This window comes from Platalea leucorodia (assembly GCF_965183815.1).
Source record: "Platalea leucorodia genome assembly, chromosome: 1".
NCBI lineage: Eukaryota > Metazoa > Chordata > Aves > Pelecaniformes > Threskiornithidae > Platalea > Platalea leucorodia.
This window is the reverse complement of record NC_138823.1, coordinates 150,766,290-150,838,378: the sequence shown is the minus strand read 5'-3', so window position 1 is coordinate 150,838,378 and position 72,089 is coordinate 150,766,290. Positions and strand designations below refer to the sequence as shown.

At 41.2% G+C, this 72,089-nt stretch overlaps 1 protein-coding gene across 1 annotated transcript; it reads right to left on the bottom strand.

The window, feature by feature from the left end:
* Positions 1 to 19,320: 19,320 nt before the first annotated feature.
* Positions 19,321 to 35,878, bottom strand: RAB18 (RAB18, member RAS oncogene family). The gene is made up of 7 exons (XM_082317074.1): positions 35,733 to 35,878; positions 32,952 to 33,007; positions 27,086 to 27,147; positions 25,029 to 25,101; positions 23,117 to 23,235; positions 22,970 to 23,036; positions 19,321 to 21,470 (listed from the first exon to the last, which is right to left on the bottom strand). The coding sequence occupies exons 1-7, from the start codon at positions 35,798 to 35,800 to the stop codon at positions 21,292 to 21,294; spliced, it is 624 nt and encodes a 207-aa protein (XP_082173200.1). The 5' UTR covers positions 35,801 to 35,878; the 3' UTR covers positions 19,321 to 21,291.
* Positions 35,879 to 72,089: the final 36,211 nt, after the last annotated feature.

Sequence of the window (72,089 nt, the reverse complement as noted above, 5' to 3'; positions counted from 1 at the left end):
GGTAGTTAGTTACAGTAGATGGCAAGGATACTGATGTTTATTATTTATAATACCCTCTTGGTCAAACTCCAGGAATCTGGCATATGTACTGAGGCATTCTGAATTTCCCAAAAACTATCATCATGAGTAACTCGGAGATTATTATCTGCAGGACACCCAAGTATGTGTTTCATAGCACACACTGTCCTTGTCCTAAATTCTAATATTCCTGTTCTAAATGTCACTCATCAGGAGAGAGGACATCTGGGCAAGGAAGGTTTAGGGTCAGAAATGACATGATTTATGGCAGAAAGATCATAATTCTGCTCAGTAGACATTGGCACCTCTTCAGGAAATATTGATTAGATGGTGAAAAGCTTAGCTTTCTTCTTTGTGGAACAATTCACTCTAGCTGGGCTCTTCACACTGAAATATATTGTATATGAAGCAAATGACAGGCAGAGAACGTTGACTCAGACTCACAGGAGACTGTTAACTCACCCACGTCCTCACCATCTCCTGCTTTCAGCATTGCCTTAAGCCATGCAAAACGCCCCTTTGAGGTACAGGCAGTGCAGCTACAAATAAAAAAACTAGGCTGCTTTTAGCTCTGGCCTTGCGAGTCTCTGCATCCGATGCCTTCACAGCTCCCCTTTCTGCACTGCCTCGTATTTAAGAATAACTTACTCCCAAGACTGTGCTTCTCTCTGTTGGTAGATCTTCTGTCACAGGGCATCATCCCTCCCTCCCTCCTGTCCATCACCTGGTTTGGGTCTCACCCACCCTTCCAGAGGAGCTCTGCCACCACCTTCCTCTGTGCAGCGTTATCAGAAGGCTACCTGCTGCTCAAGGCATACCGAGGAGTCAGACCAAAACAAAGGTGCATCAGCCCGTATGATTTGTCTTACCATGCAAGGGCAAGTTCCACTGCTGGCACTCAAGCATCTCATGATTAATGTTTTTCCCTTTACTGTCTCAGGTCTGGTTTAAGTTGTAGATGTTAATAGTTGACACTGCCCTTTTACTTCTACTCTAAGCCACCTTGAAAACTCTGGGTGGCATTAAATAACAAAGTAAGTACGTGCAATGAAATAAATGCATTGTATATACTAGTAGGATAACATTATTTAAACGGCTGGAATCCCAAATAAAGTATGAATAAAGAGCAGCATAACACCTTTGGAGAGAACAAATCTGAACCGGCCAAAGTATGGGTTCTTGGCTTTTCAGCATGTAAGAAATCAGTAATTTTATTTGTCATAACTTACAACAGGCTTTGAATGTTTTTCTCCTTCCTTGACTAAAAGAATAAATCAGAGTTCATGGTATTGTATGCATATGGAGATACTACCAGTTCAAAAGAGAGGGAATACAGCTTACGGCCTGGCGCTCTGAAATTTTAAATTTTGAAATATGGAAGAAAAAAAAAAAAAAAAAAAAAAAAAAAAAAGGACTGGTATGATTAATTTTGCTACCAGTTCCAGAAAAAAGTGGACGTAATAAATTACAGCAAAGAGAAATCTATGGAGCTTATATCTGGATATCCATCAAATGCCGTAAGCAGCAGCACTGCAAACTGTGCCCATAAGACCACACTCTTCTGGTGGACTGAGGGTCTTTTTTTAAGCCTTCAAAGTTTCAAAACATGCTGTTCTGAAGTCCACAGCCTTTTGAATCAATGGTTTGTGAAAGTAATTCACCAATACGCACAATGGTTCAAACACTATGGTATATAACACAGTACAGGCTTGCATCAGTCATATTCTTGGTGTTGAGGACACTGCGGGTTTAATACAGATTGTTTACCAAGGAGTACATTACCTGGAAAGAAAACAGATTGCATAGATTAAAGTTTTTCTTCCAGGTCAATGCATGTCTTACGTTTGAAGGTTACTACTACCACCAAATTGTTCACGTGTGCAGGGCTGCATTATAAAAATGAGACCACTGGAGTTCAAGAGGTATTAAAAAAGCAACAGGCAAAATCCTAGACAAAAAGATATTTTATCTTTGTAGACAGAACTTGGTAAACTAAGTTTCACATTTTCCTCAACGAATTTCTACTCCTGATTGAATATGCAGATGATAAAAAAAACACAACAGGTTGTTCAAAAGGTAGCTGTCAAAGATTCTTACTTTTCGGCAAGCATAAACATAGCCTGTGATTTGGCAAATGAACACAACATTTTTATGTTTTTATGGTTAATTTTTCTAACTCCGACCATGATGAAAACTTTGAATAACAAATACATAATTCATACCTGCTTGATGTAAGGGTGATTTGCTAGAACTAGAACTGTTAACTAGAAACAGTATTTATTTCTCCCTCCAGCTCCATTCTATCCTATTTACAATCTGATAATCTGGTTTAGAAGAGATAGCTTATAGATTTAAGACAGTCATATGTGGTCAAACAAAGAACACGCCCTTTAAAATATATATTTGAAGTATTGTCCCAAAATAATAAGTTATGTTTATTTACCTAAAATCTCTCACATATGCAAAGTATCAAGAGTCATTTGAAACTTAAAGATCCATAATAAAGTTCTGAACAAGAAAAATAAAGGCTATGAACGTACGCTTACGGCCACTCTATAATTATCAACAAGGCTTTCTTTATGAAACTCTTGTTTCTCTTAGTTGCTGCTTTAGTTAAATCCACACAGGACTACAGAAAGGGAAACATCTCAGTTCCTGTATAAAATACAATCTTTTCCCTCGATGGCAAGAGGGAAATCATGATGCATAAGAATTCTTTAATATATTTGCCTTTAGAGTTTATTGACTTTACTTCTACTGGTATTTTACCATGCAGGAATAACATTTAGTTACCAAAACTGAATCCTTGCTGACTTAAAAACCCATCCGTTCAACTGCATTTTTGAACGAGTTGTATTAATTTAAGCAGCATGAAGCTAGCTGGGCAGAGAGAGCTAGGTCAACCAGCTATATTTTAAAGATTTTCTTTCTTAAAAAAAATCAAACCTAAAAACGTGTACCATAAATCAGGATTCAGCGACTGAAAGGTGGAGCAAACATCCCTCTGGGATAATAAATCAAGTTAGTACTTGAATTTGTATCATCTTAGAACATCTTTCAAATTTATTTATTAGGTAGCTGAATGATTTTATCTTATCCATGTGTAGCCATCTAGTCCTGCCTGTATCAAGCTGTTCCAGACTGCATCTCTCTGAGCAGTAGCCTGTGCCGTGTTGGAAAGAGGCTACCATTGATGAATATGGTTTTGATTTTGGAAAAGTGAGCTGTCTGTCTTTATCATGGATTAAGGTATCATTCGAAGGTACACAGTACGCTCAGCTCGGAGCGGGCCAAGGTAGCCTCCGTCGCCGCCAGCCCTCCAGCCAGGCTCTCCATCTGGTTCTCATAACGCTCCCCAGCTACATTTCATCTCATAAGCTGAAGAGACGACGCTAGATTAAAAGCAGGCCCAGCAGCGATAGGTTTCAGAAGTCGGGGCAGGTATTCTAATTATGTAACACATGTAGTCATTTCTGGTACATAAATTGGCTTCTTACCGGTACGTATTTTATTGGTACCAGTTTCTCCAAGAATGGGCACTTTAAGGTAAACAGCATCAGCCTGTACCAATGCACTGGGGTAACGAAAACTTCCGTTTGTGTTTTGTCTCTTTAGTCCACTTTTAACTACCTTTCAACTAAATACTAGGCGACTAGCAAATAGCAAGCTGCTTAAACCATTGCAGCCATAAAGGCATCGTTCCCCTGGGCAGGAGGTGCTGCAAGAGGACTTGCATTTTCTGAACTCTGTCTTGTCACTGCATTTTCAACACCGCAGTGTCCACTTTGCAACAAAATTCACCCCGGCACAGATCCTCAAGCTCACACGAAGCGCCCCAGAGTTCAGTGGGATTCAGGGGCTGTAAGCTTCCTAATGGCAGATCCTATTGCAGCACTGGGGACAATTGTACCAAAAAAAAAAAAAATCTGATTTACTGTTGCCATAGGTACTATTTCAAGAGCAGCATACAAAGCCATATAGCAAGCATTACAGTTGCTCAGCGATATCCTTTGAGTATCGGTTGAAGTTACTTCCATTGTTTTTGAAATAAAAATGATTTATTTAGGCCCACGTTCAGGAAAGCATTCAAGTGTAAGTTTAAATAAAATAAGCTAAAAGTAGAATAAAATAAATTGTCTAAAGTACACTGAAATATCTGGCATGGAAATTTTCTGAACCCTTTTTAGTAGGTTTCTGACACAGTTAAAACAGAGCAGAATTAATGAACATCCTAATGCAAGGAATCACATGGTTTCTCCAGTAAATAAAAGGTAAATTACTTCTCTGAGATGAAAACTGACAATTTTAAAATCCAGCCCCTCCAAAATCAAAACAAAGTCAGTTTGCTAAAAGTGGTACAAGTCAGGGGTGACCGTGTAAGCTATTTCTCTGCCCTAATGAAATGAGCATCAACTCTTTATGTGGCCCAGCAGATAACTGGGTTTATCAAGGGAAACACCGAATTTCTGTTGATTTTGCTGTAATGCAAGCCAGCACCTAGTGCTAGTGTCATCTCAGGATCTTGCCACAGGAACAGTTATGTTTGTACCAAGTGCCAGCTCTGGCATATACCACTGGAAGCCAACCTATACAAAAGCTATTGATGAGCTCCACAGCTTCTTTTTTCCCCCAGCCCATGAACACCCAGCGAACTAGCAAACTATTTGTTTTGATACACGGCAGACTTGAAAACTCCCCAAGTTACATCCACCTAGTATGGAGATTTTAGCAGATTTCTTGGATTGCTCGCTCTTACTTAAACCAGTATGTCAATAAACATAATACCTTCATGCTTGGTGTGAGTCTCATATTTCTCCTGAACTGTCCTGGAATCCTGAACTTCCACCTGTCCAACATGAAAGGACCATTTCACAGAATTTACTGGTTAGTGGAATTTACCCTACAGGATGCCTTTTTTTTCTTATCCCACAGGCGGGTAAGGCTCCAAGACTGTTGAAAAAGTTCAGCGGGGGACAGCATTATACAACCTCTGTGTGCATTTTAGCCCTATATTTAAGAACGCATTTAGTTACAATTTATTTCCATGGCCTGTTTTCTTTTTCAGCAGCCTGTGTGAATTCTTTCAGGATGACATTAAATCATTCAGCTGCACCCATTGTGTTGGATTCAATATAGAGCGGACCAAAGAACGTATAGGCTGAATGCCACTCTGTCTCTTAGGAATTACATGCTTGCTAGAAGTAAATTATGGTGTATTATAATACAAAAATATTGTCATGAGTTATTTGTGGCTAAACACCAAAACGAAGTAATATGTGGCAACATCTGATACACAATTGACTTAAAGCCATTTGCTCCAAGGAATTAGTTACTAACCAAAATTATTGCCCATAACTTGTTCCGTAACAAAACATTGCACAAAAGAAAAACAAAAGCACTTTATGTGGCCATGGAAAGCCCCATCCTTAGGCTAACACTTGGCTAGATGTTGGACCATCCCTCTCAGCCTCATCCACTCCACCTAAACTGAATAAACCAGGCACTTTACTTTGAACTTGGTGCTCCCCATCCAGGCTCCAGCTCTGTGTTGATCTGTTCCTGCGCTCAGTGCCGCAAGCCGACTTTGCACACCCAGTGCTCCCCATACGCTCTGAACTGCTCTCATTTACTTTTTCTTTTCATTTCACCCAATTTGTTTCCCCAAGCCCTCTGGAGCCATCCTGCCCAGAGTCTCTGGATGCTATCACAACACAAATAATTTGAGGTGAAAAAGACTCCATTCTGAAAATGAAAGAAAGGGGACTCTTGGAAAGAATTTGAACCTTTCTAGAATAAATAAAACATTTAAAATGTTATTCAAACAACTTGCTTTCATCTCTCTTTTTATTTCTTTAAAGTTAATTGGAAAGAAAGAAAGAAGTCACCAGAACACACATTCCAGGAGTCTCCTTGGTATAAATCAGGCAGCACACACACTGCACACCAGTAACAATGAAATGACCCCTTAAAATACTGCATTTCTTGCCAAGCATAACTTCTTGGAAGACTTTAAACTTCACCACTGGCCAAAATTTGAGAGCTGAAAGTCCTTGTCCTAGTTGAAGTTGGGGCACAATTCAGAGAAAGAAAAAGGGGCTAAAGCAACCCATCTCAGCTGCTGTTTTCAGTAGAAAACCAGGTCCAACAGTTAAGAGAGATACTCTGAGCCTCTAAACCCCGAAATTCTCTTCTGGAATTACAACTATCAGGCTTCTGTCATCAATAATTTGGATGCATCTCTTTCCCAGCACGCCTGTGGAAACCACTCACACTTGCCGTGTTTGGCCTGTTCACTTCCAGACAAGATCCAGCCCTGGGGTCCTCATCAAGAGGGAATTTGAATTGGAGGACAGAGGAGCAATGTCAGAACCGGCTCATGACAGACCCCGTTTAGGCTGTACTGCAACAGTCCATCAACACACAGAAATCAGAATCACGGGAGTTGAACAGTTTAATTTAAAAATGAATGGTAGTCAAACACCACAAAGTTTTATTCCTACCACTCTTCAAGTTTACAGCTTTGTTACTGTGACTCCTGTGCACTTGATGGATTGGATACTAATGGGCCACAGGAAACAAAAACAGATGACTAACATTAGCCAGTAAGGGTAAGCACCAGGGAAAGCCAAAAATAGGCTGCTTTTAGCTCCTCCCATGTTATCCAGCTATTCAGAATAAGCACAAACACTGAGAAAATGATTCATAATTTGCACTTAAATATAGTCTGCTATTAGAGGGTATTGGAGCAGTTTATGACTACTAAATATTTGGTACTAATCGGAGAAGTGTCTGACACTCATCTGCAAAGAAAAATGCATCAAAGAATAGAGACAGTCAAACTGCATAAATATATTGCACACGCCACTGTGGGTGTCACTGAAAATATGGAAAACATTTAGAAGGGAAAGTGAAAATAGCTGAAATATAAAATCCCTTATGTCAGAAGACTCCAGAAAATAGTTCCTCTCAAATGTTTTTCCTTCCACTGCTTCGTTACACAGAACAAAAAAACAAACCCAAAAAAACCCTCTCTCCACAATCCCCCTCTTCAAAAGAAAATGAGTGTTTGATTCCACTGAAACAGTTCAGTGTCATGAAAAAGATATCTATTTTTTTTTGAGGAGAGAAAATCCCAACTGTTTTTCTACCTCTTCTGCTCACAGCACTCAAGTTGCTTTAGACAGTTATTAACAAAATAACAACAGAAAGTGAAACACTAAAAAAAAAATCCAAAATAGGCCAAACAACCCTGCCATTCTGCCTGCATCCTGCACACTCAACCCCTGCGAATGCAAAAGTGTCATTTGATACTAACAACTCCCTTGTGGAGTTTGCCTCTTAGAATCTGTGCCTCTATTTCAAAAAAATAAAATAAAATCACCGCTGTACCAAACAACAGAAAATAGTTTAGCACATAAAGTAAGGTTCACGACTGATGTATACTGGGGCAATTATAAGGGATGTGTACCAAGCAAATATAGATAAAGCCTATGAAGACTGAATGCCTGTTTTGTAGGGCTTCCAGCAGATACCCCTTCACATCAGTCTCCCAGTCCAGTTCACAAAATAAGCTGCTGCCATCTTATGGAAGAGACCTTGAAAAGCATTTGGTCCAAACCCAGTTCTGCTCTTCCTCCCTTGCTGCTTTTCTTCATCTCACTTGGTTTACTCTGTGATTAATAACTTTTTAAAAAATCATTTCCTTGCCTTGTAAAGATCTGCCTATTGTGGTGAGTTATTCCTGGTGCGAGTTACTTTCTCACCTATGATTTTACCGTACTTTTCAGAGCATCCAGGAAGTCAGGTGGAGTAGTGTACTGGGAAAAGGAACAAACCAGCCAGGCTGTTAATCCTGACACTGCCTCAGACAGAGGTTTCTTGTACGACACAACAAAAGCCAGCTGGAGCCATTCAGCCACTCCAGGATAAAGTCATCCTTTTTGCCCAGTCTTAAGGCAGTCATTCTGTGTGCTCCGTCTCTGGCCTTCTCTACATTGCCAGCTTGAACCAGTTTAACTAAAAGTGTGATTTTTAACATGCTTACTAAGATAAATGAAAATACATCAGCTTAAGCCTGAAGCCACAGCATGTACACAAGGGTTCAATTTCTCCATCTGTAACGCACAAAGACCTGCATTTGCAGAATGTCGGGAGGCTTTGCTGAGAGATTTTGCCTTTGATCTGAAAGGGAAATCCCTCCACAAACTTCCATGTTCCTGCATGATAGAAATGCAGGATTTCAGAGAAGGACTGCCTGTGAGAGGAGAGTGGTCAGCGAGGCTAAGACACTGTATTTGTGTGAATGTAGGACTCCTGCAATTTCACAACTCTTGTTGTAACCTAGGACACAATATTCAACTTGAACATTTAAATCAAAAATATTTTTGGAAGGAGTATGATCAGCACGAGAATCAGGATAAATGCATGAGAGAAGCCAAGTGTCCTCCTCACCTCCCGCAGCAGCTAACACTGACCTGCTACCAGCAAGGCCGAGCTCTCCAGCCCTTCTGGGGCCAGAACCAAGGGGCAAAATACAATCACTAGTCAACCACTTACTTCCTTTTCTCTAACCTGGCCTCAGCTCTTCATTTTCCTCCTTGCCATAAAAGAGTTTCCAATCAACTGATAATTAGGGAGAACATTAAAGAATTCTTATGGAGAATAAACAGCTCTTAGTACCTAGATTTTTAAGTGATATTAGCTAGATTTAGGTAACTTGCGTCCAAGAATCTTGCAAGAGCTAACTGAGGAGATGTCTAGTCATTTGATAGCTATGTCTAATAAATACTGAATTCTACTGAAATTCCATGAAGTAGAGAAGTTACGGCGCTGTATCAGTATCCCAAAAGGCAAGTAGGAAGATCTACAGACATTAATCCCAGACAATGCAGTAGAAAGAGGATACAGTATGCCATTAATAAAGAATGAAAGTGTATTTTAATCAGTGTGCTGCTAGGAGGCACCAACCAGAGAGCAGAACTACACCAGGGACTGAAAAGATTGCTAAGGGCTTAGGTAAAAGACAATTGGCAATGGGTTAGGTGAGAGACAATTGGCAACATGAGATGAGTCAAGAGCATGTCTTTAAATGAGATTGGCCAGAGGGCAGAATTAAACATTTTTAAACACCATTTATTGGAAATGGGCCTCATCAGGAAAATCTGCGTCCCTTCTTTGGGGCAAACACAAAGCTAGTGGTAAGGAAAATGACACAGTTTTTTCAGAGTTTGACACATCACGATCAGATATTCTAAAGAAAATGCCCACACTAGATGGTATCCATAAGCTCTATGCTCAATAGATTAACCTGATGTTACTCACAAGGTAAATGTCAGCCAGGAACCTCAGACAGTAATGCAGGCATGACACTGCAGGCACTCCATTTTCATCAAGAGTTCGTAAAAATGTTAAGTCGCTGCTAGTAACCGTCAAAAAAAAAAAAACAAAAACCAAACTTTGACAGACTGTTGAGAAGAACGGCAGAGAAACCCTATGGAGACATCAGAATCATTTGGTAAGATTAGTCCACTGAAAAAGCACATACATCCAGCACATCCTCTCTTCATCATTCTTTTCAAGAGCAAAACCATAACTGAAATCTGCTCTAATCCAGAGGAAGCATAACTGCGTCCTCTCTCTTAGCCAAAGCCACAGTGCTAGAGCAACAGTGCACAGCCAGCCTTGGGTACACAAATTAATGGCTCCTGGGTCAGGCCATAATCCTTATTTCCCCATACTCCCGGTACACGCAAGTGAAGCTTATATACAGCATCACTGAACTATTACGAGAAAGCTACAACTACTGTACTAGGGAGAAAGAACTGCTCGGGGTCAAGGACACTAGGTGGGAACTCAGGCATGTTAGTTCAACCTGTAGGTTTCTGTCTCCTTGTGGGATTTTACACAAATATAATTTCTGCCCAAATACTCAAGGGGAGTTTGCCACCTAAATGCTTCTACAGAAATCAAGACCCATCTTGCAGTGACTCAGCAAGCCTACCTCAAAGCACTGCAGAGGGCTAATGATTGCAGAGAGCTCACCTGCTATGATAATAGATAGCTGCAGGTGCCCAAGACAAATATACTATTTTCTTTCTCTCATACCAGCTTGCAAAATCTTAGTTAGCGGCATTTCTTAGTTATGCCTGCAAATATCTTATTATAACATTCACATTGGTCTTTAAATAAAAATTCCAGCACTTTCGTGGCCCCTTATTAACTGAGAGATATAAAATTTCAGTAAGGAAAGAGATTGTGGTTTCAAGGGTCCACTTAGTCTCTAATCAGAGCATAAAAGAAAGACTTTTTTAACATATATTTAAGATATGAAAAACACATTGCCTTTTGTCTTGGGTTTTTTTTTTTTTTTTTCTTTTCTTTTACTTTTTTACTTCCCTAACAGGCTCCTCCAAACGGCTTCATTCAAAATGGTCTTTCTATAGTGCCTGCTGTTTTCTTTGGCAAATTCGGAGAGCTGGGTTTTAGGATAAAGTAAATTGCACCAAAAGACCAAAACAGGATTAGGAGATTTGACAGGACTTCATAAAAATCAGTTGTGCATGGGCAAAGGGGGAATTTTTCAATAGGTCATTTTAAAGATAAAAGCTCTGGAGGAAAGAGTTCTGCTTGATGGCAAACTCCTCTAACCCTTGCAAAGCCTACAGGAGACGCTGCAAGAGAGGCAGAGGCTACAGAGCATGAGAACACACACAAACTCTCACATCTTAAAGTTATTTATTTTACACATGATTAGGTATCATTTTTCATACAGTGCACGCATACACTTGAGCAATGGCATAGTTCCTAAAGATGCCCATAGTCCTTTACGTCAATCTGTCTTGAAAGCAGTTTTGGGGCTGGAGGAGGCAGAAGGGAGAAGATTTATTCTTTAACGTTCACAGGCTTACTTTTTCATCTCCCCCCCTTCCTAATTTGCTCCCTCAATTCCCATATCACTTATGCCATAAAAATATCTAGGGATCAAGGGGGATAAAGAGTGTATGCTACTTGCAAGGATGGACACAGAAGACTGCCCGCACTATAGGTGTAGGTCAAGCTGCAGAGCTCTTTTCCAACCCCTCTCCTGTCACTGATTGCTCTGACAGTGCAGGATGGATTTCTGAGCACTGCGGGAGGAGGCAGCACAGTCCTTCAACACAGTGCACATTTCTAGAGCGTGATTTGAGCAGCAAAACATTCAGAAGATAAGTGAACCCTTGCTAATAGATAGCAACTGCTTTGTTTAATAGTTCCTCTATTAGAGATATCAAAGTAATCCTTCTTGCAATGCAGACAGTGAGTGGTGGCAAGTAATTACAAAATATCATCGTATTCTTTAGGATAAGCTGCCATTAAACTATGTTGCTGTCTCAGCGCCATGTAATTTCTTCCCTTCTCAACTTCAGCCATGCCTGTAAGACTGAACATCCCTAAAATATTTCCAATCTAATCTCCTTTTATTACTAAATTAACATTAGACCTAGAACTTTCCACTAAGCATAGAGAAACCACGCTAATGTTAATCACTTACATGTGGTTGCTAACATATTAATAACAGCCACTCTAAAAGATTTCAACCGCACAGCGCTGCCAAGGCTAAACGCGGCAGGAAAGCGTGCGGAGCCATCAAGCACAGGCCTGGGTCAAGACAGAAGCATAAGCACAGACCAAGCGAGAAAACATGAATTTAAATAACTGAACTGCAACAATTCTCAATTATATGATTTACTTATAGATAGAAAAAACACTCAAACACCATCTGCCAGAAAAATTAGGGGCTCTTCAGCATTTGTTTTCCCTTAAGATGTTTTCATGCGTTTCCAAGTCCGCTGACTTGATTCCTGCAGCGCTGCGGCAGGGCGCAGCTGAGGCTCCTCATCCCCAAGGATGTGCCTTGGCTCAGGAGTGGCTACTAATGACACCACAGCTTTTCAGGACTCAGCTAAGAGACAAAACTCCAAGTAGACATTCTGAAATACGTGGACTACCACAGGGTCATTAAACTAAAAACTCAGGGTTTACTGAACAAAAAAAAAGCCTTAGAGGTGTTTTCTTGTATACAGAAAAGACACAGAGCAGTTAAGCTGCTTTCCTCAGAGCCACACCAAGAACTAAGTCTATTACTAGGTTTAAGCTTTTTGATATGGTTCATTTCCACAGACACTGATGCATTAAAAAAAAAAAAAAAGAGGTACAGACTCAGAGAGAGATTACATTACTAGTTCTGTACTGTATTACCCAAAAAGAAAAAAAATGAAAAGACATCACTTTACAATGAGCAGCTTTCTTGTCCAGCAGGAAATGCAACTGCTCCTTTATTTTACATGTCATAAATGAAACAATCTTCAGCTCGGTTCCATTAGGCACGTAGGCATCACCTGGCAACCACAGGTTCCAGCAGAAGCCCCAGTGAAGGGGGCTGTCATTACAGCAAAGGAAATAAAGGTTAAACAGGACGAGCTTTCCATTATTAAGGTTCCAAAAAACAGTGGAAGAGGTTGTCTGCGGAGCCAATAAAATCTTCGTTGTTGGGTTCCTTGTAAGAATATTTTAAGTACATGAATGGTTTGAGTGTACTTGATCCTTTCTTAGGGTAGAGAAAAAGACTACCGTGGTGTCTTAAAGTCCTTTCCTGCTCTGTTTTCCCAGGCTAAGTCCGCAAACAAAGGACGTATTCAGACTTCAAGCTAGTACAATAAAACGTTCCAATCTGTATACTGTCAAATAATTTTGACTTCTCTGGAGGGCATGGCAAATGCATTTCCACGCTTTTATTGCTTCTGACTACTACTGTGAAATACATAGCAAATAATTTCCACTAAGCTCAGAAGACTGCTACTCATATTTTGAGGAGTGTAAGAGAAAGGAAGGATATCATTGCAGACCTCAGGTATCAACGCTGTCTATCTGCAACTTCGAGGGGAAACTTCATTGCACTTCTTTTTGATTGCTCCAGCCTCACAGAGTTTGCCTCTCCTCTCTAGGCAAAAGGAAATTACAAGACCAAAAGATGGCTTTTTCCTACTGTTTAGAGGGAGAAGAGAAGCAGGCAGGATATTCTGAGGGTTAAGCTCACCTATTGGCTCAGTCCATAGAAATATGTTTGCCAGCCTAATATTTCATCACTTTTGCCCGTGAAACAACAGAAGTTTCCTTCATTCTGTTTGTCAACTAGCACGCAATCCTAGGAGAAAGAAATAGCATGGTAGGAAGGTGCTTCTGCCCCTGGAGCAAGGTCAGACAGTCAAACCTCACAGCCGGAGTGGGATCCATTCCCAAATACGCTCCCTGTGGCACCAAACCAGAGAAGACCGAGGAAGCACCCTGCTTTCTGGAGGGGTATGTTCAACTATTGAGCACTGCGTTGCTTCAGCCAGACTGCCACTGGTACCTGAACTAGCTCCCATATCTGTGCCACATTAATATCTTCTGGTTCACACCAAGAAACAGTTCAGTACGTCTTTCCTCTCCTACAAGCTTTGACTCAAACACTGTAAGTTACAGAAAAGCCTGTATGAGTAATGCCAGCGATCTTGAAAACCAACAGTTTGTTAATTCAAACATTATCATAGAATCATAGGATGCTTTGGGATGGAAGGGACCTCTAAAGGTCATCTAGTCCATCCTCTCTGCAATGGGCAGGGACATCTACAACTCGATCAGGTTGCTCAGAGTCCCACCCAGCCTGGCCTTGAATGTTTCCAAGGATGGGGCATCTACCACCTCTCTGGGCAACCTGTTCCAGTGTTTCACCACCCTCATTGTGAAAGAAAATTTTTTTTAATTGTCAAAGCTTGAATGCTGTCAGTGCTCCAACAGATTCTGTTGAAAACCATCTGAGGGACCATTATCAGCACTTCACTAAAAAACATAAGGTCCTGTACTGAGCAAGTTTGACACTGCAACTTTCTGGACTCCTCCCTATGTTCCCTATGGCTACATTTAAACTCAGCCACCCGCGAGGACATTTTAGCTCCCAGGCCCATGCAGCCCAGCTACCCTCCAATTTCAGCTCAGGATGAAACCTGGATCTGTAGCTTTGCCTTGTGCCAGGGATCCCGGCGGAAGGACACTAGGGTGTGCAGGCCAGGCAGGAGCCAAGTACCGTCCCCGTTAGCTCCTGCAGGGAGCAGCCGGTGAAGCAATACCCCAGCGCACGCTGTGGGACAGACTGGCTCCACAGCTTTGAGGTGCATGGTGTAGACTCCCTTACAGTACAGCTTAAAACACCAGAGGAAGGGAAAGGAAGCTGCTCTCTGTCAAACTCCCTACTAGGAGAGGCTATCTGCTGCTGCCACTACTGGAAGTACGTTTTTCTCCACCTACCAGTTCCTATACCTCCAAAAGAAAATTGCTCAAACTCCTTCTAAAACACTTACCCACACATCTTCCTATGCGCACGCAGCTCCACTGCAGGAATGCTTCGCCAACGACGTTGTCAGCAGCACTCCAAAGCGCAGCCTTGCAGGGATTAAGCTTCCTAACTTCTAAAAGCAATTCAACCATTTTCAAGCCAACATTTTGCTGTGTTTTCTTTACCAAATGAACAACAAAAAAAAGGCTAAGATATTAAAACAGACAGTTTCCTTCTGTCAGGAAACTAGACATAAACCAGGTACAGATTCACTAGCTGAACAGAACTCAGCTCCTGTCCTGTTTCTCAGTGTTTCATATGCTTTGGTTTCCATCAACACACAAGGGCATACAGAGTGAAAGGCTCCATCTTTTCCTGGCTGTTGAATGTCACTGAAAAATACATATGCCCACTACAAACTGAAGTTATCAGTGCTTTCTTTGAAGTAGTACACCTACAAAACTTAAAAAAATTAAAAATGCAAGTTTCACCATGAAATCTTTGCTGTTGGTTAAGACCCGCCCAAGAGCTATCTCATGTCCAACCCCCAGTTCCCAGGTGCAGTGAGAATTCTGCAGTCAGCATCTCTGATGTCTCTCAGTCCACGTTCTGAACTGTACCTGTGTTCTGCTTTAATTGCATTAACGTTCACAGCCACACAGGTTTTCAGACTTCTTACAGCCACGGGCACAAAAAGCACATGGGTACTGCAGGGCCTTTCTGTAGCTTTGGCTAGAGAAACAGTGCCGTTAACCCACCTCTGAAGTACTAGCAGATGGCCTAATGTGACGTGACCCCAACCCCTCCTCTCCTAAGGGAGGTAAGTGGTGAGGAATAGCTACTTCTTCAAATCAAAAGAATCTCATCTTTCACACCCCACAGGAGGTAATAGCATTTCTTCCCCCCACCCCCATCTCTTACAATATTCTGACACAGTAACACATCAGCTTTGTTGCAGCGATGTGCCAGCAGTACCGGTCTGTCACTGTCCAACACATACAGCCACCACCATCGGCAGTTATCAAACACAATCAGAAATCCAGCTCTTTGAAGAAAATTACTGTACACCTGTCTCTGTGGCGCAATCGGTTAGCGCGTTCGGCTGTTAACCGAAAGGTTGGTGGTTCGAGCCCACCCAGGGACGGGCAACCTTTTAAGGGCCGGCAGGAACCTCATGAAGCCCAACAAGACCTGGCCCTGGGGGGGCACCAGCCCAGGCACCCATAGGTGCTGGGGGCCACCCTGCCGGGAAGCAGCTTGGCAGAAAAGGCTGCGGGGGTCCTGGTAGACACCAAGTTGACCATAAGCCATCAAAGTGCCCATGCAACAAAGGCAGCCAACAGGCTCCTGGGCTGCACGAGAAGGAGCATTGCCAGCAGGTCAAGGGAGGTGAGTGATGGTTGCCCTCTCCTCAGCACTGGTGAGGCCACACCCCGAGTACTGCGTCCAGTTCTGGGCTCTGCAGTACAAGAGACATGGACATAGTGGAAAGAGTCCAAGGAAGGGCCACAAAGATGATTAAGGGTCAGAAGCATCTCTCCCATGAGGAAATGCTGGAACTGTTCAGCCTGGAAAAAAGAAGGCTGAGGGGGGAGGATCTTATTAATGTATATAAATGCCTGAAGGGAGGGTGCAAAGGGGACAGAGCCAGGCTCTTTTCAGTGGTGTCCAGTGACAGGACCAGAGACAATGAGCACGCCCTGAAACACAGGAGGTTCCCTCTGAACATGAGGCAACACATTTTTACTGTAAGGGTGACTAAACACTGGAACAGGTTTCCCAAGGAGGTTGTGGAGTCTCCCTCCTTGAAGACATGCAAAAGCCGCCTGGACATAGTCCCAGGCAACCGGCTGCAGGTGTCCTGGCTTGAGCAGGGCGGTTGGACCAAGTGACTTCCAGAGGCCCCTTCCAACCTCAACCAGTCTGTGGTTCAGGATACTGTTCAAAAGAAAAATTTAAGCCAAATCGCATCTAGGCAGATGTGATCTCTGACCCCTGGCACTCTGAGTACCCAATTAATCTAGAACTTCAACTTCGATTTCATACCAAGCTCAGGCATCGTCAGTATATAAAGCCCAACTCTTGCTTCCACACGCATCCTTCCTTCTGTTCTTCCGGATGACACCTGCCCACAGGCTTTGTACCTTTGTCATACCTACTCTGAATTAAAATAATTCATTATGTTTGAAGCTGAAGTTCAGAGATGATACATAATCTCTAACCAATATAAAATATTAATATATACACATACCTTATATTTCTATATTGCCTTATGTATTTTAATAAAGTATATTAATTATAACAAAATGTTTTTATTATATTAAATAGTATGTTTACTATATGGCATATTATATAATAGTTATGTATTTTGTGTATATAATGTATTATACATTAAATGTATTATATATATTATTAAAACTGCCTTCACAGTTTGGGCAGCTGCTACTGCTCTTCCCAGTTTATGGCTTTGGTCCTAATCCTCAGCAGTAATGAGAAGCTCCAGGTCTAGCTATGTTGAGGAATAAGTTTCATGCTGTCATGAACATCTTGATAGCCACACTTCCCAGATCAGAAAGTCCAGCCTGACAAGCATTAAGAACTGGGAACCAAGCACTCCTGTCAAAAGGATCCAACCACAAGACTTGTTCCCAGAACCACGTACATCCAGAGCTGATCATACATAGAAAACACTAGAAAAGTTTCCTTCCAATCATGATTTGACACTTCTATTTTAAGGCTTTTTTTTTTTTTTTTTTTAAGCTTCTAAAACAAAGAACTAGACCCCAAGAGTTCCAGAACTTCACTAGGCATTTTGCTATCATTGTATGTAAAACGTGCATAGATGCTACAGAAACTAGTAGCATGAGGGAAAAAAAAAAAAAAAATCTTCAGTAGTTTAGCACCATAACTCCAACAGAAAGGACCAGATGTTACCCTGGCACAAGGACAAGGACAAAACTTACTCTTGCACTAAAATCAGCCACAGAATGTAAGCATGCAGTAGTTTGGAAACACACCTTCACAGTTCTTTGCCTGTATAACCCTTCATCAATTTTTAATTAAGGTGCCACAGGTACTCAAGAGCAAGATATGTGGAAACCTTACAAAACTTGAAACAGTTTTAATGGAGAGCTTCTCTTTTTTCCCCCAAAAGCTAATGCTGTTGGAAAGTGACCAGGAAAAACACCTTATATTTTGCCCTTGAAGGCTCAACTAGCTCTGAAAACCATGCAATGATCTGTCTGGCAACATGAAAAAGCTCATACTAATGTTGCTTCTTGACACCTTCAGGAAGGGCAGCAAGACACTGAAAACTACTCCAGGAGCTTTCAACAAGATAGCCCTTATGGGCTGGATGCAGCACCTTGAACATTTATATAAATCCTCCATAGCTAAATAGCAGTAACTTGTGCTGATCACAACACAGGCTGCCCAAGTTTTGCAAGTGCTTGAAAAAAAATGCATCCAGTTCAGCCTCAAAACATATAATTATTACACTAAACTATGGGGCAAGATCAGAAGGATTACTGTAGCTCACTATATATCCTCCAGGCTACTGGCGAAGAAGGGAACCAACAAACCGAAGCGCACAGAGCGGTTGCCACTGCCGTATGCGATAGCAGCGAGCACACCACTGTTTCCTGACGTTCTGCCAAGGCTGATGAGACAGTCATCGGTATTGTTTGGGGACTCACTGAACTCAGGTTTTCATTTTGTTAAGACTTACTTTGAACCAGCTGTTGATCTCATTACTACAGCAGAACAGGAAAAGTGATGCTGTAGTTTGGATAAAAGCCCCACTAGCAATAAAAAAAAAAAAAAACAACAAAAATGCAACTTGAAATCTCCACCAGAAGCCTGTCCCACCTCCCTTTTTAAAACAGTGGAAGAAGAAATCCAAGACAAAACTGTAACAACACTTAGTAGTATTCTCAAGTGCAAGCTCAAGAAGATGCAACTGCTCTGTCATATTCTTCCAGGCCAGTGTAAAGACTACAGAAAACCTCTGCCAGCCACAAGTACTTAACTGCTAGTCAATACTTTTAATATTGACTACAGAGTAAATGAACTGGAAACAACTTCAGTTTTAACTGTCTTTCATGATCATGTAAGATTTTGCAGTTATCTCATTCTGGGTTAGTATTTTCTTATAAAACTACCTGCCATGGAAATGGACACATTCTCATTAACTGATGAAGAGCAAACAATAGCTATCTCCATTATCCCTCAGCTACCTACAGCGGTAGACTGAAGGATCTCTTGTGCATGCTTCTCCGACTGCAAGACTCAATATTCCACAAAGACATAGGCTTAAATCAGTATTAAGTAGAAGTTATGATACAGCTTGCAATAGTTTCAGATATGCCTGCATTACAGCTACAACAGTGAAAGTGCACTTGGAGATAACGGTGATACAATTCTAACCAGCAAAGAGAAAAAAAAAAAAAAAACCACAACAACTTTGAAAGTATGGGAACAGTCTATTTTGAAAGATGGTAGCTTTGCCCTGCCCCCCCCCCCCCCCCCCAAAAAAAAAAAAAAAAAAAAAGAGAGAGAAGAGAAAGGATTGGGAGGGGAATGTAGTAACAGTAACTGATGCTAAATTTGCTCTAACAAATACTGGAAGCACAGGAACCCACCCCTCCAGTACATAGTTTCTTGACAGAGCAATGAAGAAAGGTAGTGAGACTCTAGGAAAAGCCATTCCTCAGGGACATAACCAAACATGCTTAAAAGATGAAGAAGACAGAACAGCTAGTTGCAAGTCAATTAGAAAACATCTGCTTAAGAAAAAAACAAAACAAAATAAAAAAAACCCCAAAAAACACCAAACAGCTGTCTAACTGCTCTCAGTCTTACTAAATATGCTGTTTCAGAGTACTCCTCTCCCCAGAAAAATTTTGCAGGCAAAGAGGGAGCAAATGACTTGATTCTTTTGCAGAACAATACTCACTATTCAGAGTCCCCTGCAGTTCCTCCCTGTGACAAGAGCTGTCAGATCTGGCAAAGGCAGAAAGAAAGATAAATCTGGGCCCCGTGATAAAAGGGCCTTTCCTGAGAAACTGAAAAATAAGTCTCTTCTCAACACAGAGATGCACCCAGACTAGGGGGAAAATAGGCATGGAAACGAATTACAGGCATCTGCCAGCATTATGACACTTGCCCAATATTACTGAAGTAATACTAAAATAATTGTTATTCAGAGTTTTAATGCTCCTACAAGTTTCCTCTAGTGCTAGCCTAGAAAACCCAGAAATCCTTTGATCTGAATGCTAACAAACAAGATTTGCTCAGCCCACATATTCTGCATGAAACAGTAACACAAATCTAACATTTTAATACAATATGTATGTATATTTAATATTAATTACATTTACATATTTAAATTATCCTACTACATTAACAATACTATAGATACAATATTTGGTAGAAACTAGCATAGCTAAGTCTTCAAATTTTGGTATTGTTTTCTAGCAAGTGTAAAACAGAATAGAAAACAAAGTTTCCATGTGAAGAATAAAGTGTATTTTAACAGAAGTAGCCAAGACCTGCTGCAAAATACAGATCATGTATGCTGACATTTACACAAAACCTTGCAGTAATAAAAGGTAGTCATCACTATATTTACAAGAAACTGCCCAATAGTTCAGTTACTGATTGCACTATAGTGATTATTCAAAAAAAACCAAACCCACAACAACACAGAATCCTTGTCTTGTCCTTCAGAAATCAGAAATAATTTGTCTGTAAGAAGTGACCTTGTTTAAACTGTACGTGCTAGAAAATATACAACTCTACAATAGGAAGAGGTTAGAAAAGTTCAATACTGTGGAAAAAAAAATTTATTAGTCTATACAAGTCTTCTGAAACAAACCATTGGCTTTGATACAGTAAATTCAAGTGAATACTCATTGCAATAGTATTTTTCCATACAGAGATCAAGAAGCCTTATAGCTTCTCATTTAGTGTCTGTGACAGGAAGTTGTATTTCTGAACAAGTAGCCGCACAAAGCAGACATGTGATAAGAGATCTTCACAGCCACAGTGAGCTACAGTTTGAGATAAAGTTATATTACAAACATTTAGGAAAATTAGGCATCTGTACTGAAGTGTGGCAAATTGCTTCACAATGAAAGAACAAAGATGTCATTCAGACCCCTTGCCAAAAATGAAGACTTTCTACAGCAAGTCTAGAGCAGACCGCATCATAAAAACCTAGAGTGCAAGAGTACCACAAATTTAGTATATAAATATCACAGGATTAAAACTCCAGTTAAGCCATCAACTGAAGTGATAATTAAAAATAAAAATGGGTGTCTCCCAGCTTTGCAAAGGAAGCTTTCAAAGCATCTCTTCAAGAAAGTGCTGATACCAACGAGGGCCTGTACCAATTTTTATCTTAGACAGCTCTGCTGAAAGACAAAAATTTAGCAGATTTGTCTAAGAATTGTATAATCTTGCCTTTTTCTATACCATAAAAAAGCATTTACTAGAAGAAATGAAATGTAACATTTATAGCTCACACTGTTTTCAAGATCTGTGCACACTATATAGTTCTATCATTTCAAGAGTATTTAAAAATAAGACAGAGAGCAGACAATGCAGTAATGTGTTTGTTAGATGGATGTGTTTAGAGCAGTTACATGATGAATGTATACAGTCATAAAAGTTGTAGTGCATTTGTTCTTGCACATTATTTATGCTACTTATAAAAACCCGAAGATTGCAAATTGGGCATGCTTACCATAACATTTTCAAACTGGGAAAGCTGCAGAACATTTTTCCTACAAGTGTTCACTGCCATGATACAAAACAAGTATGTGCAAACTGCAAGGTCCCTAAAAATAGCATTTAATGAATTTATGTACAGAAAGATGTCACTATCTGTTTAAATATGCAAAGAATAAGCTTCCCAAAGTTTATAACATAGAACAATATCCACCACATCCTCCTCCTCCTCCATATCCTTCTTCCTTGTTTGATAGCTTTACACCTCTGTTTTGGCTCTCACTCTCCCACAGTCCAGGAGTCTGAATGATTTTTTCAACAAGTTCTTCAAAAGCACACTGTACGCCATCACATGTTTTTGCACTTGCCTCTGGAGAAGAGATGCAAAAAGTTGAGTGTTAGCATAGCTTCCAGTAACTTGTTTAGTATTTCCTTCAGTTAAGTCTCAACCTACAACCTACACTCACAACTTCTACAATATATTCTATAATAACATAACAGTGCCAAAATTAGCAGATTTCTGTCACCCCATAAGGCAGCACCTCAAAAGACTCTTTAATAGAAGAGCTTCCAAGTTGAATGTCAATAGAATATATGGAGACAGCTATAGCTTAGCTTTCTTTTTCTTTGGAAAGCACTTCAGTAAGAAGAAAGGAGGGTTCTCCTAACTTCAGATGTTTGGTAAACCTGGCTGCTGTTCTGTATTTCAGTTCTGTATATTAGTCAGAACCACCATACCATAAGAAGCAAGGATCCATACTGTAGGATTCTAGGTCAGCCTCCATGATACAACTCATCTGATAAAAAGCAGTAAGGGACCTCATTTCTTCTGCAGTTAACAGAATTCTAGGCAATTTCACTCAGAAGCCTTACTTGGCTAAGCCCAAGAAATTTGCTCACAGCATGTGAGAGCAACAGATAGCATCTGAAACCATTCAGTCCCACTAGGGCTTGCCCTGTTCTTCTACACAGCCATGCAGATTCTTAGCATATTTAGCATGCAGATATATATATTTAGCTATAGTTCAATTTTCATGTTTCTTTTCATCTTCCATGCACTTAGCAGCTTGTGCCTTAACTCTGAACTTTTATTTCCACATCTGACACCGTAGCTAAAGAGAAACACAGCAAGGTACTAGACAAAGGTATGTCATTAGCCAGAGACGGGAACGTAAGTCTAAGTACAGGAAATGTCAATGAACTGCTTTGCTCCTGGAGTCATCCTATGAAGTAATCCCTGCTGATCCTTAAATGAAACATGTAATAAACTTATGCATAAAGAATCACTTCACCACCCACTTTAATTTATCATTACAAGGCTTTGCCTACAAGACCCATCTCATTTTGCAGCAAGATGAGACCAACATATTTGCTCCACTCATGATTATGTCATTACTCAATCCCACCCACCATTTATAAGTTAATTATATTCCTACCTATTTTTACATCCCAGTTCTAATACAGATTTCTGTCAAGTACGAGGTCGTTTGCTATACTGAAAGCTGGCCACCATTACCAGTTTTCCCTCTTTCATTTTGCTTCTGTTATTAATTTAGCAAGTAGGCTGGGAAAGGAAATCAGACAAAACCACAAACCTAAAACAAGTTTTGTCAGACTACAGTAGTGCCTGTATTCCACCCTTAATCTTTATGCATTTCAGCATACTCATCCACAGTTAGAACAGATAATCTGGACATATTTAGGGACAACTTTAAAAAAGATGGGAATACCTATTATCTTTGTACCTACCGCAGCTGAGAAATATCATTAACTGGATTGTACGTAAAAAGACTATCAGTCCTACAGAAGCAGTACTTTTCATTATGTAACAAAAAACAAGTAAGATCTCTGCAAATATCTACAACATACCTATGAACAACATGGAATGTTTTCTTGCAAATTTGAGACCTTCATTTCTGTCAACTTCACGGTTTTCCTATAAGAAGACAGAGCATTAATATGCACGATTAACAAAATACACCAACAGATTACTTACTGCAGTTGAATTCAGTTTACCTTATCAATCTTGTTTCCAACTAGCATTTTCACTATGTCATTCCTTGTGCAGTATGTTTCCAGTTCATTTAACCAGTTATCCAGCTTGACAAAAGTATCTCTTCTCGTGACATCATAAACTGAAAGATATTACCAATATAATTTCCACAATATTTTTCCAAGAAATACAGCTTACGTTACAATAGGAGCAAAAATTATGGCTTTTTGAATTAGAAAACTGAAGGAGGACCAAGGATTCCAATTTACTTACTACAGCAAGACAACAATTGTGAAAGAAGTTGAATAGCCACCAGTTCAAATCATTGATGATACTAATGTAGAGTAACTCTAAGATGCAGTCATCAACTGTTCTCAGACTAATTTATGTTGAGACATCCTAGCTTACAGGCTAGACACTATCATTGTCCAAAGAATTCTACACTTGCAGACCCCTGACGTAGGATACTTACTAACATCACTACACAAACTGAGTTAATTAGTGATAGTTAAGATTTGTATAACACTTCTGCTATGCTACTGATTTAACTAAAAAAGTAAACTGATCACCAAATCCTCAGAAATACCAGTGAACTACTGAATTTTCAGCATTTTAGTGTTTCAAGCTATTTAGCATTTGTGTGGGATATAAGTAATATAATAAGCCATGTGAGGAGCAAAAAGGGCAGACAAAAAGCAGACCTTGATAAACCTGAAATCCACTACCCAGCAACTATCTAATAGCTACCATTTCAAGTTATGAAAGCATTTTTTCCTTCATTCTCACATCCCATGTGCAGACAGGCATAAACAGTTGGTTTCAATCAAATCTATAGCTTGGCTTGCATGAACAACCTTATTTTTAGGAAGTTCTTTAACAAAGAAATAGTCAAGAGAAGATTATTAATTAAAACAAGAGAGCAAATCTCAACAGCAGAACTTTCTAGCTCCCAAACAGTGTTTGCTTACTTTTATCGCTTTCAACAGTAAGTGGCAGGTTCAGTGCCAGCAACTAAGTGACTTGACAAGACATGCCTTCACAGCACCTTCCTATACCAGGAAGATAATGCAACTCAGGCTTGGGAAACAGTACATACAAAACAAAACCTACCAGGAAGTCTCATGACCGAGGTTATTCCAAGTTAAACGATTTAACTGGACACAGTAACTTACCAAGAATCTCTCAAGTCAGACACAACTTGAAAAAAAAAAATAAACTTACTTCCCTGCTCTTATTTTAGTTAGCTCCTCAATTCTAGCAGTGAAGCAGAACTTCAGAGCTCAGTGCCTAGTTAACAGGTTTCCATATATGAAAGAAGCAAAAGTGACTTCACTGTGAAGCTGCAATTATGGGGTTTGGCCTAGGTTTCTCCCACACAGAGTGATGCTTTTTATGCTCCCAGCTAGTCTTTTCTATGTGATTCTGACTGCGTAACATCCCATCAGTATGGAGATACAAACAGCAAAAAATCCCAGCCAGACTCCACAGTGTTTATATTAATTTCATTAAGAAAAAGGAACAGGGAAAAGAAAAAGAGAAAGCTGTATACATGCTGATACAGAAAGAATACACTGAGGAGAAGAGGAAAAAATTTTTTTTTTTACTCTGGGCTTAGTAAGCACAGGCAAAAACCAAAAGAAATCAATAAAAGGCAAACTCCTGGCAGAAGAGGGACAGCTCCAAGCTAAAAGCTACTGCTATTTGAAGGGATAATCTCACATGAAAAATCAGTGGTTCTCAGGCCAGTGAGATTGTCTACATGAGAAAGAGGTCAGACATCAAATTCAAGGTCTTTTAATGTACAAGTTGTTCAACACAGATATAATGATTTTTAATATCAATTAGATATTATAGAAAGGTTATATGAGTTTGTATAACTCCAATGCATAAGAAAACCACAAACTTATTCAAAATAGCATGCAAAGCTATACTTACCTAGGATAACACCTTGTGCACCTCTGTAGTAACTGGGTGTTAATGTTCTGAACCGCTCCTGACCTGCAGTATCCTAAAAAGCCATTCAGAAAGTTCCATTATTCAGAATTTGAGCAGAATCTAGTTTAGCTCTTGGGTATTCTGCTTCTAATAAACATACAAAATAAGATTCAAAGTATATTCAACTACCAGATTAACAGAGTTTATACCCTCCCCTGCTGTTTTACTGCACATTAACTTTGAGATTTTATGTAGTCTGTCTTGGGAAACATCTTTAAACTGTTAGGTGTAGTAAACAACTAGACTATGTAGCAATAAGATAGCCATTTACACGGAAGCATTTGTTCTGCAGCTAGTATGGCAGCAACCAGCAAGACAGAAGCATAGCTGCAGTACTAAGATTTTGTAACAAGCATCAAAACCCATGGCAACAAAACTAGTTCCCTCACTTCAATCACCTTAGTCCAATTAAATTTGATTCAGTGCCAGGGTAAATGCATTTAACATGCTATGACAGAGCAGAAGCAGAAGTAAGTCAGACATTTTTCTGTTTTTAAGTAAAGTAGAATTTACATCCTCAAATATAAAGTGTCAACAGCTCTGCAAAAAAACAAATATTAGAATGCTATTTTCTTATCAGAGGTTAAGTTATAGCTCACACTCATTGTGGACTTCATGCACAGAAGATTTAAATAACTTCATCCAAGTTACCCCAGGTTAGAAGCAACACATGAAACACTATGGATTCAAAATGGTTCCCTGCCAAAGAACCTGAATAACTGAACTGGACTTCCAACATTCTACAAGTCACTCAGGCAATCCCACACATCTCAAACTGGTTTTATGTCATGATGCACATTTACAAGCTTTTCTTTTCCACTTTACCTCAGAATTATTCCTTCATATTCACCAATATGCAAGAAGATAAACCCTAAGTTAGTCCTATGTAATATTTTCCATCCTATGATCACTCATCATTCTGCTATTAGTCTGGTTTTTCTCCTATATGTCTATTTGTCTGTCAAGTTGTTGCAGTTATTTTCCTTGTCAAACCCATTTATTTTAGTGATGATTACTATTATCACACTGAGACATAAGTCCTGTTTGTTAGTTGAGATATTAAACACCCTCAAAGCAGCACAAGTATTGCAATGTATATTTCACATTCCACTACTACTTCCCAAGGAAGTAAAGGTCAGGTATCTTGATTATATGAGAAACAAGGTTTTATTCTTGCTTGCTACAAGAAGTCACAACTGGGTCTGAATATTCAAAAGATGCTTCAAGTCACACAAGTGCGGAGGCTGGTTTGCAGAATGGAGAATGTTTAAAAAAAAGCTTGGACTTTTTCTTTCTTCACTTGCCATGAATTTAGAATTCTACTTTTAGCTAGAGTAGATGTTGAACACTAAGGCTAAGACTACAAACACTGCCTCTCCCTCTTTCAGCTACATCTGCTACAAATAACACCGACTTCAAGCCTATAAAAGTCTTTGTATGAGGGCTATGAAGTTTTTAGGCTAAAAACTGTTTTGAGAGGTAACATTTAAGCATAATTGAACATGCAACAGTAATTCTTAGCCTATTAATACACTACTAAATTTTGCCTAAAACATTTAGGTTTAGAAGTGCACCCTTTTAAAACCTGTCAAGTACAGCCAAGAATGATATATACAGGGAAGTCTCAAATTAGTGAGGGCTAACTTTTTAGAAATTAAACAATGAATTACTCATTAAAAAAAAAATCCAGGAACAGCCACATTCACAGTTTTAAAGTGCAACTGATTTAGTACCATTTTATTCCTCTTTTTCCTCTACTCCTATCCCAACCAGACCTGGAATCACTGCTGCAGAAGCAGCTCATAGGCAACACAATTGCCCCATTAGCCAGCTGCCCCACAGCTCATTCCATCTTCTGAATGGTTCAGTATTAGCCTCCCACTCCTCCAAATTGCCTCCATATTAAATAGAAAAGGATTCTGTACAAACTGTACATTATACAAGCTATCACTATTCCTAAAGGAAAGCAATACATTAAGAACTTAGGAGAGACTTACCCATATTGCCAGTTTAGCTTTGTTTCCATCAACTGAAATAGTTTTCACCTTGAAGTCCACACCTAGAGGAGGAAAAATATTTTAGTTCTTCAAACATACTACAGCTATTTTGAAAGAGAAAAGAGAAAAAAAATCAGAAAACAAGTTGTGAGGAGCAGTAAGTTTCATTACCTATTTGTGAACCTTGCTCAAAACTCAAGGTTTTGTTGCTGAAAGGCTTTTGCAAAAGCCTAAGGGCCTTTTAAGCCATTGACTCACAATATTTTACAGAAGGCAAATACTACATTTCCTGTATTAAAGCACATATTCCAGGACAAATATTCAAGTTTATAATTCAAATGGATTACCTTTCTATTCATTACTCATACATGTGTTCTCCTGGAGTACGTCTGTGGTCTTGAGGAACAACATACTTTCAAAATAAAGAAGGAAGCTGCATTCAGGTAGCTATTTGCTCTGTTTCCCTATCAAACAATCTGACCAAGTCCCATCAAGCTGATCATGCAGAGGTAAACCGATATAGACAGAGACTCATCTACTACATGATCACTATCCTGTGAGAAATAATGTTAGATGACAGTAATTCCTCTAAAACATGCTAAATACGCTTCGGATGATTTGAGCATGCAGTATCTCTCTTACACAGACTCCAGCAATATCAGGGACTCACCAATACTGTGTTCAGTGACCAAGAAAAAAAAACAGACAACATGGTAACAGTATGCTGTTGATAACAGTCATCTACCTCAACATCTGACAATCCCCCCCCCCCCCTTTTTTTTTTAAATACACAGGAACTAGCAGCCTATCACTTGCCCAAGGACAAACTTCACAAAACTCAAGCCAAGAAGGACAAGATGTTAATGACTGTGCCAATTTAAAGGATATAGCAACACACATCAGACTGAGAGGCTGGGTACAATTATGATCTATTTTGCTGTAATGTAATCCTTAGGTTACCAATAGCAAGTAACTGGAAGTACGTTTGAATTATTTTGGAGTGACTCACACTCCCCACGAGGCAGCAGCCCTGAAATGAAGTAGTTGTGTGGAAAGCTGGTACCTTTATACGAACAACTTTCAAATGTAACAGCAAACATTTTGCACTTTGAGTTAAAACAGTAGTCATCACACTTGCTATAAGAATAAGAATTTCTGTTTTAACTATTCTAACGCAAAATGTTTAAGTACAGCCTCATGATAAGTGTGCTGCCATGCAGACTACAAACAAGTGCAAACAGCTGCCAAAATATGTTCCGCTTACAAAGTCACAGAGGGTATATAAGATGCTTAAGAAACTGCACACTGCAAACAGATTTATGACTTCACTGCAATTGAGGTTTAAAAGAGCTTTGTTTAAAAAAAAAATACACACAATTTTTATTCCACTGTTTCACAGCTTCAGCTCACTAGTGATCCCTGAAGTGTCAAGTGATTTTCAGACTACATTCTGCACTGGAAGAAGCCCATACTCTTTATTTCAAGAAAAATTTTGCCAAAGTACATTAACTTTTGCAGTAACTGAACAGAATTCTGTTTTTTCAGGGATTAAGACTCTTAGTCCTAACTTAGCAGTAATATAATACTCCACACCATGCGCAAGGATGGTACATTATTCTAGAGTTCTGTTCAGAGAAAACAGTCACTATTAACTTTGTTTTAAAGTTCTTGGAACTTTACCTCGTTCATAGAAGACTGCTATGCTAGCAAATTGACTCAAATTGATCCTAAAGAACATCCTGTCCTGCCAATTTTTCAGCACTCAGCAGTAACTTCTAGACTAACAGAATCTCTTCTTCCACTCTAATTGCATATTTCTTTCCCTAAACTGTAAAAATCACCATTGCTCAGCCAGGATGTCCAACAGCTCACAGCGCATTCTTTTATCCATTAGTCTGACATCAAAAACTGTAACTGTAGATATTATAAGTTTATCTGATACTTAACAAATCAGAAGTATGTCATAGTAGTTTCAAGAAGGAAAACTTTTTTTGCTTAAGACAAACATATTAGGTGTATTTTGAAGTCACCGTATCCTTCTCCCATTCAGTAAACAGCATCAGTATCTTGTACCTGCACGGTTCTGCAATTTTCATTTAATAGAAAGTGCATATACACCTTTACGTTAGCCTTGCTGCTGGCTTAAAATCAAAAGATAATGCTTTAAATTCTTCATGAGCAATGCACGTAAATTAAGAAACTAAAATAGTGAATAAACCCCATGTGTTAGACTGATTATCGAAGAGCAGAAGCATGAAAATGAACTAATAGCACACCAAAATATATCCTTTAAAGTGATCAAGAAATGGCAAATTCATTCTAGTAAACTAAGAAGCTCAACACATACAAAAAGCCAGTTAACAAAAAGAAATCTTCTAAATACCTAGGTTTTTGATTATCAACCTGCCATAAAAGAAGACAAGTAGAAAAAACACAGGGCTCAAGAAAATCTTGTTAAATTGAACAAACTGGATACTTATGTTCCCTAAATACTTCAGTGAAATACAGACATGTTTGTGTGACAGGTGTCAGTTCTGAGCTTGCAAGAGTGATGTTTCTACCCTTGACAACAGAAAGCTGACAGTGCTTTCCACCATGCCTTGGAAGGCAGCCAGGAACAAGACAGCACTACTAGACTGTACTCCTGTGTGTTGACACCTACTGTCTCAGCACTACGCACTAAGATACTATGGACTTACAGTCTGCAAGGAACAGCTCTGTCACCTTCATGCTGCTCTTGCACTTAGGCCAGTATGCCACGCTGTATTTACAGGAAGTGCAAAATCAGCTAGGATCTATTATTTGTGTTGTAATTAACTGACAAGTTGGACAGCTTAGAGTTGGAGGACTCCAAGTGCAAGTAAAGCTAAAAAGTTAAGAAAGATCAGATCTGTGCAATACATCACTTATGAAACAGGGATTGCACTGAACACTTATCTAGAATCTCTCATACAAAAGGCAAGCAAGTAAAGACTAGCATGAGCAGTAAGGACAACAGAAAATATAGGGGTATATACAGTCTGAGGAGATTCACGTGATGAAGCCCAGTGAACAAGCTAGCCTCAACAAAATGCAAGGACAGGCAATCTGCTAGGTTGAATAAAACACAGTTAATCCAACTGAAGCTACTGAAGTCAAACTATTTGCCCAAGGGAGCTTATTCTTCTGAGAATACCACAGGATTTTTTACAAAATTCTGAAGGAAAAAAAAAAAACAAAACCAAAAACAAACCACAAAACAATAGTTTAGGGTTTCATTTAAATTGCACCCAGTAGGTTTGTGCAAGCTACAAAGATCAGGTACATCTCAACAGGGGCAGGGGACCAGCCATCCTGCAGCCAAGGCTTTCCCCAGCGTTGTGGTTTTGTGTGCAGTTGTTGCTTGTTTTGGGTTTTTTTAAACATATAGCATGTTATCTCTTCACTTTCTAATCCAAATAAAAAATATAGTCACTTTAACCAGTTCAGCAGTCAGTATGCAGATGTCATTGAAAGATGACATTATTTGTAGTCAATCCATTCATTTTGGAAAAGCACCATACTCTGCAGTCTCAACAGGAAAGCCTTAAAATTATTTAAAAACCTCTTCCATCCCCAAACTCAAAACGAAATAGTGTTTAATCAGCACAAAAAGAAATCCAGGTCAAGATTCACAACGTGTTTTGGCATTTCACCATCTTGCAAGTACCTGAATTTGGCATCTAGGATCTGCCTTCATGCAGCAGGAAACAGTTGTCTGTAAGAACTCACTCCAAGTACTTTATCTGTATGAACAACAAATCCTGCCCTGAATTTAAAGCTGACATGTTGCTTCTTAGCAATACATTTACCAGAAAAATGGCAATGCCACAGCCTAGTAATTTAAAAAAAAGGAAACAAATAAGAACAACACAGATTCTGTTCCCCTTCCAGTTAAGTGGAAAAAAAAAATTAAAAGCAAAGAATCTGCTATCCCACGTGAGTGCTCCACACACCATGCTATAGGACTTTCACAGTTGGGGTCACAGTAGCTCTACTGCACAATACTACTACAAACATCAGCTAGAGGGGCCTAACAGCTAGGGTGATCTAGGCCAGCATTTCCTCAGTCTCTAGAAACTTCCTTTTCCTACCAAATGACCATGTTCATTCCATATTAGTAAGTTTATATTATCTCAGAACTCAAACTCTATTTGAAGTAATGCTCACATTGAGTACTTTCCCTCCTTTTCCACATGAGAAACAGAGTAGGGTAGCCCTGCCAGTAGATCCTACTACTGGCAGGGTAGGATCTGCCAGTAGTAAACCTTGAGTTGTTGCTATTTAACAGCCAACAATAGCTACCACACATGCTGTTGTCCATTTGACAAATCCAGAAGAGGAAGAATTACTTCAGGAAATAATTCCTTTGTTTCTCAAATAGTGCACTGATGTCAGTTTTTGACATTGGTAAGGAATATTACGTATGAACAGCAGAATAAAAACACCCTCACAATTAAAAACAAAAAAGAAACCCAATAAAGATGCCCATACTGAGACCGAACTAGTCTATTGGTATCCAAAACATCATGAAAGCTGAAATAGCTATTCTGCACTGACCTGGCCCACATGTTGACATACCAAGAAAGTAATGTGATTTGAAGTCTATACAGTGCCAAAACTATTTAAATTAGAATACAAGATGGCCATCTTCACCACCTGGTCTGTTCCATTCCTGTTTCCTTCCACCCTATCCTCCCTCATGAACTGAAGTAGGGCTACTGGCACCAGTTCATTTTTCACGAGCAATGAAACAAACAAAAATAGGCCTTGCTCCGCCCCTCAGCTGCTCAGTGCTTTACATGAAACTGTACTCCTGTATCTTATTAACATTAATGAAAAATAGATCAATTTATTGACTTCTTAACCAATTAGACAGAGCTGGCTTTGTTTACCAACAGCTGAACTCAAAGAAAAAATTTGATACAAGTCCTTAGCCAGAACTTTTCCTACAGAGAAAGTAAAAAATGCAATTGAAATGCATTGTGTGGAAAAGTCACCTTGATTTTCCATTACTTCAGTTATTAATTGGGCATACAGCTGCATCACATTCTTAGAAGTTTCATTTTGCTTCCTTTGACAACCATCTACATAGTATATCCTGCATTCTGGGTCACGCTCCTCCAGCACAACTGTTGGTAGGTACCATACCAACATGGCAATGACACATCACTGCTTTTTTCCCAGCAGCTCTAGATTCTTGGCTCTCTTCCATTTTTCTCAAGAGTCTAGCTGCCAAGGAACCGATTACTAGGTAGGAGAGAAAAAGCCACATTGTAATTTTCTCCCTATAGAGGAAAAGCAGAAGCCACACTCTAGGATTGTCATGAGTTGCAAGGGCTAACATCCCCTACTAAAGAGGGTCTTAAGTCTTCTTAAGATAGCTATCAAGTATCATATTACATAGAACACAAGTTCTGGACAGCAATATTACTATTTAAACCACTTGATAGCTATCTTGCACAGACAAATCAGTGGGAAACATAATAGTAGCTCTTACATTTCCATTTTAGCCTGAAATGCTAGCAAACAGTGAACTGCAGGTTGTTCCACTAGCACTTTTCACTGCCAATACCTATGATTTCCATCTTCATGGTGAAGGGTGACATTTATGTCTGTTTTCCTAGCCAAGGATATATTTTTGCATAAAGGGAACAACTGTGGACCAGGACAGTCAGTGCTCTACACCAATGAGCACTGCATGCTAAAACTGTGTCAACATCATTCTTTCCTTACAGAGAAGCAGACATGTCTTAACTTCAGTACTGGTTAGGCAAGTCTGAACAAACTACAATTTTGTACCGAAGTTGGTATAGATTTTTCTAAGGTAGCATCAGCACATACTTACCAATTGTTGCTGCAAGTTCCGGGTCAAATGTATCATCTGTGAACCGCAGCAGAAGGCTGATAGGGAAGGAAGAAAAATAAGAGTTACTATTATTGCAGCATAACCATAGCTTGCCAGAAGCCTATAAATTACAAGTCTGAAAGTAACAGCAAGATCATGTAGCTAAATAAAAACACATCTCATTTTTCCATAATTTCTCTCCTACAAAAAAAAAAGGGAACACGAAAATACACAGTAGACATGCTCTGCTAGAAGAGCTCAGTCCTCTTCTCTGCATCTATTACTAAGTATGTCTCTTTGAAAACAAAGTACCACACAAGTTGTCAAATCAGTTGCCTAAACAGTCACATGGCCTGCTTCTCAAAGTGTTTTGCTTCTATCTTATTCTATTTTTGTTCTCCCAGAATTAAGTACAAAAGATTTTGTTTCATATTGCCTCACACAGTATTTCTGTAAGCTTGAGAAGAAAATTCCAAGTCAGCTTTTCATCCTGGAAATAACTCCTTGAACTGGGCACACAGTGGAACAGTAAGGACTATACCCATCAGAAATAAAGACGCAGAAGTTTAAGAGTAGAATTAGCTCACCATTGTTTTACAATTTTGTATCCTTTTGCATACAAGGACTTTCACACACACAACATTTCCCCCTATCCTTTGCTATCAATGTAAGAACAGCTACAACTCAGATTTACCAGCACATCACACTATTGTAGTAGGTTTCCTCGAAAAAATGCCCAGAATGCCACTGTACTTGTGCCAAATGTAAATATTTTAGCAAGAGACAAAGATTCTCAGCATACAGTTTTTAAAATCACCACTCTTATGCATCTGTGGCAAGTGTATATTACCATGTGGCAGACAGCTGTTTGCGATGACTTGACAGCTTCTATTCATTTCCAGGCTAGAGAAACAAAACAAAGCCCTATTTATTTTTTGGTGTCCTCCTCCCCCGTTTTTTCCCCCCTCTCTTCTCTTCTTGCATGCGAATTTAGCAGCCAAGTCCTTTTTAGCATTTGGACACAGTCCTGCATTGACAGAAAAGTGTCTACTGAAATCCTTTAGTTCAATAAGGCTGGGTGACAACTCCAAAGTTAACCACAGACCAACCTTTTTTTCCTTACTCCAGAACCCCAAAACCAAATGGTAGCTTTATTTACCAAAGAATAATTAAAATAAAATAAAAAAAAATAGTGTACAGGTTTTTACTGTACCTTCAGACAGTTGTATCAGGATGCTACTTAAGAGTAGCATTAACATTTAATTACATTTTTAACATTTTTAACTACTTAACATTTTTAGCTACAACCAAAACTAGTTTCACTCAAAACAGACAAAATACGGAACCCTCATACTGCCTCTAGAATAAAAACATCAGCTTACAAGTCTTGAGTGCTAAGCCGAGCCAACTTCTACATTCCCCACCTTTCTTCCATATGCAGATATCCTCTTCTACAAAGTACAACGCACTCACAGGGACCAGGCTTAAGATAGTATTTGGTTCAGAAGTCAGGACTCCAACCACTTACTACACCATGCTAATACAAGTTTAACATCTGACCTTTCCTAGTCAAGTAATAGGTAAGTGACACAAATTCAGGAATAGGTCAATATTAAGTTCCTGTATCTGAACAACTGTAGTGTTATCGTTTCATAGCAATTTTATTTCCTCTACATAATGTCTCTCAACAACTTTTCTCATGTGAAGAAATAAGCATATAAGTAGGTGTACAAAAACATTGTGCATGCTATCTGTCTCAGAAAAAATTCTTCCATATGGCCACATATGAAAGAGATGACGTCAACTAAAAGAAATTTGCTCTGATCATGTCTTGTCACCAGAAGCCTACTGTGCTAGATTATCAATTCAGTAGCTAACTCAAAGGAGTGACTGACAGATTTTTAACAAATAAGCATTTTTCTCCAATTAGCAACTTAGATGTTATTTAGGGTCATAGTAGAAGACTGCACAGATTACTGCCATAAAAACATCAAATCTAACATGATTAGTGTGGCACATCCCCAGATGACCTCCTGCATTTGTATCCTACTTCCTTTATTAAGATAAACTAACTTTATTAAGATAAACTAACAAACAGTAACAAAAAAATTTAAAGAAAAAAATACTAAAAACCAAAAAAGGTGATTTAGACAAAAGCCATGAAAAGGGCAGGGGGTGGGGCGGGGGGGGGAATCAACCTCAAAGTAGTTGAGAAAGAGTATAATTAGTCAGCAGAAGAGTCAGGTGGTAGAACTACTTCACTGCCCAGCTTGTGTCCCCCCCACCTACACCCAGCGCTGGATGACTTGTGACTCTACATGTACATACTACGGACCAGATTAACCCCAAAGCGCTGTGGAGGTGTAAAAGCGCACCCCTCTTCACACGACACAAGGCTGCACAGGACGCAGAGAGGCCCAGATCCCCCTGGCCAGGCCGGCAGAGCTCTGCTTCGTCTCGGTTTCCAACTGGGTCAGGCAGACACCCGCTCTCCCCGCCCCGCCGCGGGGCCGGCGGCTGAGGGAGGGCTGCGGGAGGGGCAGGCAGCCCCGAGAGGGGGCAGCCCCGAGCGGGGGCAGCCCCTCGCCTGCAGGAGGGCTGGCCGAGAAGGGGCGAGGAAGCCCCCCCCCGCGGGGCCTAGCCCTCCTCAGAGCAGGCCGCGCCCAGGCCGCTGAGGCAGAGGTGGGGTTGTCCAACGCGGCGCCGCGGGGGACTAGGCCGGGCCCCACCGGCGCCCCGCGCCGTGGCAGGAGCGGCTGTGGGAGGCGGGCGCCCCCTCACCTGGACTTGCCGACGCCGCTCTCGCCGATGATGAGGATCTTCAGGGTAGTCAGCACGTCCTCGTCCATCCCGTCAGCGCGCCCGGCCCGGCCCGACCCGACCCCGACCGACGCTCCCTGCGCAGGCTGCGGCCGCCCCGCCTGCGCCTGCGCCTGCGCGCCCCGCCGGCCCCGTCCGCTCGCCCCCTCGCCGCCTGCCCCGCGCATGCGCCTGGGGCGCCGCAGGTGCGCCCGCGGCGGGGGGAGGGGCACCGCCCCGCCCCTGCGCCTGGCGCATGCGCGGATGGGGGGGGCGCGGAGCCGCCCGCTGTTTGTGTGCGGCGGGGCGGGGCGGGGTCCGTGGGCGCGTGCGCGGCGGGGCGCGGGGCCGGGAGGGGCGCGGGCGGGGCGGGGCGGGCGCCGCGTGGCTGCCCGCCGCCGCCCTCAGGGCCCAGCCCCGCTGCCGGCCGCCGCCCGCTGCGGGAGCGTCTGTGGGGAGGCTGCCCCTGGGGCCTCGGTGGGCGCCAGGAGTCGGGATCGGCGGAGAAAAGGAGCCGGATAAAGCGGCAGAGGGGAAGGAGAAGGCCTGAGCCGCACAGTGGTAGCTAGCCAGCTGCCTGTGCTGAAGCAGGGCAAGCGGCCGCCTCTCGAGGCGAAGAACAGCTAGTCAGGAGCCCGCTGCCCGAGAAATGGGCTCGTTTGGTCACAGACCCCACTGCAGTGTAGGGCAGTTGATGTGTGACGCTGTATACTTTTCTGCCGCCAGAATCCTCCGTCCTCCATTAAAAGCCCTAAATGTTCTAAAAGCAATTCCAGTGAGAAAGCCTCTTTATATCGAGTTCGGCTAACCTGCTATTATGGCTCAAAACCTCCCTCAGACCGTGTGTAAGCAAGTGCAATTCTTTTAATAGTCGTGTGCGTGTCTGGTGTGGGTCTGAAAGTTGTCCTTGGTCTGTGCTGTGGTCCTTGGGCCAGGCAGGCCGCCTCCGTTCCTCTCCAAAGACCGACTGGGCAGCACGCGTCAACGGCCTCAGGCTCTTCTGTAGTCACAGCAAATGAAAGATGGAGCCACGTCAGCAGTTTGCACAAGGCAGGTGTGCTTGGGAGACGGTGGTGGCTTCTGCCAGAATGCTGGCTGCAGAGGGCACGGTTCTAGCAGAGTCCTGATTTCGCTGGGCAGTTGCCTTCAACTGAGTTACAGGGTCAGGACTGTGGGCAACACTGCTTTTGTGTTTGTGTAGTAAACATCTCTGGTGCCTTGCTCCTTCCACTTTCAGCATCTGCTCTCCTGCATCTTTTACCTCGGAAAACTAGTTCCCAGGATGAGTACAATAACAATAATTATCCTATTAAATTATGGAGGTATATTCTGTAATTAAACATGTGCAAATGGTTGGCTGTGTTTATACCAGGACTGTGCCTGTTTATTAGTAATAATCTGAGATTTGTTGAAGGTGTGACTTAGTTTTCATGGTTTGGATTGTGCTTTGCATACAATATACAAATACAGTCATACAAGAGAGCAGTATGTCTATACTCTGTAGTTTTTGTTGAAGCGTATAGGAGCTGTGGGGTTTTAGCACGCAACAGGATGAGAATTTGAATTGGGAGGGTGCACCCAAACAGCAAAGCATTCTACTGAGGATGCTTAATCCCTTGAAGTCAGAGAGTATTTGTATTCTGGGATTTTATTTTTTCCATTGTAGCCATAGAATCAAACTATTCAATATGGATATTAGTCCTGATTCAGATTATAATTCTATACCTCACTCAAAATGAAGGGGTGGCCAGGATGGCATTCAGATCCTTGACTTTAATGATGAGCAGACGCAATAAAGGAGGAAAAACCTGCCCTAAATGAACAGTCCCATAGCTCATGCTTATCAATGTGGTGCTTTAGACCTTCCTGAGCATGCCCTTTGAGACTAGGTGGTTCTCCATGTTGTCCTCCTCCAGGTGGAACAATGTAGTCCTCTCACTCTGAGACTGGATCTGTCTGCTGCAGTCAGCCTGTTTGCTGTCTGTGTATCTGTGTTAACTCTGGAAAGCCAGGCTGTGTTTTGTGTTTTTCATCCCTATTACAGGAGCCAGTGGTAGTGGATAATTAAAGTAGCTCAGACCTAGCTCCTTCAGAGTAAGAGTATTATTTATTCACTGAAAGATGTACAATAATCAGGGCAAAATATGTACTTATTTCCCTACAAGCTTTTGTAGGGTTTCTTCAGTGAAGCCATCTCTGAGTTGGGGGAGACATCTAGCCTGCTGTAATTCATGGGTGTCTGCCTGTTTTCTTGTGTGCTTTTCACTACTCATTAGGAGTCCTCGGTTACTCGTGACAACTAACCCAATCTGTTTCTTTAATAAGGCTGGAGGGCTTTTTTTCTTTTTATCATTTACTATCCCATTTGATCCCAACCTCAGATATGGGAGGGTCAAGCCGTCAGAGCTTGGTTAGCCCTCCCTGACAATTAGTCTTCCTAGAAGAACACTGGAGATCTTTTGACTGCGTTTTTTTTTAATGCTATTCTGTTTCCTCTTGCTTTCTTCTCAGTGATCTCTTTGAACTTCTGGCAGAATAGCACCAAGCAGATCAACTTGTCCTCATATAATATTTGTAAATAACTAGGTGTATTCTTCCCTTATTCTTCATTCACTGCTAAGAGAAGCAGTCTGATGGTAGAAAACTAGCATAACTGCTTCCAAGGCAGCTCCCTGCCATGTATGGAGATGTATATATAGAGAGATGAAATTTGCACTTCAGAGTTTCCCCTCATGCCTTTACAGTCTTGCATGAAGGCTGCCTGGTTCCTGGCCTGATACGGGGCTCAGAGAAGTAGAAAAATGTCAGCTTCATCTCAGCTAGTGCAAATGTATGCAATCAGTGTTCCTGAGGTTTTGATTACTTCCGGGATGTGACAAAAAAGGGAAAACATCTTAACAATGATAGCCCCTGTAACCATATTTTCAGCATTAAAATTCCCTGTCCAGTGTGTTACGGACTTGGCTATATCCTTGACCATGAAAACAGGTCATTGGGACTGAGTAACTGCGATTACCTTTCTCAAAAGATGGGGAATTATTTACAGTCCCTCCTTTAGGGCTGGGATTTATAATGAAAGGGCCATTGCACTTCATGTGTCCTCAGGGGACCCTAGACCAGTTGCATAGCGCGGTGCCCTTAGGCAGCCGCTGAGAGCAAGTAAAGGCTGGAAGGGCCTCCATCCAGCTTGTTCCTGCTGAACTAGCTGCAGTGTCACCTTAGCAACAAAGATGAGTGTGTCGGTAATGAGTCAGTAACGTGAGAGACAACCTGGAATAAACAACAAAGGGCTCCCTCAGTCTCATTCTGTGTCTGAAAGACAGCTGGGAGCCTTTGGTAAGTTCACTTGAACCATCTGCCTTAGCTTCCACACCTTAAACCTGGGGATAATGGCATTTGCTGTAGAAGACTGCAGAAACAGCAAGGGCTGATATGCCAAGGGAGCTAAGGGTTTGTGTTTTCCCTGCCAGCACTGCGTAGTTTAGCATGAGCTGGGAAATTCATGATGGGAGAGTGGCTACATAACTGCATGGCTATCCTCCTCTCACTCCCTCCACCAGTGCCATCACAAGTAAAACCAGGCCTTGAAATGGAGAGGTTCTGTTTAGGTTGTTTAAGTACACGGAAGTCTCGGGAGGATGCATGTCTCCAGGTGTCAAAAGTCCTTAATTCATTGGTACTTTCAAAGATTTTCTGTTATGCCAACTATGCACAATGTCCAGCAGAAGCTGAGAAGCTCAGCCACTTCAGGGAGAGGCTGATAGCAATCTACAAGTCTCCTGTTGCAAAGACTAATCCTGCTGTCCCATTTCCAGATTGCGAGGCTGACCCATATATTGTTGTGGCAGTGAGTCAGGAGTTATGATTCACAGTGAAACAAGGATGATTGCTAAGCTCACCAGTCCCTCCTAGCAGAAATGACACACATACACACGCTCATTCTTCCTTTCTTCTTCATGCAGTAATTTGCAAAGTTCGTAAAAGTGACTGTCAGCATGGGTGTCAGATGCAGGGAGGTTCCTTTTCTGTGTGACATCCTTAAACACATTCAGCACATCCATACGATTTCACATTCAGCAAATAATAGCAAGGAGTGAAAGTGCTGCAGCAGTGCCAGAACTCTGGGCAGGATTTCTCTGGAGACCACACTGCAATGCAAATGATCCTGCTGTGGCTGGCCACTCCTTTTCTAAAGAATCCAGCCTATTTTTATGAAGTAACTACATAATAATGTTTCTCTCCCCCACTTCCAACAGCAGCCAGAGCTGGGCACTCCCATCTGTTGATCCTCTCAGTGCCTGCTCGGTTTCTGTGAACAGTAAGGGGGATTTAAGACTATAAGCACATTAGCTCCGGGCAATTAAAATACACTGCTTATAGGCAACGCAGTTTAAAAAAGTGGATTACACACAGTGTTGGGGTTGTAACACACAGGAGTCAGCTATCTGGGGAAGAACAGCAAGAAAAATAGTATTTCAGCCACTCAAAAAGCTATGGTTGTGTATGAGAGTGATCTACCAGTATTTTTCAGAGAAAACCAACGTGTATTTTGAAGATCATTTACCGAGTCTTGCATAATGGTCATGAGTAGATTCCTGATTTTGTGCTAGAATAATTTGCTTGCCGAAGATAATACAAAAAACTTAGTTGCATGCTTTGAAATGTTATTTTGCTATGTACAAGGTGTAACACTCAAGAGAGACCACATCTTACTTCTCTGCTGGAAAATGGTGAAAAAGGCTAGCCATTTCCCACTTACATTGAATTTTGTTCAGATAAATTGATTAATCATTTAATCCCAACTAATGCAAGCAGTAGTAGTCTTAAAAATGACAGCTTATCTTTCTGCATCGTGTCTCATGTCCTTTAAACCAAGGACAGCTTTTAAGACTGTATAACCTAAATACTCTTTTTTAAATGTCTCTAAAGCAACCATTCAAATATGTAAACAATAATGATACAGAAGTAGATTCCTGTTTAGGATTGTCAGATTCCTTACAAAACATTAATTACATTTTAAATAATAAGACAACAGCTTTGATATTTGAAGTGCATCTATCATCTACTGCACATCAACAATGATAAGGGTGAGACGACAGTTTTCAAAGGGTGCAGTAAGAGCAACAAAGTTTGGACATTATTGTTCTCCCCCAGTTGCACTTCATGTGCACTTCATGAACATACGGAACAGTGGGTGCTGTGAATTGTTCTTTTTTCATGGCAAGTATATTTATATCCAGTGCAGCACAAGATATAATATAGTTACCACTGAGATGAGAAGACAGGGAAAAAAAAATCACAGAATATTTGACAGACCAGGTTGATATGAAGTGTTTCCTCTTGGTCTTAATGAAATAAAAAGTAGTAATACATTTCCAAAGCTTACTATTTCCACATTGGTTCCTAAGTTTTTCAAAAGCTTTACTAGGATTTGCTTTGGACTTCCTATGTTGGTGGGAGAGCTAAAGATGCGTTTTATGAATACAGTAAACTTGCTGAAGGAGCCACAGTAGGCATGCACCTGTGTGCAGTGCATTTCTGCTTTAGCAAAATCTGTATTTCTCACAACCAAGGCAACTCAGGTTCCTTCTCAGAAAGCAGCTGTTCTGAAAGAACTCTTCCCATTTTTGAAGAGGGTGTACTTTAAATGATTATTTCAAGGGAGGAAAATCTGGAATGGAGTGACTTTGCATTTAATAAAGAACCTATTCATTTCTCCTTCTCCAGTTGCTTTCAGTACTTACCATGGTTAATGTTAAGGGGGGAAGGAATAACCCCTTCCCTACTGTGCGACCATCTTATCCATAATCCCCTCCAAAGGGATAACATACCTCATCCAGCCTTAAGTTGCATGTGCCTGCAGGATTATCTGTTAGAAGGGGATGGAGGGGATTAAGTAATCACTGTCATCAGTATCTCGCCCTTTGCACAACATTGTGTGAAGCAATCTTGCTAAATCACAGGATCTGGTGGCCAAAGGACGGAGACACAATATCAAGGCAGGGATTGCCAAGTAAGTCAAACAACAATCTGTATGCAATCTATAACAATCCTTGGAAGAAATGCATGCAGAAATGTGAATTCAAATGGGGCAGATCAAGGCCTTCTATGGCAACCAGTTTTATCAGGTCAGAGCAAAGTCCATCTGTCACCGGTGACAGTGAGTAGCTTTGCCTAGGCAGCAGCATGCGAACAGGATGAACATGTAATGATACGTGCCCAGAATGTTACTGCAGACTTCAGCAGTTTGTGACCCAGGGCTTTTTGAGCCCATAGTGATGGTGTCTTCATATATAATAGCTGTATTTCTCTTCATAGAAGAGTTTCTCATCCATGTATTCTGAACCCAAAATGACTTACACCAGGGCCTCCTGTGACAAAGAGTTGCACACCTTAACTACATATACATCCTTCTTTTAGTTTTATATTTTCTGCCTGCTGCTTTCATTTGATTTCCATTCTCAGATTAGACGAGACAGTGAGCAACTCTCTATTTGCTTACCCTATGCCACACATGATTTTGTAAATCTCCAGCATATCCTCCTGTAGTTTTGTTTGTTTCAGCCAAAGGAATCGTGATCTATTTAATCGTTCCTCATATGCAAGCAATTACAATTTTAATTATCCTATTTTCACTTTGCTGTACAGTTGCCTTCCTGCTGTATCCTTTTTCAGATGAGAAGACTAGAATTAGACGAAGTACTCAAAAACTGAGTGCCCCTAGGGCTGAGAATGGGATGATTTCTGTTTTATTCCATGGGTGTTTTCTAATATTTTCTAACAGTCTATTTGTTCTACTGGTCACCAGTTAGCCCTGAGCTGATACTTTTATAGACCTTTGTATTATAATTTTTTCTACTTCTTTCCATTGCCTATTTATTCCTGCCCTTTTATTCCTACATTTTAACCAGTATTTATCTGTTTGAAACTCTGCCCTGTCATTCATTCTAGAGTGGTAACAGCCAGGTCAGAGCTCTTCATTACAAATGTACTTTTAGGATATATTTTAAACAGAATCACAGAATGGGTGAGCTTGGAAGGACAGAATTTCTTGCATTTTAATTTGTGCCCATTGCCACTTGTTCTGTCACTGGGCACTGCCGAGAAGAGTCTGGCTCCACCTTCTCTACTCACTCCCATCAGGTATTGATACACATTGATAAGATTCACCCTGAACTTCTCCAAGCGAAACAATCCCAGCTCTCTCAGTTTCCTTCGTATGACAGTTTCTTCCCACATGAATTACTTTTCACTCACATATGGTGAATTTTGCCTTGCCATTTTCTCTCCCAGCGTCTCAGTAGTACAGGGTACTTACAACTCTTCTTCTGTCCTCATCTTCACTCTCCTGAACGATTCTGCAGCAATAGAATCAAACGGTCACCTCCTGTTATCCTCCTCATTCAGAAAGGTACATGGTACATTACAAGCCTCAGCACACATCTTCCTTCTCAGATGCCAGTTGTGAATCCCCACCCCATTTAACTCCTGTCCTTTGCTTTCTGTCTTTTAACCAGTTTTTTGTTCACATGAAGATCTTCTCTCTTTTTCCATGGCAGCTTAGTTTCTTTATGATCTTTGATGAAGGCTCTTGTTGAACAGCTATTGAATGCAATAGCTGATGAATGCATCAGCTGGATGTGACATTGGCTTCTCAAAGAACTCTGATGTGTTTGTGCAGAATTAATTAACTTTACAGAAGCCATTATTGTAGCATGAATGTCGCATAGGGAGGCAGTAGAAATGAGGCTCTGACTTTCTGAAGAATCACAGAACCAATGACATCGGAAGAGACCTTTGGAGATCATGTAGTCTAACCCCACTGTTCGAGCAGGGTCAGCCAGAGCAGGTTGCCCAGGACCATGTCCAGGCAGCTTTTGAATATCTCCAATGATGGAGACTCCACAACCTCTCTGGGCAACGTATTGCAGTGTTTGACCACCCTCACAGTAAAAAAAAGTGTTTCTTTGTGTTAAAATGGAATTTAATCTGGTTTAGTGTGTGCCCATTGCCTCTTGTCCTGTCACCGAGCATCACGGAGAAGAGCCTGACTCCTTCTCTATTGCCTCCCATCAGGTATTTATACACATTGATAAGATCCCCCTGAGCCTTCTCTTCTCCAGGTTAAACAGTCCCAGGTCTCCTAATCTCTCCTCATATGAAAGATGCTCCAGTCCCTTCATCATATTCATGGCCCTTCACCAAACTGGCTTCATTAAGTCGGTATCACTCTGATGAACTGGAGCCAACACTCCAGTGTGGCCTCTACCTGAGTAGAGGAGAAGGATCACCTCCCTCGACCTGCTGGCAATGCTTCTCCTAATACAACCCAGGAAGCTGTTGGCCTCATTGCCACGAGGGATGCCTTCTTAATTCTAAACTCTCCTGCATCTTGCTGTTTATCCATGTTGGCCTTTTGGATCTTTCAAAAGCTGCTACTGACAGGTGGTTACAGTTACACCGAGCTTCAAGTATGGTGTCTTTAAGTAGCCTGTATTTTGCCTACACTCTACCCTTTAGTTTACCCTTTTGTCTTCCTTTAAGTGCTCTCCATCTTTTTATTTATTTTTTTTTAGGTACTGGATTTTCCTCCTTTTGTCATTTCTGCAAGTTTTTTTAATACAATTGTTACAGTAAGGCTTTTTCATAGTTACATTTTGAACCAGACTGTTCCTGTCATTCAGAACAATATCAAGAGTTGTTCTCCCTCTTGTGCTGAACTACCTGTTTAGTGGAGAAGTTATTTTTGAAATCCAAACCTTCATTCCTAGCACCATGTCTAGACATGATATTTTATGTAACTTACCTTGGAGGTAACTGAAGTTTTCATTATTATTTGAGTTTCCTGTCCTCTCAGCCTCTCTGAGAGACACCATAGCTGAGAGGCTCATCACGTCGAGCGGTTAACGGTTGGACTCGATGATCTCAGAGGTCTTTTCCAACCTTAATGATTCTATGATTCTATGTCATTGTCCCCGTGATCACCGTGGTCGGCAGTCCGTTGTACACTCCCAGTCCTACATTGTTGTTTGCATGTTAAGTAATCAGTTTCCAATCAGGAGAAGCCTTAATACTAATAGTTGTAATAACCACGTGGCTCAAAGGTTGCCCCAACACACCAGCTGGCTGATAAGATAGGAACATAAAAACCTATGAGAGAAGCCATGTAGCAGTTCCTTTATTGTAGCATGAATGTGGCAAACGGAGGCAGTGGAAATGGGCATTTGGCACAGGACGGGCCATCTGTCTCTGGCAATACCTCCAGCAGATGGAGTACCTTCAAAGTTTGGGCATCATTGTGAATGCATAGGCATTAACAAGAAATACAGTGCAAAGAACGTGATGTCCTCCTTTCCTTCAGGAGCACAGCTTATTTTATCCACCGACATACTCGGCAAAGGACCCTTGTTTCTGTGTCCAACAGAGGGCTTATGCCAAGGTTGGTGTAACTGTGCCGTCTTTATTCGGCTTTCACTTAAGCACGTTCCTCACTAGGTGGCCATGGCAGCATAATAACAAACATTGTGCATCATTAGGTCTTCCCTTATAAAATCTGCACCACACCAGGCGTTTGGAAAGATTTGAAGTAGTGTGGTTGAGTAGCTCTTCTGCACTTTCATCACATTTCTCTTGCACTTAGAATATGTGAAACTATGTGAAACTTTCTATTGGGGCATGCTGATAATCTGTTGCAACTCCCTTTTAAGAAGAGGTGTAGGTAGTCAGTATTTCTTGCTATCAAGTCTATCATAAAAAATTATAATGATTTTATAATATATTTGTATAATCTCTTTCTCCTGAGTGTTATCTGTAAACTTTGTAGGAGGCTCTTTAACAACCGCTGATGTACAGCTTCTTGAGGTAGAAGCCAGAAACTGTGTAACGCATCAACCTTGAAGACCAATTTAGAAGAGAAAGCAAGTCAAAATACAATCTCCATTAGAAACTGAAGCCAAAATATAGATGGACACAGTCAAAATGTAATGATGCTAATAGTACCCTTATACTGTTGCAAAAATTGCAATGGCAATCTACAGCTCATGTTCATAATCTTTTTCCTTACTTCTCATTTGATACGAACCAGTGCCAGTAAATGAGCAAGCCTCCTTAATACCGAGCTGAGGTACTGATTTCCTATTATTTCTATATTTCCACTGCACGAATGCCTGGAGACCTTCATTAGAACAGGGTCCAACTGTATTCATTTCTGCAAAATCACAGGGCTTCTGAAATTGTTGAAAGAGAAAACTTGCCCTACTTATGCAGGCAAGAATTTTCCCTATAACATATTGAGTTTTTCTTGGTGGTATCTGTCTCCAAATAGTGCTCAGACTTTATGTCCTGGATGGCAAGTATAAGATTAAGTATAATCTGCTGTCATCTCCTCATGACAACATGTAAGCCAAAACACTTGCAAACAAACCAAAATATTTTCTTCTGGATCAGGAGTTTGAATTAGATGACTGAATTTTCCTGGCATGAGAGGATTATTCCTTGTCTTTCACCTAATCCTCCTCTGTTATACAATATATATAGTTACACATAGTTTTTTGTTTCCCATGGGTTTGAAAAGATTACTTTTCCACTGGGTTTCCTGCATCAGTGTAATACTTCCCCTTGATTCTCTGGTTTCGTCTGCTCAACTCTGTTTATAGTGCGTCCGGTAACCTGAATGAAGTTACAGTTTTTAGATCTGTCATTTAGTCTTTGGATATACTACTAGAGTCCCCAAGGTCTTGTATTCAACCTGTAAGATCTTTTGTTCCATCATCCGCCGTCCATTGTGTCAAAGTATTTTTCCCCACAAGCGTTTCAATTACGAATTGATATTTAGTATTTGCTAAGGACTTTAAAGCCTTTGGTTTCCATTTGTCACTTGAGCTTTCCACCTCAGGTCCTAGAAGCACACTGAGCTTTGGAAGCACTTTTGCAGATCTTCTCGTATATATTTGATCCTTTGATCTTATGTATCCTTTGCATTCACAGTTGTTTTAACAAGATAATACAGGTTTAAATCATCTCCATTACAACTTGAGCTGGTGAGGCACAGTATGTTCACCCCTGTAAGTGGCAGGAGATTTTGAAGTCCTGCAATGTGAGTCATTTCCTATTTTCTGCAACCTTTTAATAATCTATGCATCTTCCTCAAACAAAATATTTTTTCAAGGGACAATACCTATGTCTGTGTCTTCACTAATAATTGACAACGCATGAATACCTATTGCTATTGCATTTCAGCAAACATGTTCTTAGGATTTTCCATGGGCAGTCAGGGGTTCTGGGCCTCTGTGAGCTTTTGAGTTTGTTTGGCTGTTGGTTTTTCTGTGAATTTCATGTCCATAGTGTTATTCAGTTATTAGTAGACAACACAGTGGTGCGTTTTCATCTTTATTACTGAATATAAAGAGTTACGATCACTTCACATTTTGGCTTTTTTTGGGCTCCTGTTAACATCAGTGAAATTAATTCCTTCTTGACTGAAATGTCAGCACAACAAAGTTCATATATATTTTTTACTTGCAGATCATTTCTGAGGTTTACAGTCTGTTTCAATACATTTACATGCAACTGTAGTTTGTGAAATTAGAGAAATTCTTCACATGGTATTAAGAAATTATTAGAATTTTTCCATAGGCAAAAAAAAACCTTAATGTTAAATTGTCTTCCAAAAACCTAGCAACTTTTCATAGAACTATTTAATCATGAGCTTTTGTTATTTCAAATCTGTGTATGTTGTAATATCTGAATGCACACACTGAGCACGAGAGGATGTAAACTGTTAGCAGTGCAGTACCAGACCTCTTGCTTTCATTCACTACCCACTTATACAGGGTTTGGTCCTGCTCCTGAGGAGCTACTAATAAATCTCACAGTGATTTCTGTATAAGCAGAACTAAGTCATAATGGTTTCCTCTCATATATCATGCACTCTGTTTTCTTCACACTCTGCAGTGATTCCTTGCACATAATTCCTGGGGTTTTTACAGTCTTCTGTTGGTTCTGTCTCTTTCCTTTTTTTTTTTTTTAAATTTGGTCTCAACTGTTGTTTCTTCGTGCATCACCTTATGTTGTTTAGTGTTTTAAGACTCACTGAACAAGCAATTGCAAGCATATACTTTCAGTAAGTTTTTGTTCATTTAATCTGATTCAGTGTGTTCTGTTGAATGGAGAATGCACAACGCTATACATAGGGAAGTATTTTTACATAATGTTTTGCTGTTCAGGATGTGTTCATGGACTTGTATAGGCAGAAATGGTCCGCAGTTTTTCTTTATTTTCAAAAATAGCTGGAGAGTAATTTATTAATGATAACCAACAGTCAGCATCTTGAGCTACTTGAAATACTCCAGTATTTCCTTGTACTTCTCTAGGAAGGATGATATAATTTATCAGAAAACGTTGGCTTCTTAGTACAAAGAAACATGAATGTAGGAAAGAATTAGGGGAGAGCTGTTCTCAGGGAAGTCTTGGCAGAGTGCACCTAGCTGGAGGGATCTTGTGGGAGAGAGCTGTGGCCTGCGGTCAGGATACAAGTGTGACCGTGGAGAACAATTTGTGGAGGGCAGATAATACAGAGGAGGCTAGTCAGGAAACCAGAGGAGGCTTTTCAACCAGACAGAAAAGTCTGAACAGATCAGAAACTCCCCCTGCCTTGAGATCTAAGCAACAACCTAATTTCTAGCCAAATAAGCAAGCACAGGTTCCATAATAGTACGATTTCTAAAATACATGTGCAGGTCAACAGCTCTTTAAAATTGGTTAGAGCTTCTTATTATTTTACCCTTTCTGTTTAAAATAAACAGTCTCTCCCTGGGCATGGCTACAGGTTGTTTCATGAGATATGGCCTCCCGTACAAACAATAGCTGTACCACTCTGGCTGAGTACACACGGGGAAGGGCCTGTTACGTCGTGGCTAGATCACACCATGGGGATTTGGTGGCCAGGGTTCAATTTTGAGGCAGTTGGCTGGATGACCTATAAAAATGACATTATGTATTTATGTTATTATTACCTTCCTTTCTTCATCTGTAAATTTGGAACAAGAAAATAAGCTCTTTTACAGCAGATTTCTAGTGATGGAAAGCATCATGAAAGAGCTAGACATTGCTATAGAGCCATACTGTGAGGCAGAAATAGTGTGAAACTTTAGCTCCCTATGCTGGATGGTGTCTTACAAGCACTAAAAAAGCAAAGAAAGTTGATACTAGAAAGCTTCCTTTTGACCTTTAGACACCATAAGCTTTCTGCTTGCAGGGCACAGTGGCAGATGGCTACTAGCCGACATGTGAAAGGCACTTCCCATATTACAGACATAAGTAATACTCGCTACGTCTTCATAGCTTCCTTTTATTCTAAAGTTGCATTGTCTGCTAAGATCATATTCTAGTCAAACTCCATCAGATCCTACCTCTTCTTCAATACAAGCTGAAGGCATGGCCCTGCTGTGCTGCCCATGACGCCTGAGGAACAGCAAAAGGAGATTGTACACGGTCTCTATGCCTTGGGAGCAGGCAGTGCAGGGGCACGCTCTGCCAGGTGTTAGTAGTGCTAGGGAGAACAGGGCAGCCCAGGTCTGCCAGCCGTTCCCTGACTAACTCCATGGAGTTCCAATAGATTAGGTGCACAAGCTAATGTAGCCCTGAGACTGTACTAGCAACGTAGAAAAGGTTCCTTTTTTCCCCACAGCTCCCATGGAAAAGCCCTTCCACCAGGATGAGTGATCAGGCTTTACCCTGATCCTTCCAGGATTTACCCTTTCAAGAAAAAAAATGCGAGGAGTTTTTCTTCCTTGCATAAAAATGTGCTACATTAAGATGTGTGGCTATTGCTAAAAATATCCTATCAATTCAACTAGTATAAACAAAACGAGCTTCATCCTGCTGTGTAACTCAGATATTCGTATGTGCCGCGAAAGGAGCAGGTGAGCTCTGCCTAGATGTTACAGGGAACTACAGGCTTTAAAGGGTTATAGACTCTTAAGCGAAAACTGAATCATTGTTTAATTTTTAACTTGTACAAGAGATTGAATAGGTCCAGGGCAAAAGTTGAGATTATAACCATCTATATTTTAGGAAGCATGTCATGTTATTATTCTCTCACCTCTCAATATGAAGGCCTCCTTCCTAATCCATTATTCCTCAGCAGCGTTTTTTCAGGAGAGAAATATACTTGCCAATACAACAAATGAGTTACATGATTCAAGTACTACAACATGAAGAAAAGAGTTTGTGCAGCTCTTACAATCTTGTTTTGACTAAAGGTTTATTAGCTGCCCAAACAGTCTTCATATCTCCTCCACAGCACCAGCACCCAGGGAGCACTCCACAGGCTGCAGAAGCCTCTCTGGGACCGTACTGCTGCCAAAAGCAGGGACCTTATCTTTATTCCTGCTCACAGCTACATGCTCCCACTGCCGCCTGATCACGTGCAGTGGGAAAGCTCCAATTCCTGACTGAAAACAAACCTTGCAGAAAGAAGGTTTCTGTCAGATCAGCCAGTCGGTCTCACTCCCCCGTGGCCGTGCTATGTGGGCAGAGCTGGCGCAGGTGAGGTGGCAGGAGCACACAGCCGAAGGGGGCGAGGGGGTCCCCCCGCTGCCAGTGGCAGCACACTCTTAGGTCCACTTGAGCCATTCCTGCAGTCCTCACTCAGTATGAATTTAGGCGACTTCAGGTTATGCAGACAGCAGGAAATTGGTAAGCTTTATGTCTATAGGAAAATATCTTTATTTCCACAGCAGTCTGCTATTAGAGTAGCTTGCACTTCTCCATCTTAATTACATAAATGAAGCAGAAAAAAAGGACATTTTATCCCTCCCAATTTTCTTCCATTTTTAGTTTAGCTTTATTTCTAGGAAAATTTGTGCAAATATTTATATGAGCAAATAGTTACCACCGAGATCTATCTTGATTCATAAATAGAATCTGTAAGTCAGAATGTCTGTCTTGTGACGAAGAGGGCAGCCATCTGCTTGGAGTACTGCGATTTTAGGTTCTGCAGACAAGTGATAAAACAACTTCTTTTAATGGGAGAGATTAATTCAACCACGCAAAGGTAATTTCAGCCTAGGAATTTCACCCACCAAAACTATGGAAACAGGATACAAAATTGCAAACATTACATCATCAAAATTATATCGCCTAATAATACCCTTGTGTACGTGAAACAGGAACCAGCAGCTTTGGGCAGTGGATGACATCTTCTCTAGACATCACATACACTACCGGGCTCATTGCGGTGTCCTGGGAGTTCATAACAAGCAGATCGTATATTCACAGGTGATATAATCTTCCATTGGTTTTAAATTACTTCGGGGGTATATACAACTCCAAGCTTGTTGTCTAGTTTAATTTATCTTGAGTGGTGATGTGGAGACTGAGGCAATCCAAGTAAAAACAGGATTGTTTAAGGAAATAAAGAAAAGTTTTTATGAAAATTGTTCAAAGACCGATAAAATCTGACGACTTGCTAAGAACACAGATACTTCTCACCACTGTGTACTAGATCATTAACTATTGTTTTACTAATAGATGTCAGAAGAGGAATTTCGCATTGACTATTTAAACATTTCAAGTTTAGCAGGCATCCAGAATTCAGAAACTTTGAACTAATAAGCCTCCATAAAGGATCATAGATTATTTTCTGCTACAGCAGAACTCCAAAAGTATTAAAAGTATAGAAATTGCGTGAACTTTTTGAACTCTTGAGGGATAAATTGAGGAATGAATAAAAAGTAAAATAAAAATTGTCATCTCGTAGTGTGCTGTTTTATTTATTGTTTCTACAGCTTTTGGACTTTGCACTTCCCTTCTGGAGCTGGTTCAACGTGCATATTGATCATGCCACAGAATACATCTTTGATCGGCCTGGATATATTGTAAAGGTATGTGTCTGAATGAATGGCAGAAAAGTACATTGCCTGAGATGAGACATGGTCTGTATATAAATTCTATAATTCTTCTTCTAAGTAGGCAATGAAGGGCTGGATGGACTTCTTTCCATAGTTTCTCTAGTTTCATTACAGATGAAATACAACACAAAATATTTTAGTAAAAAATACGGGCTTTTCCTCCTAATTCTGTAAAGTCTATGCTACTTCCTTTTATCAAAAGTATTATAATGTGGCTTTTTCTACCCTATCTTTTAGAAGTCTGAGTGCCTAGTCCTAGCTCAGTAAACTTTTAACTGTATAAACAGTATCATCCTTACTTTTTTTTTTACTCTGCCCTGTACCTTTGCACATCTGAAATCCGGCTGCTTGGCACATCACCTTCCATCACAGCAAGTGGTATGTATACATGTGTTGGTGAAGAAACCTGACCACGTACTGTCTGCGTACTCAGCGTTCAGTCTAGTGAAAAACAGAACACGATAGGTTCATAAATTGTTTCCTATGATCGAAACTGATCTGTCTAAAGTCTGCTCTTTGGCATTGTTTTATAATTGCTGTCTGGAAGCTTCTTTCCTGGTTGCTTCCTCCTCAGCCCTGCCATGAGCCCCATCTCCTGACAAGTGTCCTCCCAGCAGAGAAACATTGAAGAGTCTTTCACCTTTTGCTGTCAACTTCATGCTGAGCACAGAAGGTTGGAGGAGGCTGCTGAGGGGGAACAGGAGGCCTTTCTTCTCCCCGATTGTGCCCTGTCCCTGCAGTGCTCCCACTGGCTGGCATCCGGGAAAAATCAACGGCTCTGCCATGCATCGTGACACACTGGTGCAAATACTGAAATGCAGCTATGTGAGTCTAATCCTGTGTAATTTAGCCCATCTTCCGTCCCTTTTGTCTGCAAATCAAGCTAGACTCCTGCAGACTGGGCATACTCATAGTTTAAGCATAGATAACCTCTGAACTCAGCTGCCAGGACCTGTGCCTGGTTTCACACTGGCAAAAGCCTAGAGTCATTATACTGAACCTGAAGAGTTACTAAACAGCAGCTAAAGAGGCTGCCGGGGCAGCCACAGGGCCTGTCTGCTCATGTGGAGGTTACAGTTATCTGCACGGCACTGGGGCCTACCAGACAACCTGCAATACCTGCGTCCAGATGGCTAATTGTCCCCTACTGCAATCTCAGCCTGTATTTCCATAGATCAAAATTTTTCTCTATATTAAGCATTCAACCCTACGGGCAAAAATTCCAGAAGTTCTTTATGCACGTGCTGGGCCCTCTGCCTTATGGAAATTCATGATGCATTATGAAATTACTAGCGGAAACCATCCAGAATCAACAGGAATGACAGGTGAAACTCACAATTTCCCTTGTTTTACTGCTCTCTTATGATGTCTCCTTACTTTCATGATTAGCACTGCTATTGATCTCTTTCTGGCTAGCATGGAGAAAAAAACTATTGGAGCTGGCAGTTTCTAACGATATATTTGACAGTCTGCCAAAAGCTTTGCTATAGAGTAAACCTACCAGGTTTTGGGTTTGTAGTGGTTTTTTCAGTGGTACTAGCCCATACCCCATCAATAGTGGTAACAGTAGGAAAATAGTAACAATAACACTAGGAAAGAGCACATTGACTAGAAACTAGTATGGGAATAATTTTTAGATCACTTGCGTTTTCTGCAGTCTTGCTTTTGAGGTCCCCAGCTGGCAGCAAAGGGCTCCGCTGCTGACCTGGTAGCAGCCGTGTTGCTGCTGCAGAACTCCCTGATGACAGTGAAGCCGTGGCAGCAGTGGGTGCAGAGCTCAGATCTGTAGCACCCATGGGGTGGGCCCCCCTCACTGCTCAGGTGAATCTGGTTACCAGCTGAAACTTTGCCAGGTTCTTCTTCCTACAGTAAAGAGCTAACCAACTTGAGGTGTGTGCACTGACTTTCACCCCAGGTTTTCCTTCCTGCCATCCTTCTGGTAACTCAAAATATCAAATGCCAAGGCATAAGCCTTTTTGTAGGATTGGAAATTCGAAGGTCTGTTCCAAAAAGTCTCTGTTCTCCAAACTCCATAATCTGGGTGGGAAGGAACTGCTCACAGCACCTACACTCTGTGCAGGCTGTAAAGCAAGTGCCATGAAGGCAGGAAGGTGCTGTCAGAGCATGTTTTCAGGCAAGGCTGTTTGTCTCCTCATGATTCCCAGGACCTAACTCAGTATCTTCCATTTCTTTCCTACATTCACTTGGGCTACAGAGAAGGTCTTTGCTGGGTCAGCTGTGAGATCAGGATGAGGCTTTTACACTCAGTTCCCTGCCCTTCTCCATTGAGAAGCAGGACACTAGTCTAACTATTAAACAAGCAAGCTGAAATTATGTCTCATTATCACAATCCTCAATATATTTTCAGTATAAGGTAATATTATTGAAGTTAGTGCACTGAAGAGAAGAGGAATATATGTGCCATTTTGTGTCATCCAAGGCAAACTAAGAGAAACACACCACTGTGAACTTTTGCTTTCTTAGAGCAGCGGTGTCTTAAACAGCTCCTTCTCCCACAATCCCTCCTCATCCACCTCCCCAGCTACATTTTGGTGGCAAGAGTTTGTTATGGTTGGCAGCTGACAGAAAGAAATGAGGAGAGGTCTGTGGAAAGGAAAAGCCAGACAGCATTTTCACAACCCTGTTTTAGAGTGATACCTCCCTTACACCCTTTTGAATCTGCCCAAAACAGCAACATCTAGCTAGCACCCAAAAAAAGAGTATTAGCCCTAAATATCAGTCATATATTGTAATATTTACCATCATATATCATCATCATACCTCTTAGGAGCTTATAAATAGAAAAGTCCAGCAGCATCATAGAAACCCTTTTACCACAGTAAGAGGAAAATTGTTCATAGATGTGTGCTCCAGAAGGGTCTACAGACCATCTGCTCCACTGTGTGAGTCAAGAACAGTACTTACCAGAGGAGGCTTCCCCATCAGGGTGCCCGGGTGAGGGGTTAGTGCTGATTTCTTTTCCTCCTGCCGTAGACTTTATATGAAAAACATTCTGGTATAGAATGAGGTCCTGCTGTTATCAGTCAGTCCCAGTGCCCTTGATAGCTTTGATAGCTCTCTGATGTCATCCTTAACATGTGGCACGAGGGTGACTCTGTGAATTGTCCAGCCTGTTCCAATACAAACAGGTGGCTTCCAGGCAGCCAGAGGTCTGGTTTTGTCCTTGGCTTTCTCATAGCATGAGAGAGCCTTCATGAGATATTCTTCATGTGGCATGGATTTGTGTACCAGCTGTGACATTCCTTAGCTTTGCCTTTCACAACTTCAATGGTTCTTCACAAAGACATCCTGCATATTCACTCTTTCCAGAAGGCACAATGTGCCAGGCCTCTGCATTGCTGTTGGTAGAGATACGTGGCATGGCAGTCCTTAACAGTGTTTACTGAAAGGTTGGAGTGTGCTCTGATATGACCCTAAGAGCACGCCACTGCAAACAGACTGATCCTAACTGTGCACCAGCATTTAAGTAGGGAGCTGTCATCTGGTCAGCCTCACCTCAGGGCAGTGCTGGGCACAAAGGGTGCACACATGGGGCAGTCCTTCTGCAATACTGGCAGGGCGAAGCAGCAGCTGGAAATGCATCTCCTGAGCCAGGAAAGTTGCAGTGGCCTTAATGTGCTTTGAAAGAGCAACATTAAACACCTACTGCCTTGCCAGCTAATGGCATCGTAGTACTGCGGGGTCATTTCAACACAGCAAAACTAAGCCGAGTAAACCCTCTGCCACCCACGCAGGCGAGCCGAGAAGGCAGGCTTTTGAGGTTTGCTCTGTAGAAGTTGTAAAAAAATGCATCTGTGGAAAGGTACAACAGATTTACTGACGATCAACCTTTTTTTGATGTAGTAACAATTTGCATGAGTTTTTATATTGTAGCAGACATTAATTAAGCCCTAACTCTCACAATTCGTTGAAGACTTTGTAATCAGCTTATAGAAACAGCCAGCTCTGTACCCCTGGTTTTCCTCAGGCAACGTATGGAATTACAACAAAGAGAACGTCACTGATAAAATCTAAGCCATGATCAACTTCCGACATACTATGTAAATGTTTGTAGATAGAAATATATTAATCTGCAGCAGTAAAACATTGCTTTCTACTGCTTAATTTTTTTTTTAAATAGGAATAAAAGCAGGATTGATACAAGGAGGAAAATTACACTCATTTCTTTGGAAATATCATGAAAGTTAAATCTGGCTTTCCTGAGCTTTTTTTTTTTTTAAAAAAAGACTCCGACATTTTTATCCTTTAAATAGATCTTGATATTAAACCACAGAAGACCAAGGGATCAAGCCATTATTGCTTGGTGAATCAATTCTGTACAGACAGATTTTTTTCTCCCGTTGAATCTAGTTAGTTTGCTTTTCATAGAAGCGACTTATATCTCTCCTTGTGGGGTTTGTTTGGGTTTTTTTCAATATTTCAGCTCCACTATAAACCAACTTTATTTGCCCAGTGTCGCTGATATTCTGCTAGTTCTGCAGTTGGCCATAGTGTCTTTCAGGAATAACGGGACACTGCACAATTCTATTTTGGATGCAAAAGTATGCAGAAAAGGTCTAAACCCAATGAAACCTTTTTGTATTTTAGTGTCTGGCCATAGCTCCTATAGCTATCATAAATCTTTGATCTTGCAAGAAACAGCTGGTGCAATTACCTTTAACTAAGTTAGAAGGGGAAAATGTTGATGCAGCCTGACTCTTAGAAAAGAAGATGTGAAAATTGTCCTGAAATTGTACACAGTGTTAAGGTATTTGTTGTTTTCCAAGTGTGAATCGTATGTAAGATGCAATAAATGTTCTTGCAGTCTCTGACGGAATCTGAATTTTGTCTGTGACAATTGAACAGACATCTCTCGTGATGTCTACAGAAGGAGAATAACTCAATTTTCTGACATTGTAAGACAATATTCACAAGCCTTTGGGATAATAGGAAGAGATTAGTTTCAAGCAGGACCTTTTAAATCCTAGAAGTTCAAAGAGCCTTGAAGTAGAAAGATCTGGGCACCCGGCAGAATTCACCCTGTCAGTACATTCAATTAATCCAGTGCCAGAAAAGCTCCTATTTCTTTCCACCGACTTTAAAGGATGACCAGCACAAATATAGACATCTACACCATAGATGTTAAATCAGATGGATCCCCACTGCACTCACTGCTTGGCCAAATAGGCCCAAGCACAGCTGCGTGGTGTGAACGGCGCCGGACCACCACCCGTGCCAGCAATTCCCAAACTGCGGTTGTGATCCGAAGGGAGGCTGCGGCAGCCTTCGAGTGGAGTCACAAGCCTGACAGAAATGCAGTTGTTCATGCCGATATTTTGTGATTCTCAACCTGACAGATGTGGAGCTGCAGGTGGAGAAGTTGAGTACGGCGGATCTGGTCCCAAAATAGCTGGTTACCCTGATCAAACACACTTGCTTCAGCTAGGATGGAGATTTTGTGGCTATCATAGGAAAAAAGGGCCCCCGTTAGATTTCATTGTTGTCCACTTTGTTCCTGAATGCTTTTGTGATCATATACGAAATGGAAAGAAGAAAACAGTGGCAGCAAGACGTTGAAGGGAGCTGCTGTATAAAGGAAAATGTCTCCTCACTAGAATAGTCACACAAAGAAAGGGGAGGGAGGCATTTGAAAGCACCCAGGATACACTGTACATAGAATAATGGGACATAAACGGAAGAAAGAAAAGCCAAAGCTATTAAATTATGTTTTGTCTGTCCTTGATGTTGAAAATTGTTACTATTCAGCAGAGTCCAGTCCATATTTGTTTTGTTTTAATGTCTGGAATACTTTGGATTTCACCCTAATAATCCACTCTGTTCTAAATGTTTATACAGCATGATTTACTACAATGTGGATGTGTAATTATAGCGATGATTAGACAAAACATCTTTGACAAGAAAGGAAAACAGTAGTTAATAATGTTTTCCATCTGTTTGGTAAAACCTCACTTAAAAAGAAAGAGCCCCTTAGCATATAGCAGGCTCCAAGGCAACACCTATGTGAGTACATGACAGCAGTATAAATGCCTAATGAATTCATTCTGATCATTGCTCACACATTTTTGAAAGCACTACCATCTGTTTTATAGATAAATATTACAGTAATTAATGTCAGCACATGTTTATATTATATCATTTCCAGAGTCTTATTTTAGAGTTAAGACCTTTTTCTTTTCAGGGAGAATAACGGCATATTTTAAGCTATTGGCAGGAAATGCAATGTTATTAGGATAAAATGAGTGAATTTCAGTAATGGCTCGCTTCTTTATTGGAAAACTTTAGAGCATTTAATGCTTCTGTTCTTCATTAGAGGCCAAATACTGGGTCAGTGCCTACTCATGGAAAGCCCAAAAGAAACTTAAGCACTGCTGAATGAGGTAAAGCTGTAGTGGATAATACCATGAAACCTCTGAGCTCCTGAAATTGGGATTCGAAGTCCCTGTGGCACCCTCCTGATGACTGGGCATTTAGGGTTTATTAATGCCTGGCACTGGGCACTCTGGCTCCAGATTAGCAACTGATCCAGGTTTAAATTAAATGCATGGCTTAGCTCTGGAAGAGTCACATCCCTCCAGGATTCTATTGTTTCTTGCTGTTTATAAGGCCCTGGTATTGTTGGTTTTCTCACTAACAATGTATTATTTGCCTCACGTGCATTGCAAGAAAGCAAAATATTTTCATAAAAATTTTGCTTCTTCCTCATCCAAAATGCTAGGAAAGGTGTCTGTGACACTGCAAGCCGGAAGAATTAATCTGATTCTCATTTAAGACTTCTGCTTACATGATGTGCCAGTCAAATGCTTGGTGAAAAACCCACTGAAGGCCACTTAAAGACTTTTGTTGCCTTCTTTGGGCTTCAAATGAGGATTTATCTCTACTTGTGCTCCAAGAAAAATCTGTTCCAGATGCACAAAAACATGGATGACAGTCCTGAAACATAACTGTTTTCATTGTGTTCAGTCCTGAAACATAACTGTTTTCATTGTATTCATTATATCAATAACTTTCTCTCCCTCCCAGTGAAATTGAGTCACAGCTGAACATTTCTTGTTCTGCTGCCCATACTCCATGCACCTGTACAGGGACCTGCTGTTTGAAAATCTTTGCCTAGTGACTGACATTGGTGAAATTTGTTTCTGATATAATTTCAGTTACATCTCTTGTTCCCTTTCTAGACTCCATGCTGTCAGTTCCACCTTTCATATGAGTATTGATATTGCACTTTAGCATGGTTTATTAGTATCCTACATTTATTTGACTTTTATCTTTTTTTTTTATTTTATTTTTAAGAAGAGCTGCAGCAGATGCTGCAGTTGCTGAATCTAGTTGAGATTTAAGCATCTCTGGAGAAACTTAAATCTTCTAACACTACTCAGTACAATCTGAGACGCCAACAGATTTTCCTGGATGTCTTCCACCATGGATTCCACTTAAGCAAGGTTCCTAAGTATCCATCTAAGTTTCCAACCAAGTAATTGCTGCTAAGATGTCTTGCAAAGAAAGCTACTCCATGCTTATTTCCATTCGAAATAAAGAAATAACTGGAAAGGGCAAAAGAATTGGAGACTAAAAGGGGAATGAGAAATAAATAGCAGCCCTATCTACTTGCAGAATGAAACTGTTTTCCCCTGAATATCAGTTACCTGCTAGCTAAAACGTCACTAATTGCTGGGTGCTTGGAAGAGCTTCCTGTGAGATTATGTTTTCCTGGAGGACACAGTGTCCAGAAGTTGGGTAAGATATGGTTGAAATACGCAGAACTGAATGCACTCAATGGGAAAATACGCACAAGGGTCCAATCTTCTCTTCTCAAACAATCCAAGTTACCATAATTTTAAAAAAGGCCAAGAAAGCTGGCAGCAATCTGCCAAAGGCCACTGAACTAGGACATTGCTTTCATTCCTCTCACATCCAGTAAGAGAAAACAACCAGCTACCAGCTTCCTGTCCCACTCTTCCTCTTCATTTCCATAGTGGTGATGGTGACTTTAGAAGAATAAACTCCAGAAAGACTGGAAAGCCAGTCTAAAGTTAGGAGGAGCTTTACTGTAGAGGTACAAACTAAAAAGGGAAAATTATTTTGAAGATCAATTTATAGTCAAGACTGTGATGTGGTTGCCAGTGACACCACGGGACTGGATTCTCTGCAGAGACCAAACCACAAAACTCACACTCATACCTAGAACTGACCTATTTTATCCTCTGACGGAAGGGGAGGGAAAATGTCAAAGTTTCAGAAATTTCGCTTGTATCACGACTGTGAGTCTCCTGCAAAGTTCTGCTTGAGATTTAAACTGCTGCCAGCCATGAGAGGCATTCAGTTCTGCAGTTATGAGCAGGCTTTTAAATACACATACATTCACATACACCTTCTGGCCTTCTGTGTCTCCTTCCTTCAGAGGATGTTGAAGGATGAAATATCAAATGTTATACAGTAGCCCCAAGAGTTAGGGACTCCGGCCCCAAGAGGGAGCACAGTAGCTGCTTAACAGTGAAGGATTTTGAACACGAGCTTAGAGCCGGAGGTAGAGAAGGGTATCATATACTGCTGAAACAGCTGAGGGATTTGGGTAGGTGGAAAGTAATGACATGCGTGGCTCTTGGCCACAGTATTGGTGTTGACACTACAAAAGTAGTTTAAGCTCCCTGATGACCACAAGCAGCAAAGGTCTCAGTTTTATGTCTTATCTAAAATACGGTGAGTGCCTTCCTCAGAACAGGGCTTCTCAGTGTAGGCCTGGGATGCTCATTCAGTCTGCTCTGATGGTAGACCCCAATCTATCAAATCACCCGTGCCATTTCCTAAGAGCTTCTTCTCTAGAGATTTTCCAGTCCCATAGTAACTTGGATTAATTCTGCCTGTTGAAAGGGCTACTTAGAGACTGCGTGTAAGGTTCCTTGGTTACAAAGGAAGTATATTCCCTTGCTGATATCAAACAATGTGCATGCAAAATGTATTACAGGGATCAATGAAAATATTATGGCTATGTTTTGCAAAAATTAGTGTGTGCAAATGGAACAACTATTATAACCTTTGGCACTCCTATGTTACACACATAAAATGTAAAACAGGTTAGCTTTTCTGACTGTATGATTTTCAGCATCCCTAATACATGAAAAAAAGAAGAGAAAAAGCAGACAAAACAGTACATGTACCCAAATTGTATAGAATAAAGGGTTATTTCTATAAGTATATACAAACATATTAGTCAGAAAAGCAGAGTCTAGAGTAGAAAATCCAACATTACACTTACAGATCCAGGAGAGCTTCCAATTGTTTTACCTGCCTGCTTCTATTTCAACATTCAATTACTCTCTCTCTAATAAAATAAAGAGCTGGGAGTGGACTTCTAAGTCAAAACTCCCATTTAACAGAAAAGTCTTAACCATGAAAAACACCAAATTCAGCTCAAAGGAGTTGTCTTCTTGTTATTTCATTTCTCAACTTAAAGAATGACAAGAGAATGATCCAGCAATTTCAAGGTTAGCATTACCAACTCCTCCTATATCACAGCTGCTCTCTGTTATTTTCTGAATAGAGTTTGACTGTGTGCTTGTTACTGGTGTATTTCTGTATAAATCTGTTGATTTAGTTTAACAGCACACTGGAATAATAAGCAGGACATATGACAGTGGCTGAAGGCTGCAAATCTGCTAACACCATTGACAGAAAGGGTATTGACTTAGATGCTTTATCCTGAAGCCACTGCTGAACTCACTGGAATAGGTTTTCTTGTGAACATGGCAGAAAGTGATCAGCAAACTGATGAACACAGCAAATTAAAAGGACATATGCTGTAAGGAGGTGAGAGCCTGTTAAAAGCAAGGCAGGCATGCAGCGCCAGAAGAGTGGGGCAGTTTGGAGCAGGGGAACAGCCCCCAGTCTTTAGGGAATTGAAGTCTGCTTGAGATCAGGATGGCAGGTACACGCACACATGATACCAAATTCTGCTACTTAAAATCCTTTTCTCTTAGGTGTTATTATGCTGCTATTGTTAATACAAAACAATGCTTCAATTAAAGCAAGCTGCCTGCTCCCTCTGGTCCTCGCAGTTCCTGCATGAATGAGGGGAAGAAGAGGGCTGAAAGCAAAGGCACGGCACCCTAAGCCAAGAGTGAGAGACGAGCAGAAATCCCTCCAACAGGAGGGAGCGGAATCCCCTCCGCAGCATATGGTCACCTGAGCCCAAGCCGCTCACTGGTTCACACTGCATAGGTGTTGGCAGGGTGGTCTGGAGCAAACCAGGAGGCTCTCCAGGCAGGCAAAGGCAGGCACAGAGTAGGGACTGCTTCATCCTTAACCTGACAGATTGAATTCAAGTCTCTTGAACTCTGAAATCTTAAACATGCTTACCAAAGGATGGCTAAAGAGACCAAGAAGACAATGGAATTGCTTCTGATCTTATACACATTACACTTATTCCTCACAAAATATGGTGTGTGCCCTACTAAATTCATGCTGTCCCTAGCCCAGCTGTCAAAGACCTACTATCTGTTGTAAAAGTAGATAAACTTACTGAATCTCATTACTCTCAACTTGCCTGATGCAAGAGGATATGCAGTCCTCAGCAAGCCTCAGTATGCTTGTAGTATTTTAACTGGACCAAATGGCACACGCAACATCTATCTCACAACCTACGCGTGGTTTTTTGTCAGCAGTTTGATCCAAAGGATAAGAAAGCCAAAAAAAAAAAAAAAATCCTTCTTCAGAGCAGGCAAGGAGCATGCATGTCCTACAGATTGGAACAAGTGTTCCTGGAGCCTGTGTTCTCAGAAGGATGGATAGTAAATCATTCAAGCCATCAAGGGAAGAGCTGAGCCAAATAAATCAGTCTGGATGGTAATACTCATATTAGCAAGCAGCCAAGAAACTATAGAAGATTGTGATTAAGCACTTGATGAGTAATTTCGCATCCTTCATTGTAAAAACAGACTTTTGAAATGGGGCTTTTAAAAACTTGTTTTTTCTGGTAAATTATTTTTAGACTGTACCCCCTAAATTTTCATACATTTTCAGGCTATTCCTTCTCCATCAGCGGAGATAGCTCATCAGCAGAACACACATTCTCTTAATCCTCAGTCTTAGAGCGTCCAAAAGATTTAGATTGCCAATGTTAGCAGTTGATGTATTTTTTTCCTCTTATACATTTTCCACTGGTTTTCATAAGAGCAGGTTTGTATTCTTCTACTCAGATCCTTTTCTTCTGCTGAGAGGGCGAGATTTTAGATAAAAAGGCTTAGTGTATTTTCATTTTCTGCAAATTACTTCTTTAAAAAGCCTTGACTTTGACACATGACTTTAAACTGCACGGAGGCATTCAAGTAATTTGTAGGAATTATAATCAGAGGTATACATGAGCTTCAAGAAGAAAACGTGCATTATAAATATGCAATCTTGGTTCAGCGGTGTTCTGAGCATCCAGAAATAGCAGAGCGCACTTTGTACCCTGTGAGTTATGCAAACACCATGTACCTGCTCTGGCCACGGACAAAGCATACAATACCCTATTTAAAAAGCGACTAATGTTATTTAAAATTAAAATACAGCGTTCAAACAGGTTAAGAGTATTAGTGCTATCATTTTTGAACTAACTGGTTGCTTTGTTTGATTTTCCATTATTTTTACAGGCCTTCTGCCAATAATTCACTAGAAATAAAAAAGAGGCACACTAGAAACCATGCTACTATGCATCTATTTTGCCACTGTGTAGCAAATAGGTATAATCCATCATCTCCAATACCCCTTTCAATAGTATCCTTCATATTTCAAATAATTTAATAGTCCAAGTGACAGTCTAATTCTTTCCTTTGATAGCCAAGATGTTTTCAAAGGTAAGTTTTTTCCCCCAGTAGCACTTTCTGGATTCTCTACTAAAATAGTCTTTAGATGCAAAATGCCTTCCCTTTCTTGGCCAACTTGAGGAATGTTGGAAAGATCTGGAAAAGACATTTTCATTTTTCAGGTCTCTCCCAAAAATCTTCACAATCTTCCTGTCATTTCTATTCCTTTTCCAATCCATCTGATACTGGATACTCATCAAATGCCTGAAAATATTTAGGTAAAATGTTTTGTCAATGGCAACCTCAGGACAGTAGGTTGTGGGCTGATTCTTCTCTTCCCTCCTGTCAGGATCCATTAATGGAAAAAGAGTATTTTTACTAGCAATGGGCCATGTGTGGCTTATTTGATGGAGCTGGGTGCCATCATCCTTACTGGAAAGAGCATGGAATGATCTGAGCATATGACTGCATGTTTGAGTAGCGTCAGGACTTCTGTCTTGCAAAGTCTCCCTGCTGGTTTGCACAAATAACACAAACTCCACTGCTTAGTTCTAGGAAAACAAAGAGGGAAAAGAAAAAATAATTTAGCAATGGAGTATAATTTACTCACTCAACAACACAGTTTGTGTCACCACGTCAGCTCTCTCCTAGATTTGCCTGTAAATTGACCCACTTGAAGCCTTCTGAACAGGTCTATGCCAAGGAAAAAAACTGGCCCTGAATCTATTGTTTGTAACTTCTTTTCATAGTGCAGGACGGTTTAATCAAGTGTGTTTGTAATTGTGCTAACAGTGCGATTGCTTTGAAATGTTACACGCGGCTAACATTCATGGTTCAACACTGAAACCCAGGGGACGTATAATGCTAAATACTTGTCATTCTCTAAAGGAAAAGCAGACAAATTCAGGACAGTATGTGCTTCCCATCTGTGCCTTGGAGTAAAGTTGCTTTTCTCTATCAGTCATCAGCTTTCCTATGCCTGATAATCCAATACGTTTTGCTGTTCTTCACTTAGGCATGGTGATGATTGCAGCAAGCAAGAATTCAGTTAGAAAGCGAGAGATTCACATTTGCTGCTGTGGTACTTTATGTAGCTCGCCTTTATCTTAGTAGTGCTGTTGCCTAACGGGGATTTCACGTGGCAGCTCTTTCTAAATGCTGTACTGGAAAAATCCTGCGTATCCTATTTGTCAAGACCATTTCCTTTTTGCAGCTGTACAGCATTGGTGATCCAACTGCAGCAACTGATGTTGATATAGCAGCGCAGTGTATTGTATTTGTATAATATCTGTTCAGTCCAAGAATCCAGATGCTTCCCACAAAGAGGCAGCGAAAGGAAAGCACTGGGAATTGGTTTTGAAGTTACATAAGTGGCCTGACAAAAGCTTCACTGAATAAATAGCCCCTTTCAAGAAGGATGAGCTTGCAGTGCCTCTGGTATCAGAAAGCAAAGCATTCAAGGGGGCAAGAAGTTCAGCAGTACCAGAAAGAAACACCTGAAAAGAAAAACAGGAATGGAAAATACTGCTGGTTGCCATGTGGAATTGTATTACTATGAAGACTGTCACTTTTTCACCTCTCACTTGTAAGCTAACAGCTTTAGATTTAATCTTAGATTTTCCATTTTGAATTCTGCACTTTCTGTAAAGGAAAAAAAAAAAAAAAAGAAAAAATACCCCTTCCTTCAAGATAATATTTTATGCTATAGGAACTCAGGGTCCTCATAATTCCTCCACAGCTATTATAATATTCTTGCCAATGTTTGTGTGCTATCATCCATTCACTCATGTCATCACTAACCAGGCTATTAACTATTAAATTCTAGTACACTTTAAAAAGTCACTAGGTGTTTTTCGTTAACCACACACTTTACACATTGCCTGAGCAAGAGCTTCACAACAGGATCTGCACAAGGTTTTACACCACCCTTGGCAAGCAAAAAATTGCTGACCTTCCAACCCGGCACAGCCAGGGGTTCCCGAGGGCCCCGTCGTTTCCCAAACCCACCCTCACTATCGCAGGTGCCTGCGACACGGCCCTTGAAACGGCCACTCCGGCTTTCCGTGCCGCAGCACCCCGACAGCCAGCGAAACGCGTTCCCAGCACCATTAGCGCTCGTTATTTCCCTCAGCTTCGCCTGCACTCGGCACAGCGAGCAACCTCCTCCCTGCTCTCGCCGCTCCCCCGCCACCTCCGGGGCAGCGGCGCCGGGGAGGGAGCGGGGCCGTGGGCGCGGAGGGGCCCGCGAACCGGCCGCGCCGCCGCCTCAGCCTGGCGCCGCCTCCGGGTCACCGCCGGGAGGCTGCTGCCACCTGCTGCGCCGGGGCAGTACTGCAGCTCCCGGGCCGCGCGGCTTCGGGGGCCGCGTCGGGAGGCGCCTTCCGTCCTGCGAGTGAACCTTCCGCCGTTGAAGGACACCGTAGCCAAGGCGGCACTGAGCCACCCACCCATCTTGGAGCCGATGAGCGTTTAAAGGCCTGATTTGAAACCTGGTTTCCCATTTACTGTCGCAGCATCACCAGCAACAATATTAAAAATCGTTACTGGAAGTTTTGCTTTCTGACATTCATGTCTCTGTTTCGACTTTCGAGCTTCCAGCAATAAGCACTAGAAAACTGTTATATTATAAAAACCTAAATTCCCACATATTCTTTACAATTCAAGAAACTTAAGAAAAATATTGATATTTGTTAAATTATGATATCTGTGATAAAAGCATGAAAAATGCCTACCTGAAGTTCAAAACTAATGGTAGTTATTACATGTTTCAAATAGATATTGAGGCACGTAACTTGCAAGTTCAAAAATCAGTATAAAATTTGAAAGTTCTACCATACATTTAATGAGAACATATTTTAAGTGCTTTAAGGAAATACAAAGATTTAAAACATTGTCCACCTCCTGCTCTTTCCTTCCACATTCTCCAACTGGCTTCCATTTTCAGAATTAAATATGAACAAAATATATATGTTTCTGAAATCTGCTATTAAGGACACCTACCTGTTTCCATTCCTTCTTTTCGAGTGCCGGAATCAGAGACAACAGATCCCACTCCACCCTGTTCCACACCATTTCTGCCATCTCCGAAATGGCCACTCCGAAAGCACGCGATGGCCTTGCAGAGTTGGCCAGGTGCTTAGAAGAGCAAGAGAAAGCGGCCATGGGGAGAGAAGGTAACGGAGGGCAGGAAGGGCATCTACGAGGACTCTGGAAAGGGAATGAGTCTCGTCTACAGCGAGAAGGTAAAGGGAAGCCTTTCCCTTTCCCAGCTCATTTTTGGTATGCATTTCAGGTCATATTTTAGAATAAACTAGTGCTCAAAAGGAACCCCAAGGCTGTGGTATCTCCAGTGCTGTAGCCTTGCAATCATTTAGAAAAACACCTGCAAGGGAGCAGTTCCTGCAGGCAATCAAACTGACTACACTGTCGGTGGCACTTGTATTTTTTTTTCTCTATGAGCAGATGACAATGGGGACCAGAGCTTCCTCCGCAAATCTCAACCCAGGAAATGAAGTGAAATGTAGTTGGACAAATCATTTTGCCTTCACATGCATTTCTTCTTTCTTCTCTCCCTCTCAGCTCTGCTGCCTGATTTTCAGCTCAAAGATGCGATAGTGGAGAGGTTTGAGGTGCCACTGTCACTGGTCTGTGCAAGTGTGAGGTAATGGCACCGTTAACAAGTGAATTAGGAAGGCAAGGTGTTGGAGATGTCTGAAGCAGAGGGAGGTTCCTATTTTCGGAGTTTCAGGCCTTTGGGTGACACTGAGAATTCCTCTTCAGCTCCCTGAAAACTGCAATATTACAATGAAAAAGCACCTTAGGCCTTCTAGCTTGTAAATTTGATGACTAGTTTAATCCCAGGAGGTTACTATACAATTTAGCTAACTGGAGGATGGTAGGGAAAGGTGAGAAAGAAAAATCCTTTTGAATTTGAGAGGAGGCATGGATCATAAGAGAGAGCCAAGGAATTATAAGAGGAGCCAAGGAAGATTGGTTACAACAGAAAAAGGGCATGCAGGTAATCTGAGAAGAAACTGCCGTCTAATGTCATCTTCCACAAAGACAGGTTTTAAAATGAAAAGAAATACATCATTTTCAACTAGGACTTTTCTCTAAGTGCTGCCAAACAACAGACAATCAGCTGCTACTGTAAGAGGACTGGGATAACTTTCCCTTAAACAGCTAAAAGGAAGCCCAGAATATTTGCCATTGATGCTTTCTTAATGTTTGGTGACTTTAAGATAGCCTGTAATCATTATTTCAGAGGATACTTTATATGTGAGTTTTGTTGCAGCTTCTATAGAGGTATTTAGAGGCCAAGATTGGCATATTTTAATAATTTTAAAAAGTATATAAAAAATTAATGTTACCAAGTAAGTGTTATGGACAGAGGGGGTAAATTCGTCTCATGGGGACATGGCAAAGGGTTTTAGTCTTGTTGCAGAAGCTGTTGGTTGTTTCTGCAGGCAGCTGAAACATGGTTTTACAAATGAACTTGTGGCAGCCCCACACACAAGCGCTCGAGGAAAGAGCAGGATGTTCTAAAGAGACTTAGGGGTCTGGTGTCAGACATAGGACTCCACAAATTGCCTCAGACACTGATGAAATCTGGAAACTTTTCTGAAAAGAATGCTGGAAAAAGCAACTGACTCACAAAATTGAGGCCCTGCATGGGGCCCAATTCCGCAGTGGTGGTGGGCCATACTGATATAGCCCTGCGGCCTGCCAGTTCCCGCTCTGGATCCCCAGGAACAGACACTCCTCACCCAGGGGCTGCTCATCCGTACGCAGTGTGAACGTACAGCAGTGGCCGCCTCTAATTATAAGAAAGCTTTACCCCTCCAAGAAATGCCCTTCCAACAAGCAGTTAGGGCCATTGCCTACTTGACTTTTCCCCTCTTCCCCAACCCCAAACAACATCCTTCCCAAATTCTGGGAATTTTCCCTTCTTTCTGTTGCTTCTCTCAACCCATCCTCTGTGCCTCTTCTCTTCTTGCAAACTGGCATTGCTTCCCTGACCTTGGAATAAATTTGGACTTTTTTGAAGGAGAGTGGAGATGACAAAGACTTTGCCATGGGGGGTGAAGCCAGGTAAGGAGCAGTGGACTTGCTGGATGAAGGGAAGGAGGTCATTTGCAGAGCCAGCCTGGATGAGCAGGGAAGAACCCACCACAGGCAGCGCTAGTACCATTCAGCCTCCTATTCATTCCTCTTGGAACAGGGACATTTCTGTTTGGTTTTGAGAGGTTTTCTTTGCTATAACTGCCAAGGTGACTTTAGCCTCAAGTAGGTCAGGTACTTTGAGTTTAATTCAAAAATTCACAAACAGCAAAGGAGGGAGAATGATACAAGGAGATGAAGTGGGAATGGGCAGTTCTCTGCTTCCAGATCCTGGTGCTTTGCTAAATTATAGAACATTTATAAGATGGCATGTGTTTTTCTGTAAGTATTATAGCCCTGCAGTTGAAGACATCAGCCAAAGAAACCTCGATATTAATCATGACAATATATTATTTATATTTTCATGGGGGTTAAAGTGAAGGGCGACCTTTCCATTTTCCTATCTTCCCTGTGCCTTCGTTGTATATTACTGCTAATTACTCTTATCAGTACATAGACTTGAGGGTGATTCCCCCATCAGAGATGAACATTCAGCTTATTTGCTTGCTTCTTTTCTACCAGATATACCCTAATGAGCAGACATCTAAAAAATGGCTTGCATTTCTGTGTGCACTCATAATGGCAATTTATAAGGGCTGAATTTGTAGATACAAATCACATATCTGTTCACATGGTGTTCCAGGAGCGAACATGGGAATATCTGCTAGTGTAAACGCGTATGTAGACATATGTGACAAGTATGATGATTTTTAAATTCTGGCCTGAGGAAGGTGGCCCCTCAGCCTTCTCTCTCTTTCCTTTAGAGCCCAGCAGAGAAAAACTACTCCTGGTAGATCAGTAAATATTAGTTGCTGCATTGCTCCAGGATTTTTTGCTGTCTTTAGGGAGGCATATGTATGGGACACTGCTTTTTGACTAAGAGTTGGGTTGTCTTTCTTTCTGTGTAGAAGAATGAGCAGTCAATGGGCTCTCTGTGTACAGAAGTAGCTAGCAAGGAAAGCACAATACGTTACTTGATGTGTCCTTACAGGCACTTTGTAGGCATCACCAATCTGACTTTTATAATCATTTTCTGATTAACCGTTATGGCAAGAAGCCAGGCATTGCCATGACCTCTGTTCAGACTGTGAATTCTCCCTGACCTCAGGAAGCACTTCTGGATTTGGGCCAAGTTCTGTGATGGGATTTGTGCCTGAAGTTAAATAAGCCATTTTCTATTTTAATCACAGGCCACGGTGAGCTGTTTATGGATTCTGTCGTCCAACCATGCTGCTGCGGCTTAGGCCTTGAAGTGCTTCGTTGCGACTGCTGACAAGAAATATATTGCAAAATCCTCAGATGATCAGTTCACAGGAGCATTTCCTCAGCACACATGCTGGAACTGAATTGACTACATCTGGTCTAATTCATGCTTCCAGCAATTCTGGTACAAAGCTACGTGAGGGCAAAATTAAGAGGCTTGACTTAATTTAGGGAGATTTATTTTTTTTAAGTAACTTTAATTAAGTCAAGATAGGAAATTCTTACTCCTAAGTGAGTGTTCACACATAAACTTACACTAAAGTATGTGCAGCTGTGAAGGAAAACAGATTCAGTTACTCTTAGAAAATAGCTGAAGACAGCGTCAGGAGCCCACTTCTTGCATCTTTGCTAAAAATCTCCATGCGCCTTGCTTTCCTAGTGGTGGAGCACACTGCGGGGACTTCAGGCACCATGGCACAGCCTGGGAGGAGACATTTGAAGACAGTGGAGCTGAGCCCTTTCTCCGGCTGCTGGGAGCATGGAGACGGGCTGGTGTCAGCATCCCCCGCCACCCAGCCGAACCTCTCTGCGTTGGCCCTGGATGGGGCTGCCACGGGCACCAGCTCTGCAGGGCCATCAGCTCACGGTGTGGCAGCCGGTTTGCCCTGTCTCAGCCACTGCCTGGAGCTCCTGCAAGCTCCTGCACCAAATCAGACGGGATGCCTTTGCGAAACATTTCCTGAGAGACACTATGCTGCCAGTCGGCTGGATTATCTGAGAAATATCTCCTTAGTTGGCAGGAAAGTGCATATATTTCATCAGCTTAGTGCAATCAGAATCTGTCAGCTTTGGGAGATTTGCTCTGTAAATAAATGACTGAGGCACCAGGAATTAAGAGGGGGAAAGCCAGAAGTCATTGTCCCAAAACATTTGCTCCTCTCACTGTAAATCTCACAAAGAATTAAATGTTTCTGTGTGGGAGAGATAGATGTGTGTGTATTTCTAACATTACTCTGGCAGCTTGAGTACCACCATGCATGCAAGGTAACTCAACAGCAGTAAAAGAAGGATGAACTGAAAGTTTTGCATGGATGTCTCTTTGCCTCTTGCCCTTTGGCACGTAGAAGTACAGACAGACACTGAGTGAGGCTGAATCAAGCAAGGCATAAATGCTTTTGTCAATACAAACGTACATCTCTAAGTCAGTGATGGCTTAGGGGCCCAAGTCATTTTGGCATGACTGAAAATATTACTCAAAGATTTACCACTGCGTTTGGAAAGCTGAGGGTTGTGAAGCTTTTCAGCGGTATTGGCTCAGTGCTTAATACAGCAGAGCCCTTAGCTGTGATGCAGTCCCTTAACAATATGGCAGGATTAGTACTGACAATAATAAGAAACAGAAAGAATACACAGCCCAGAGGCTTATGTGCTGAAAATTTTAAGTAGCAAGTGGCTACAAGTGATGCTTACAAAGTCATTGCAAAGCCTGGAGGATGAGACAAAATGGATGTTTCCTCTCTGTGCCCGACCTGCAAGCAGCAGCAGCCTGGAGGAGATAGCGGCATATTCATTCCTTGTTTGAACTGATGTGGCAAGTCCTCTGATTTCTGTTTGAGTTGGCAGTGGTTTAGGTCCTTTCCTTTAAAGCAGAAGCATCAAAGCCACTTACTGTACATCTAAGGTCATGATGCACTCCTCTTCCTGTCTGAAACTAGGACTTCCATCCTCACCATAAGCAATTTCCAGGTATTTCCATGTCCGTCAGAAAGTAGGGTATTTAGAAGCTTTCCATGCATATCTTCTGTTTTGCTTTTGTGAGCCAACTGCAGGGAACAGAATCAGCGTTCTCTCTTTTTTCTCATGTCATGCCAAAGGGAGTGTTGTTGCTCTGCTTTTTAGAAAAAAAATTAAATTCTAAAAATTTCACTTTGCCATTGGGGAAAAGAAGACATGTCCTCTCCCACCTCATACTTTATTTTTTTTGTATCCACAGTACAGTGAAAAGAATTTGATTTCTGTTGCTTTTGCTCATTGTGCAATAAGTGTATTTGCTACTTCTTTGAAACGTCGGGATGAACATCTGGTTTTGGTGCTCACCAGTCTGCCAAGTCGGAAAGCTTTGAATATTTTGCCAAACCATTTACCCAGCCCTGAATTTATAACTAATATCGGGAAAATCACTAGGGGAAAATGTAAGCAACTGCAGACTGTGTAACAGCCAAGGTCAATTCTTAAAGCATAATTTTTACCGTATTAATTTTATC

Bases quoted from the DNA above. Each gene is read 5' to 3' on its own strand.
- RAB18 (XM_082317074.1), bottom strand. From the start codon at position 35,800: ATGGACGAGGACGTGCTGACTACCCTGAAGATCCTCATCATCGGCGAG. The intron at 27,148-32,951 runs GTAAGTATGTGC...TTCCTCCTCTAG, and splicing joins GGAACTTGCAGCAACAATTG to GTGTGGACTTCAAGGTGAAA. The intron at 21,471-22,969 runs GTATGTTGTAGA...TCTCTTCTCCAG, and splicing joins ACATTCCATGTTGTTCATAG to AGGCAAGTGCAAAAACATGT.